This window comes from Cornus florida, unplaced genomic scaffold (genome assembly GCF_030987335.1).
Source record: "Cornus florida cultivar Cherokee Brave unplaced genomic scaffold, ASM3098733v1 CherokeeBrave_3.0.0_Hap2_Chr04, whole genome shotgun sequence".
NCBI lineage: Eukaryota > Viridiplantae > Streptophyta > Magnoliopsida > Cornales > Cornaceae > Cornus > Cornus florida.
In genome coordinates this window covers 21,146,356-21,205,450 of record NW_026775574.1, presented here as the reverse complement: position 1 = coordinate 21,205,450, position 59,095 = coordinate 21,146,356, and the positions used below count along the sequence as shown (strand labels likewise).

General features: G+C 35.4%; 1 protein-coding gene, 1 long non-coding RNA gene and 1 other non-coding gene across 3 annotated transcripts in view; all 3 read right to left on the bottom strand.

Moving 5' to 3' along the window:
• Nucleotides 1–14,487: 14,487 nt before the first annotated feature.
• LOC132304822 (uncharacterized) lies at nucleotides 14,488–16,085 on the bottom strand. The gene is made up of 3 exons (XM_059802534.1): nucleotides 15,281–16,085; nucleotides 15,103–15,161; nucleotides 14,488–14,943 (listed from the first exon to the last, which is right to left on the bottom strand). Exons 1-3 carry the CDS (start codon nucleotides 16,083–16,085, stop codon nucleotides 14,488–14,490), a joined length of 1,320 nt encoding a protein of 439 aa, XP_059658517.1.
• A 23,720-nt stretch (nucleotides 16,086–39,805) lies between these two features.
• LOC132305931 (small nucleolar RNA R71) lies at nucleotides 39,806–39,912 on the bottom strand. Its single transcript, XR_009481749.1, has one exon. It is a non-coding gene; the product is annotated as a small nucleolar RNA R71 (small nucleolar RNA).
• A 17,273-nt stretch (nucleotides 39,913–57,185) lies between these two features.
• Nucleotides 57,186–59,095, bottom strand: part of LOC132302202 (uncharacterized) — a 15,631-nt gene continuing 13,721 nt past the window's right edge. Inside the window, exon 3 of the long non-coding RNA XR_009480768.1 lies at nucleotides 57,186–57,273. This is a non-coding gene — a long non-coding RNA (uncharacterized LOC132302202). The remainder of the gene's footprint in view (nucleotides 57,274–59,095) is intronic.

Sequence of the window (59,095 nt, the reverse complement as noted above, 5' to 3'; positions counted from 1 at the left end):
TTTAAGTTCCTATTAATTATATCTTTATCACCGGTTAATATTAATCTCTATTACAACTTAAATAAATTGAAACCTTGTGAAAATTAATAGCGAAAATTCATTAATAGTTCTAATTTAATAGGGCTGCAACTCAGGCGGGTTGGACGGGCTTGGCAGTCATCTCAGGCTAGGCAATATAGAAAATCTTCAGCCTAAGCCCAACCCGAGCTAAGCTGCCCATGTATAATTTGTGTGTAAAAAGTAAATCAATTAATGTTGCACCCATGACTTAAACCTGAAACCTTAAGCATAAATCTCAAATACACTATCAACTTAGCTACTACACCCTTATGAATTAAGTATAATTATAATTGTATATAATATTTTCGGACTTGGGTTAGACTTCGGGCTTCATCCATATCAATTCAAGCCTAGCCTGAATTGAATTCGGACTCAAGATATATAGCCCAGGCCCAAACCAAAATTAAAAAAACATTGTCCAAGCTCACAAAATTTCAGACAGGGCTCGAGTTGTTTTGGATTAGGCCCGCCCGAGTTGCAGCCTAAACCGGAAGGGGGGTTCGATCAAGAGCCGGATTCAGTGCACTTCATTGTTCGTGCAGTTGGTGCAATCCAATTTTTGCACGGACCAGATTGGGCCACGTCACTCAGGTTTAGGGTTGGGTTTATTCAGCGGCAATTTGAACCCTACAGTATCTCTCTGGGGCGGGATAATCTCCCCCCAAAATCTATCCCACCCCTACAGTATCTACCTGCGGCGAGATAATCTCCTCCCAAAATCTATCCTGCCTTCCAAACATTTTTTTTACCAAAATTTAGAATCATTTCTTATGTTTGGACTATCCCAGATCATTAAATATACCCAAATCCACCTCCACCCTAACCAGCACTCCTCCGCCATTTACTGTGGGTCTTCTCCGCCCCGTTTTGGTCGTTGGCTAGCGTCGATCCTCCTCCACCCACGGGCTCTCGCTGCCGGCAAGCCTATGTCTAACCAATCCCGGCGTCGGTTCTGGTCGCCGAGTCGCTCATGGGTTCTGTTTCATCTCTCCTTTTCTTCTTCCCATCGGCAGATCGGCGCCGCGAGTCCAAATTCGGTTGGGGTTCTTCCCCGGCCGAAATTGTTGGGTGCGGGTAGCGGTCCCAATTTGAGTTTGGTAGTTTTGCGAATTGGCTTGGGGTTTTTCTTTTGCCGGCGGGTTTCTCCTTCTCGTTTCCAGTGACGTGGGTCTTCTCCGGCCCCGTTTTGGTCGTGGGTTAGCGTCGTTGTCGTCCCTTGATTACAGGGGTCGAATTGTTTGGTTGTTGATTACAGAGAGGTGGTGGCTTGTGGGTGTTTTATGCACTTTTGGGTGTTTGGATTTGGATTTGGATTTGGATTGTTGATTACAAAAGTTTCGGGCTGATACTTGTGGTGACTTTGGGAGTTTGGTTGCTGTTTAGTGGTTGATTGGGTTTGTGGGTGGTGTCTGCAGTGTATAGAGTCTTAATTATTTTTATGTTTGATAGGTTTGTGGCAATTAATCAAGAGGTAATGATCAAATTTTGTGCAGTGAGTCCTTTAAAGAGGTAAGCTTTGCAGTAAACTTTCCAAACAAGATTTAAAGATCACCAAAACGAAGATGAAGCGCATTATGTCAGAAACAAAGGAAAGGAAAAAAATATGGATCAGATGGGTTCGCACTAGGGCTTCATAACTAGACAAATATTCTGTTAAATTCTGTATGACCTTTTGTCGATTTGAACTAAAGATTTCAATTCTGAAACAATATTTCAGACTAAATCAACTATAGCACATGCCATTTAATCTTCTTATCTTTTTTTTCTTTCACAAACCTAGGGTTTTTACATATGACAAAAATAAGCACACCTGTGCTGATTTGAACTCATATTAATAGAAAATAGACAAAGGTTGAAAATATGTAACGAAAACGGTTCTTGGAGGAAGTTTAAACCAAATTATAAGATCATTATTACGGTGAATGTGAAAGTTATCCTATAGATATATGGGGTTTAGACTTTTATTTATTACTATTATTTAAATTCATCAAATAATTAATAAATTTAATTTGAGAGGCTTGAGGTACCGTACATCGGGCTTTATAGACCTTTTTCATTACTATTATCTAAATTCATGCAATAATTAATAAACTTAAATTTAATATTTGATTCTACTAAACTTTACTTTTAATTTTACAGAAGGTACAATTGCATTTCGATTTTGGAGTTCAAGGGGTAAACAATGAGCAGAGCATGTCTAAACTAGTTTATGAATAAATTTGGTGGACGTTAAAACATCTTAATGATAGACATTGTGTAACAAGCATGGTTGAAATGTTAAAAGGTTATCCATTGCTTTAAAAAATAACAATAGTTCAAATGGTTGTTTTTTTAATTTTTAATTTTTATCCGTACAAAATACAATAAGGCTCCTTCTTCACTTATATTTTCAGAAGCATAAAAAAGAATGAATATTTAATGACAATAGCATATTCTATTAAATATTTCACGGTAAGAATAACTTACTTGTAATAACGTTCTTTCAACCAAGTTTTTAACTTATATCAACTTATTTTGGTACGTTTGTTTGTTTGTAACATCAACAATATTTGAAAAAGTTCACTCTGTCTAGTTATGCTCTTTTAACAATTATTGTTAACTTTACAATAATATCCTTTAATAAAATGTTATTATATAGATAATATCAATTTAATAAAAGAGGGGATGAACTTATTTTGTAAAAAATTAAAATGGATTAAATTATCTATAAAAAATCGTTATTAACCTCTACTAAAATGCAATTTGAAAAGTTACAAATTTTAGCTTTATTCAAGAATTCTATAAGCTAAAATTAGTAACTATTAAAAGTACTTAATGGTTGCTAAACACATTCAAACGCAATGTATATACATATATATATATATATATATATATATATATAGCACTTTTAAGCGATTCAAAAGCAATCCCAAATGAACTATAAAAGGGCTAGAGTGAATTTGAAAAATCTTGATGTTATAAATCATAATTAAAATATAATGAACAATTGTGAAAGAGTTAGTTATATGCTAAATTCAGTTAATGTTAATTGCAAATTTGGTTAAAATGAAATAACTAAGAGATACAATAATTTTTATTTTTATTTTTATTTTTTTGTTGTTGTTGAAGGATTTTGTTTTACTCAAAAACTAGGGTGAAAATAACATTGCTAAGAGGGAGAGAAGTTAGTTACAAATAGGATTGATGTTGATTTTAACATTGGTTGAAATCACATAACAAACACGGTTGAAATATTTGTTTAAAGAATTTCATAGTCTTGGTGAAAATGTGGTGCTCTAAGAAAGATTGAGAATTAAATATGAAGGATTGTGATGTTACTAAAATGTTAGTGTGGGAATAAAGTTGCTAAAAGGGACAAAGTATGAACATATAAATATAGTAATCAAAGCCAAAGTCAAATTCGTTAACAAATTAATGATTGTCAAACACATCTCAACATATATCTTTCTTCTAAGGCCAAAATAAAAATCTCCAATATCCATTCAACAAAATGAAAACTCCAATTATATATATAAAAATCTCTGTTAAAGCAAAAATAAAAAATCTCAAATTAATATATATAAAATGAAAACTCTTGAACTGCTAGACATGATCACCAGATAACTTATAATACTTGACGTTTTACTGTTGAAATGCAATTATAGAAGTAACAGATTACAGAGTAACATATTGTAACTATTGCAATTATAGAAATAACAGATTATAGAGTAACATACTGCAATTATAGAAGTAACAACTATTGTTCATGACATTAAAGGAAGGAACTTTGCATTATTTAAAAAAAAAAAAAAAAAAAAAAGAAAAGAAAAAAGTAACAGTCCTAAAAATATATAAAATCGGGGTACAGACTCCTCAATATTAATATCTGTATTAATACTTCTAAATAAAATGATACTTTAATCGAAGTATCTGACCGATTACTTTTGGCAAAAACAACGTGTCACGTCTATTTTCCTCTCTTTCTCTTTCTCTCTCTCCTCTTCTTATTTTTCTCATTCTATTTCTCTTACTAATATCTCACGCATTCTAAAGAAACAAGAAGTGGTGAACGATCTGGTTGGTGTTGCCGGCGGTTGTAGAGTTCAATTTGGGTCTTTTTCTTAGTCTCTTTCTCTTTCTCACAAGATGATGACTCATTTTCCCGTACAAAACACAGAAGGGTAGAGTGGAACCGCAGAGGGAAACAGGCAAGAAGTGGTGAACGGTGGATCCAAGAAAAGCGAACGAAGAGGTAAAAAAAGAAGTCGTCAGAGCAGAGGAGGGCCGCCGGTTGGGTAGCTGATGAAAACAAGGATGGGTTGTTGGCTGGAGATTCAACCAATTATATGTATTGTGTGAAAAGAGAAGAATATTTTAATTGATAAGAATTAATTGCAGTAGATAAAATATTGAAACAGGTGTCTTCCAATTTTCAAAGTACCCTTTACTAGGACTCTACACATACAAAGACTATCAAATCATCATTAATGGTCTGATGTACAACACACAATTTATTCAACATTTAGCCTACAAAGTCATATTTACTGTTCAACTCAAACATGGACTTTGAACTTCTAATTTTGCACTAATCAATAACAGCCATCATTCATTGTAAACTTTTTATTTTTCATTTCAACATTTTAACACAAGTCCGGTGTTAATATGGAGATTGTCGAACAGATATGGGTTTTTGCCGAGGCTTGAGAGCTCGCGCCGTTGCTTGAGGGCTCGTCGGATTGAGCTTAGTCGTGGTTGCTTCGAGCTACGCAGTTGGGTCAGTTGAAATTAGGTCCGGTGTTGCTCTGCTCTGGTTTTGATCTACCTGAACTTCCTTTCTCATCATCGTTTAAGGTTTTCCGGTTGTCAATGGAGCATAAACTACAACAAATTTGGGCTCTTGCCACGAAATTTTTTGCCACGCATAAAATTTTGTGGCAAAAAGTATCTTTTGGCCACAAAATTGACTTCTTGTGGCTAATATATAAGTGTTTGCCACGGAATAAATTTTTCGTGGCAAATACTAGTTCTTGCCACGAATATTTGGGACGACCTAAAAATTTGTGGTAAAATGTCAATTTTGCTACGACGAATTAAGGACGACATACAAAGTTGTGGTAAAATGCTATTTGTGCCACGGATTTCTATTCGTAGCAATTGTATGTTTCTTTTGCCACATATATATTTTTGTGGCAAATCGCTTTACAATTTGCCATGATGTTATTCTCGTGGCAAATATAATTTTTTGGCACGAAGTTTTTTTCTCGTGGCTAAGAGACATGAATTATCAATTGTGGCTATGATATGCTCTTTTGCCATGTAACCATTTTCGTGCCAAATCTATTAGTTATTTGCAACAATGCTTTATTCGTGGCAAATAGTATCTTTTGCCACAAATTTTCAATCCTTGTGGCGAAATGTCACTTTTACAACGAATTTGTTTTCGTAGCAATTAGGAACTATTTTGCTACGAATTTTCAATCCTTGTGGCAAAATGCCATTTTTGCAACGAATTTGTTTTCGTGGCAATTAGGATATCTTTGATGACTATTATTATTTATTTAGTTTTCGTAATTCCTTAAATAAGAGGCCTAGAACACTGAATCACTAAGCAAATTAATTAATTGTTAATAAAAATCCAAAGTGGCATTTCCTTTAAATTTGACCCTTTTTTAATACCATGGTGTTATTCGTTTGGCAAAAAATGAGAAAAGCGTAATTAACTATTTTCGAGGCAACGATGTTATTCATTTAACAAAATTGTGATTTTTGTAGTTCTAATTTTCATGTGTTGTAAAATTTTAATATAAAATAATTATGTTTATTTTAATTGTAATATGAGAAAAGTGTAAAGAAATTTATTTGTTACAAATGTTTTGATATAAATAAAATATTTTAACTTATACTTAAACTTATTTATATTCAATTGCTTTAATATTTTTTTTTCTTATATAAAAAAAATCTAATTAGAGATGAAAATTGATAGAAGTTTACATAAATTTTCAATGGCCAATCTTAGATAATTTTTTCCACTTTTCTTTATTAGCTTTCCTAGCAATTATTTTGATATAATATAAAAATATTATATCTTATAGTGAAAGATAAACTTATTTAGAGGTAATTAATTTAATATAATTTTTTCTTTATCAGAGAAATTCATATTGTCCAGTTTACTCGATTATTCCAATTAAATGATCTGCCAATGTGTCTCAAGGTAACAAATAATTATTGTTCCAAGGTATACTTAAAGGTGTTCAAATAATCTGTCAATCTGGTCCGAACCAATCTAATCCGTGTGGTTCGGTTTGGTTTTCATATCACATGGTTTGGCGATGATTTAGAAAAATAGTAATTTGCTATTTGCGGTTCGGTTAACGGATTGGGTCCTGAAAAAACCGATCCAATCGGTTAACTGAACCGACCAATCCGTTTTCTTAATTATATATTAATATATTATATATATACTTACTGTCATTTATTACTGTATTTCTATTTTTTGTTATCTCATTAGTCATTAGAATTTATACTCATTACAGGCGTTGTGTGCCTTACTCCTCAGCCTCACAGTCTTCACTCTTCGCTTCTCTATTCCTCCTATTGCCTCCCAATCTCTCACCTCTCAATCCAGTACCTCTCAATCCATCGTTCACCCTATAATACATCAAAACAGCGATGACCTCTGCGTATCGAAGCAACGACGACCTCTTCGACTGGATCAATCTCTTTTCCGGTGAGTTCATAAGATTTTTTTATGGATTTTCTTATTCTTCTCTTATCTGAACAAATCATATTTTTTTTGTAATGTATTTTTTGTCTTATTTTTCTAATTTTATTTGAAAAGATTTTATTTTGATTTATTATTTATTTGTACAAAGACATAATTATGATGATCTTTTGGTAGGTTAGGTATTCAGTTATAAAGACGTAAATATAGTTTGATTTTAATTTGTGATTTTTTTTTTTTTGAAAGTTATATAATTGGTTTAGATGAGGAATATTGGAGTGGTATTAGTAGCTAAATCTAATGCAACAATTTTTGTTCTTGGCAAATGACAACTGTAGAAAATACTAATGTTCCAAGGTTTAAAAAGCCCAATCCGTGGGAACTGAAATGAACCGATTCGATCCGATCTGTTATTTTATGGATTGGCTTGATTCGGATTGAAAGTCCCCACAGATCGGTTAGGTTTCAAATTTAACCAATCCGTAGGGACTGGATTGGATTGAACTTTACCCCCAAACTGAACCGAACCGACCCGTGATCAGCCCTATGTATACCAAGGTTAAGTCTCCGGTTCATATTTTGTTGACCAATATTCCCAAGTTCACATCTTTGTTTTAAATTTTATAAAAGGGGTAAAAAAATACATGATCCCCACCTATTCTAGCAAATTAATTGTTAATAAAAATTCAAAATGGAATATTCTTAAAATTGATCATTTTTAAATCACTCATTATCATTAAAAAAATGGTCAAGTGCAAAAAAGCCCAATGATATACAAAATGTGCAATTAACCCCGTTGTTTCAATTTGTGCAAATAAAGGATATGATAATTTTATTAAACCCGCCCCAACTTCACCCTGTTGCTATCCATATAGAGTATATAGACAAACAATCTTATAATTTTAGGACTCAATTATTCTTTATTATAGCTTTTTAATATAATTTATGTCTATTCCTAATGTATATTTATTACACTACGTAGTGTTGAGTATCAATTAAGTAAAAAAATTGAAGTAAAACTACCCCATGATTTTTGCAAGAAATATTGAGTAGGGAAAATTACCATCAAGTCCAATTTTTCACATTAAAAAACATATGTGTCTTAAATATTATCTCTAAGACAAGTAAGTCCTACTTTTGAGATCATTTTTTTTCCTAAATGACTAAATTTTTCATTTATACCCTTACAAATTAGATATATTATTGCTAACTTAGACATACATTCAGATTCTAACTTTCATACAAACATTTATACATAAATTTGAATAAAAATAAAAGAAAATATTTTTTTTTGAACTTCCCTCCAAAAATTTTCGCTACCGCGCCAAAATGGCTCAGCCACAATTTAAGTCGCTTTAAAAATACAAATAAAAAAAAGGGATTATTACATATAAATGAACTTAGTGGCCCATATTTACACATACATTGAGTCAAAGTTAATAATTTCTCTAAAATGTGTTTGACCCAAAAGATGAGGTGGTACATGAAAAAATACTGTTTCATATTTCTGTTGCCTAAAGTACCCTTCTTTCTATTTTATGTGTTGCCTAAATTCCCCTTTTGCGAATGTACCATTTTTTTTCCAAAGGTACCACATTTTTGGACTGAGGGTACCACTTTTTGACGTCCAGGTACCATGTTTCCTAAACACTCATTTAGCTAGATTGGAGAATATTTTGTGTTATTCATGGTATTAATGGAGCTGTTTATGGATGTAATGTGCAACCTAATTAGCGGTTTGGGGTTTAATACCATTTTCAATTACAAAAATAAGTCCCTTTTCTTGGTGTCGAGGTACCATATTTTCTAAACACTCTAGCTAGCTTGGAGAATATATTTTGTATTATTCATGGCCCTAATGGAGCTATTTATTGATCCATTGTACAACCTAATTAGCGGTGTAGGGTGTAATACCATTTTCAATTGCAAAAATAAGTCCCTTTTGCGAAGGTACTACTTTTTTTCCAAAGGTACCACATTTTTGGACTGAAGGTACCACTTTTTGGCGTCCAGGTACCATGTTTTCTAAACACTCGTTTAGCTAGATTGGAGAATATTTTGTGTTATTCATGGCATTAATGGAGCTGTTTATGGATGTAATGTGCAACCTCATTAGCGGTGTGGGGTTTAATACCATTTTCAATTGGAAAAATAAGTCCCTTTTTTTGGCGTCGAGGTACCATGTTTCTAAACACTCTAGCTAGCTTTGAGAATATTTTGTGTTATTCATGGCCCTAATGGAGCTATTAATTGATTCACTGAGCAACCTAATTAGCAGTGTAGGGTGTAATACCATACGTATCAACTTACCCCCTTCCTTTAAGTAGCAGACGTTTAGTGCTGATGTCAAGATGGATAAATGGGTAGAATGTCAATTTTGCCCTTTACAATGGCTGAAATGACATTTTTAACTTTATTAACCATTGCAGAGTTATAAAACTATCTTTATTCATTCAACTGCTTCAATTTTGGAATGAAATATTTTTGATACTACATTCATGTAATAGTCGAAGAAAATCCAGTAAGGCTCTAGTATAATAAGCCATACAATACTAATTCATAAAAACCCAATGCAAAAGAGAACTTCATTTCATTCCATCTAAGGTAGATGCCAGTATAATACGCCATACAATGGTTGCAAAACCATACCAACCTAATCCACAATAAAAAGTTGCAAAGCTATTCTCCTTTAAAAGTAGAAAAATAGCTCACACCAACAGATTGCAAAATAGCAGCAAAAAAAAATGACACTGTTCAACATTACAAATGTCCCATATCCCACATCATTTCAAGTACTTTTTGGATTCTGAGATCCTCCTATCCCACTTACTCTAGCTTCTAATTGGGTAAATATAAGTATGTGTTTCTTTGTTATGCGGTAAACCATTTTGTGGCCCTTTTCCTTTGTGTGGTCCTAATGAGAGTTTGTGTATTTGATGGACATGCATTATCTGTGTTAAGGTATTAAGGCATTGTATAATAATAATAAGGAACAAAAACAATATAAAAATAGACAATTCGAAACTTTGAATAATAATAATTTTAAAAAGAATTATCAAAATTAAAAAAAAAATTTATAATTCGCCCAAAAAAGACAGCACTATCATGGTTAACACGAAAAAAAAAAAAAAAAAAATTGCCCAATTAATACAACTATGAAAGAATTCACAGATTTGTACCAGATATATATATATATATATATATATATATATATATATATTTGATATTACGAGACAAAAAACAACTTAAAAAAATAATAATAATAATAAAATCACTCATTCCTACCAACAAATGGCCTTTGGAAAATTTTCACTAACCGTGCAAAATATAAAACATGGAAAAATGCAAATGAACATTGAGCTATAGTACTAACAACTAAGTTATACTAAGAAATTATTCTACAGCAAAAATTATATCAAAAGTCGAGGAAATTACATCTTATAAGCCTTGATGGATTAAGATGGAAATAGTGAGGTTCCTTGAGGTGAATGGTAGTTTGTTGGCTAATTAAGTTGCACATTGGATCAATAAATAGCTCCATTAGGGCCATGAATAACACAAAATATTCTCAAAGTTAGCTAGAGTGCTTAGAAAACATGGTACCTCGACGCCAAAAAAAAAGAATTATTTTTGCAATTAAAAATGGTATTAAACCCCATATCGCTAATTAAGTTGCACATTACATCCATAAACAGCTCCATTAACGCAATGAATAACACAAAATATTCTCCAATCTAGCTAAGCAAGTGTTTAGAAAACATGGTACTTGGATGCCAAAAAGTAGTACCTTCAGTTCAAAAACGTGGTACATTTGGGAAAAAAGTGGTACATTCTCAAAAGGGACTTATTTTTGCAATTGAAAATGATATTACACCACACACCGCTAATTAGGTTGCACATTGAATCAATAAATAGCTCCATTAGGGCCATGAATAACACAAAATATTTTCCAAGCTAGCTAGAGTGTTTAGAAAACATAGTACTTCGACGCGAAAAAAATGGACTTATTTTTGCAATTGAAAATAGTATTAAACCTCACACCGCTAATGAGGTTGCATATTACATCCATAAACAGTTCCATTAATGCCATGAATAACACAAAATATTCTTCAATCTAGCTAAATGAGTGTTTAGAAAACGTGGTACCTGGACACCAAAAAGTGGTACCTTAGTCCAAAAACATGGTACCTTTGGAAAAAAAGTGGTACCTTTGCAAAAGGGACTTATTTTTGCAATTGAAAATGATATTACACCCTACATCGCTAATTAGGTTGTACAGTGGATCAATAAATAGCTCCATTAGGGCCATGAATAACAAAAAATATTCTCCAAGCTAGCTAGAGTGTTTAGAAAATATGGTACCTCGACGCCAAAAGAATGGATTTATTTTTACAATTGAAAATGGTATTAAATCCCACATCGCTTATTAGGTTGCACATTACATCCATAAACAGCTCCATTAAAGCCATGAATAACACAAAATATTTTCCAATCTAGCTAAACGAGTGTTTAGAAAATATGGTACCTAGACGCCAAAAAGTGATACCTTCAATCCAAAAATGTGGTACTTTTGAAAAAAAAGTGGTACCTTCGTAAAAAGGCATTTTAGGCAGCATATAAAATAGGAAGAAGGGTATTTTAGGCAACAGAAATATGAAACAGTATTTTTTCATGTGCCACCTCAGTTTTTAGGTTAAACATATTTTAGAGAAATTATTGACTTTGACTCAATGTATGGGTAAATATGGGCCACTAAGTTCATTTATATGTAATAATTCCTAAAAAAAAAATAAAAAAGCCCTCAAGCGATATACGAAGCACATCAATTGTATCGATCGGATAGGGACTCCTGCGTCCTATGAGAGAGGTCTCCTATTCGTTCCTATTTAATTCGTTCCAAAAAAGCTCCTATTCACGTCAAAAATAGGGATCCATTTTTGATCTCGTTGAAAACTTCTGATGATGACCCCGTTAATGGAGATCATGGGGCTGGTCAGGTATGGGGTCCTTTTCTGGTGAAAAAATGGAAACGACGACCTTGCCTCTCTTTATGGGGCCATGTCCACTTAATCAATTCTTTCTATTGGCGTTTCGGGGTGACGAAGTGAGCAGCGAGTGGAGCATGGACGAAGGTACCTTGTTACAGCCGCCTTTCTATGTGTTTTTCATCCTTATATCTAACCATTTCATCAGTCTCCATCTATCTATAGGGCTAGCATTCTAAACTTTTTCACAAGTTTTTCTCTTACATTTTTTGCACATATGTTTTTGCATATATATATCTATTTGTTTTTGTGTATCAATGTGAATTGATTCGTGATTTGTTTCATTTGAGAAATACAGGACTCATCTGATGCAATTTTGGGGTGAGCTGAGCCAGAGGAGTTAAAAAACAGGTTAGGGTTTTCAATTTTTCTGATTTATTTATGAAATTGGAGTTAGTCTTTGATGTTTATTATGAAATTGGGATAAGGGTTTTCAGTTTTTATCTTAATGGACACTTCTTAGATAGTCTTAAACTATTGATGGGCTTGCACTGGTGGTTTTAGGTTGTGTTCCTAGTTCTGTCATCTGTTGCATTAGCAGAGTCGCAATATTATCTCTTAGTCTTGCCAAGAATCAAGCTCCACCACGTCTTCTCATTGGGCTATTTCATTTAATCAGATGGTTGAGATCATTTTGGGCATGAAGTAATTCTTGACTGCAATTATTTTGTCCATTTATTTATATCATGACAAGATACTTGACCTTGATTTTAATTAAATGAAAAGTGAATTTTTAAAATAAACTATTTTATTATTTACAATTATAACTCAATTAAATTATAAATTTTTGTATCTTAATTACTAGATGATTCGATCTATAGTAGAAGATATGACAAAATTTTGAAATAATTGCATGCTGAACCATCTACGTGAAAGTTAATGAACATGTATATATTTATACATTACATAACAAAATAGTCTTTGTACAAGACGTGGATTCAAAATTCTAATTTTAAATAAGCAAACCATAAAGAAATGCTTGAATTCAACTTTTAGAGAGAAAAGCATTTTGATTATTTTACTACCTCACATGGAAGAATTCATGGGACAAAAAATCGGCTGAAAGATTATTAAGAAACCTTTCTTTTAAATTATTACTTCAAGTGCTGGCCATGGTTTTTAAATTATTACTTCAAGTCAAAAGTTGCAGATTTCTCGTACAACTTCTTAATTTGTTAGGAGCATACCCAGTGCTTGCTTGGAGTATCTTATCTGTGCCTTCCATCTTTTCTGTTAACCTTCTTTGCTTAATTAATTAATTTGTTTACTCACTAAATACTCAACTACTACTCTGTTCTTGTACATTTTTGTACTCTTCCAGTGCTATGTTTATCTTTATGTTTATATATATCAACAAAATCCAAGATTTTACTGAAATCAAAGTCGATTGCCTGTGACATTTTATTAAATTAAATCTTACACAAAGCATAAAACATCTAAAATATAAATCTATATTTAAATAAAAATAGAAGAGATGAATTTCATAAGAACTAGTATGAGTTACATCAACATCAATTATATAATTTAAAACTACCCTTCCTCATTAAGGAAACATGAAGGATAATTTATATGAAAGATTCGACTTTTTGCATTACTTTTGCATAATTGACACTAATTTCAGGACCAATTTTTTATTTTTTATTTTGTTGATTCATTGTTTCGGGTGAATTCATATTGAGTCAAATTTAATTAAATAATGAGTGATTTGATGAAGTCGAATGTATCCAAATTCTATTTCAAGTCAAATAGTTAACTCCTGAAGAATTGGTGTGGAGACATGAGACAAGTCTTATCATGTATTTGTTAAACAGTTATATCATTGTTCCACATCCTTTTTATTTTTCAATGATTTGGTCTCAAAATTTATTTATCAAATTGTTTATTTAGAATTACTTGGCGTCGGGAAAGTAATGGTGAATTGAAAGAGGAATAAATGTTTAGTTGCAGCATTGTGTTTAGGTAACAATTGTACTTTCATATCTAAAACTTAATTTAAAAGATAAAAGTTCTAAGTATAGAGATTTCAGTTCTAAAATCAACATTTTTGATTTCATTTTCCAACACAACTCTTCATTTAAATTCTAACAATTCTTTAACTAATTTAATGCAAATATGGAACCAAAACAAGGCAATAAAATTTAGTAATCCATAACCAAATCTAGAGAAACGAAACTGAGAGCATATCACAATAAACTTAACATACAATACTCTAAAATATTAGGGCAAATCATGAAATTGAATATAGCATTAATCAATTTTATCATTGTACATTTTTAATGCTTTTTACTCATGCTCAAGGGAGTCACGTCATAGTTGTTAAAGGCTCAAGGCGCACAAAAGCGCAAATGCCTCTTGGAGCCTGAGGCGCAAGGCGCAAGGCGAGACGCGTGCCCGACTAAAGCAAGGCGCACGTTGGAAAAAAAAAAAAAACAAAACCCACTCAATAAAGTATTAAAGATGCAATAGTATATATAAAGATGTAAAAGTCAACTAAATGAATTACTTAAGTTAAATATTCAACATAAAGATGCCAAAACTAAGTAAATCAAGTACTTGAGTTCAAAACAGTGAATAATCAAACATATTAACATAAAGATGCAAAAGTTAACTAAGGAGAAATATAAGATAAAACTAAAACAAATATAAACATCATTTCTTCCTAAGAAGACAACACCAATGAATCTAAATATCAGCCTCGTCATCAATAAGCATAACATCATTTTGATCGTCACTAAATGATTCATAATTCTCAGGATCCTCTTCTATCTCATCTGAATCATTCTCATCCTCATCCACAAGTCGAACTGAAGAACTTTCTGCTCCCTTTGTTGGTAACCGTGAACTAGAACTAGATTTTGATCTAGTAGACCGTTGCGGCTTGCTTGCCTCTCCAATACCAGCAAAATTAGCAACATCACCCCATGTCAAGGAATCATCTTCATAGACTAGATCATGTTCTGCATCAGAATCATCCATCCTCCCCGTCAACCACTCGTTGCTCTCATCAATGTCATCGAGTAAAATGGGATCAAGAGTGTCACGCATATTATATCGATGCCTCAATGCTCTATTATATTTGATGAACACTAAATCATTCAAAGTTGTTTGAGCGAGTCTATTTCTTTTCTTGTTATGAAGCTGCAATAAATTCAACTTTAACTAATAAGTATAAAAAATTAAAATTTTAACTTTCAACAATTAAATTACAAACCTAGTTAGTAGATAGTATATACTTACATGCTCAAACACGCTCCAATTTCATTCACAACCAGAAGAACTGCAAGTAAGGCTTAAAACCTTTATAGCAAACTTTTGGAAAAGTTTTGTTGACTTGCCATAAGCTTCCCACCAATTAGCTATTAAAAAAAAATTAATAATGATGTTTAATAACTTTAGCTTCATCTTTCTATCGACTCTATTGTCAAAATAATTTTAACACTTAGCTATGCTAACTTAATATACTTTACCACTTTACCTGGTCCTTGTGTACTTCTCTGTCTAATAGCAAAGGGATTACCAAAGAGGCCCTCAGCTTTAGAATATAAGGATAGCTCCTCAGTAATTTTGTCTTGGTCTTTGACATCCGGGACTAACCTTGCAATGCATGCATACAAACCCTTTGCAATCTCTTCATCTTCTTCAATTTTCGGATTTGAATAAAAGTATTCTGGGTTCAAATAATAACCTGCTGCATGCAAAGGGCGATGAAGTTGAACATTCCATCTCTTATCAATTATTTCAAAAATATCTGAGTATTTATCTTCTACTCCCCCAAATGATTTTGCAATGGCTTCTTTAGCCATATCCATAGCCGCAAAAATGTATCCCATAGGAGGCTTTCTCTCGCCATCAACTAATCTCAAAACCGGAATAAGAGGACCGGAAACCTTAAGGCTAAAGACAATGTTGTTCCAAAAGGAAGGCATCAAAACATAAGAAGCAACTCTTTTACCGGCTTCCTCTTTCGCCCATTTACTACGATTCCATTCTTCTGAAGTAAACATCTTTATCAAGTTATTATTTTGCTTGTGAATACTTGATAATGTGATGAAACATGTAGCAAATCGAGTCTTAGCAGGCCTAAGCAACTCCTTTTTGTGAGTAAAGTTCCTCATAATGTTCAACAACTTTGGACGCGTATAAATATAACTATTCAACTCCACTGCCCTCTGCATTGTTCTAGAGATGGATGGTATTTTCCCAATGTCTTCCAACATTAAGTCTAAGCAATGAGCAGCACATGGGGTCCAATACAAATGTGGGTGTTCTTTCTCTAACATCCTCCCTATTTGAAACCAAACGGAAAAAAGAAAAAATGATATAAAGAGAATGAGTAAATCAAAATTGATTTAAATTATATATTTGTAAAGAATGTAAACTCTAAAAGTTATAAACATTGAACATTCTTACCGGCATACTTATTGCTTGATTCACTATCTGTGACGATTTAGACGACATTTGCTGCTCTAATGCGGTTCACAAATTTATTAAGTAAGTCAAACATCTTGTCACCATCCTTTGAAAAAGAAGAAGTATCTATTGACTCAATAAACATGGTTCCCCTTGGACTATTTACTAGGAAATTAAGCAATGTTCTCCCTCTCTTGTCTGTCCACCCATCTGCCATTAATGAACATCCAAATTTTGACCACTCCTCTCTATGGTCATTCATCAAAGCATTGGTATTATCCAATTCCTTCCTAAGCAAAGGAACTCTTACCTTATGATAACTAGGTGGTTTCATGCCAGGACCATATTGTCCAATTGCTTCAACAACCTCGGCAAAGCTATCATACTTAACAGCATTGAATGCAATTCCTGCATCATACATCCACCTTGCAAAAGCAGCACACACTCTTCCTCTCAACTCTTTCTTGCATGCATCATTAATGGCTGTTTGTTTTCCCCCTTCCTTTCTTTTTTGTACCACAATTTCCGGTCTGGGAGTGAAATATAAATCAATCGGTCCCTTTTGCTTTTGCATCTTTGAGGAATTGACACTAGCACTGCCACTACCTGCACTGGCTACCCTTTTTCCTCGATTGTTAACTTTCATAACGTCATCCTCATCCTCTTCATCAATGAAATTAATTTCATCACTAGGTAACAAATTCATTGATCTTTTTCTTCCTTTTTCTTACTCATGTACTCTTTGATTTCTTCTCTAACACTAGATGGGCATCTTGGGCATGCACTCACATTTCTATACCCTCCAGCTAAGTGTTGTTTAGCCCGAAAAATACCTCCTTTTGTAACTTTTGCACAAAAGTTACAAGTGACGGCATTTGTATCTTTCGGATTCTCCAAATGTGAGTAATTCCATGCCGGATCCTTTCTTGAACCATCACTAGGCATCTTTTAAAGTACAAATTACAATCAAATTCAAAATAACAAAATAATAGCATCATGTAATCAGTGTCTGCAACAACTCTGGCAAATAAATAAATAAATAAATAAATAAATACAGAGCTTCAAAGCAGTTAGCAATATTAACATTTCAATTTAAAAAAATAAATACAAAGCTTTGGCAGAATGCAAAAAACAGAATATTATTCTTTAAGGTCTCATTAGAATTTGGTCACTAGCTCAAATTGAATGCATGCTATGATTTTATTATTATTATTAAATGGCAAACTCTAAATGTGCAAATCCGGATATTGAATAATTTATTGACTTTTCATTTGTTTTTTTGGGTGGGTAAGGTAATGTATTAAGTATTGACAATGTGACAGCTTCATTGGCAAGAGCAATCACTTTCGCTTGGGTGCCTTCTTTCCTTTCATTCTCTCTTTGTTCCAAACTTCCATGTTGAGATTGATTGTGCTTTTTGATTCCACAGTTAATCAACACATCTTATGAGTTATGATCACTTTGCATGTATACATTTAAATTTTTTTTAAGGAGATTATGATTCCGTATACACCATAATTTACATGTTTCCATTTTCACCGAGCTTAAGTATAATTTAGTGAAGAGAAAAAGAATTTGGAGAAAAAGCAGTCGTGACACATGATTACTGGCCTCACCAAAAATATTAGTTACTTTCTATTCAGCAATTTCAGCTCTTCATGGATTTAATTCAATCATTACCTTAAGAAAGTGGTATATATGCAAAGCACTTTTTATCTTCGATTCTTCTTTGTACATAATGGTCCTTAATACTCGAGAATATTAATTATCACAAAAGTTGAAGCTGCCAAAAATTTCGATCCAACAATGTATACTAAGATTTTACAAAATTAGAGTACACTTAACTAATTATTTCATTTTAACAAAATTAGATGGAAATGCATTTCCTCAAACCAACAACATGTTAGAATGGAACAAATACAACTATTCACACAAATAAATCAGGTAAATATAAAGTACCTCACACAAATAAATAAATAAAAAAGAAGAAGAAAAAAAAAAAAAACTGGAGAAAGAAAAAATAATAATAATAATAAAAAGAAGAAAAAAAAAAAAAAATCTACCAGGAGAGAGCCGAGACTCAAGAGAAGGAAAAAAAAAAAAAAAAAAAAAAAAAAAACTGGAGAAAGAAAAAATAAATAGAAAAAATAAAAAGAAAAAAAAAAAGAAAAAAACAAATATGCCAGGAGAGAGCCGAGACTCGAGAGAAGAAGAAGAAAAGAAGAAAAAGAAGAATAAAACTGGAGGAAAAAAAATAAATAATAAAAAAATAAAAAGAAGAAAAATAGAAATAAATGACATAAATATCTGGCAAGAAAGAGCCAAGAGGCCCCAGGGCCCAGACTCGAGAGAAGAAAAGAAGAAGAAAAGAAAAAGAAGAAGAAAAGAAGAAAAAAAAAAAAAAACTGACCGAATCACCGATCCAGCAGATCCAAGAAGAGAAGGAGGAGAGAAGAAGAAGAGAAGGAGAGAAGAAGAAGAACTAACCTAGAGAGAGCCGATGCAGATTCGAGAGTCCCGAGTGAGTACTTCGCTGCCTCTGTCAATCTGTTTTCTTCTTTCCTTTGCTTCTATTTTTTTTTTTTTTTGTTTTTTATGTTGCAAACTTGCAATAGGCTTTGGCTTTGAGCTTTCTACTTAATTAAGTAATAAAATAATACAATACAAATAATATAACAATACAGAGTCACAAACAAAACCAAAAAAAATAAGGAAAAGAAGTTAAAAACAACAGTTTCATGCGGGCGCGCCTTTCTAGCGCCTGTAGCCTGGCGCCTTTCTCCTAAAGGCGCACGCCTTATATAACCCAACCGCCTTGAGTACACTCAAGGCACTACCCTGGCGCCTGGAGGCGCCTTGCGCCTCCGGCGCCTTTGACAACTATGGGTCACATGCCTTTAAGTGACCAATTTTGCGGTGTATAGGGGGTCACGTGCCTTAAGTGACCATTTTTTTATTTTTATTTTTTATTGTTGTGCATAAATGGAGGTTGGGAAATAGTTGTGGATGGAGTTTGGTTATCATTTATCGCATTTTAATGTAGAATGAGGTAACTGTCTTATGGTCGATCACATGCTACAGAAGCTGATAGATATAAAATTAAATTTAATCATGTTGTAAAGCCAAAATCTCTCTATATATACACACACTCCATAAGTCGTGATAGAATTTAAACATTACATGTACTTGTAACTGTCTCCATAAGTCGTGACAAAACATTCAAAATTCTTAGAAAAATCACTTATAAAAAAAAAAAAGTTCTAAGAAAAATCAAACACAGATAGTTCTTATAAGATACAAGAAATAAAATGTTTTATCCTGTTTTTTTATTGTGATTATATGAAATTGATTTAGAATAATATAAAAGTCCTTATCCTAAAGGATGTACAATAGCTTTAATTTCGCTTTCTTTAATTTGTTTAATAGTTGGATGGACTGTCTAAGGCGTAATGCAAGTTGAGGAAAGTACATTGGCGAAGTTACTTTGAAAAATATACACATGAGTGACATTTTTTCAATTTTTTTTGTAATGTCATATTCTTTGACAGACATAGGTTTGATCTCCTTAAATGTAAAACCTTGTTTTGCTTGTTATATTATACATGATATAATTTCAGGCCACTCTTTTTTGTTTTGAGTTTCATTAATAGGATGCAAAGTCACAAAAGGTCCATGATTTATTTTGTGATTGGCTATGAATGCAAGAAGCATGTTTTCTTTTCATGGACGAAAATGAATTCATTTTTATACCAATACTAGGACATTTTCTGTATATGCCTTAAACACAGTGGTGGAAAGAAGAGTTTTATGGGAGAACATGAGACACTATGGCTCAATTTTTGTGCAGTGATTTATTATACCTACATCCTCTTGTTCATCTTAGTAGGCAAAAACCTACATGGAAATATCAAGACGGAAAAATAAAGAAATATATGAAGAATTAGTATCTACTTAAGTATTTGATTTTATTAATTTAGTTCTCTCAAATTCTACCAACTTTTCTTCATTTCTCTTTGAAAAAAGTATTCGGAATCCTAAATGAATTTTGTAGTAGCATAACTTTTTCTTGGATTCATTTTTTTTTATTTTTTTGACTTAGGCACTAATTATATTTATTCATTATTTGTTTTGTAGATTTTTGGATGAGCTCATGCTACAAGACTTGAAGCTCTTTTTGTTTAAGATGGTTTAAGTAGTGTATGTCTACGTCTTTGAACCCTTTGTTTAGGAATTTATAACTCATTTTTGTCTAAGATCTTGAAACATTTTATTTAAGATAATAGCTTGCTTTGGTCCAAATTATTGGAGTTGAAATTGTTTTAGACGTTAAGATTCATTTTTTTTACGATGAGCTTTATTATTTATGTTGTAAATAATATATTTTTTGGTTGGTGTAACTTATGCAATATCAAGTATTTATTTGTTTGCATAATCGTGTTGATGTGATAATTTTTTTTTTTTTTATATATTATTTCTTTTGTTTATAATGTTAATAATTTACAGGTTTGCCACAAATTCTTATCGTGTCACGATAAATATGTGGCCTATTTTTGGTATTTGACACAATATATATTTTTGGCTATTAAATTAAATTTTATTTTATTAATAATAAAATAGCCACGGATAAATTCCGTGGCCTATTTTGGGTATTTGTCACGACATATATTCGTGGGCAATTAAATTTATAGCCACGAATAAATTTCGTGGGAAAAGACCTATTTTACCACGATAAATATTTTTGTTACAAAATGATTGAATTAGTCACGATTAATTCCTATATTGGGATTGTTACTTGCTACGAAAGTATTGTTATTTAGCGACGAAATAGTTTGTGGCAATAGAAGGTATTTTACCACGAGTTCAAATTTGTGGTAAAAGGTCTACATTTTGCCACGAAATTTTTTAGTCGTGGTTATTGGCATTATGTGACGGGGCTATGCCCACGACCGAGCCACGAGCTATTTCTTGTGGCTAAAAGGCTTTCACCACGAAATTTGAAAGTTTTTGCCACGAAGTGTCTTATAGCAAGAACCCAAATTTGTTGTAGTGATACACTGTTGGTCAATATATATGTATCCAGATTCAGGCCATAGACACCACAAATTCAAACTTGTTTCACTGCCGAACACTTTGCCGTCGCCTTCATACTGCCATCCGCCATTCTGTTCATCCATGTTCGCTGCCAATTCTGTTATTTTTATTCTTGTTTGCCGGTTCTATCCATCCGTGCTTCTCGCCGTTCAGAACTTTATCATCGTCGTCGCTGCCAGTATCGAAGCTCTCTTGTGGGTTTAGCTCACTAATTGAGTATCGAACCAAGAACTATCTTTCCTTGCTCGCCGAACAATCCTGCCGCCCTCTTCACCATTGTTCAGTCACTTCATCGGTCAGTTCAATCTCAACGTTCAGCTTGCCGTTTCTCGTTGTTTCTTGCTAGTAAAACAACTTCAAGACCGGCGAGGGAGGGCCACGGTCGGGGCTTGACGAGGAAGTGTTGATGCATCAGGTGTTATAGGTTTGTTGATATGAGGGCACCATTGTCCTTCTGGGTTTGGGTGGTGTTCTCTGAGATTTAGAAAGAAGAGAAAAAAAGAGGAGAGAGGAAAATATTTCAAAACTTCGACTGAACTGCCATGTAATAAGCCACCTAAATTCTGCCTAGGAGATCGGTCTAAATTATCTATCTGAATATCACGACCCTATTTCTAATTGTCTATGAAATCATATATAATATATTCTAAATGAATGAACAATTTCTTTATATGAAATTTAAAATTAAAAACTGAACTATTACCAAGTAGTGTGTGTCTATATATATATATTTATGATATTATCACACTTCTATATCTCTCTCTCTATCAACAATTCATTATATCCCTAGAAGCACATAGCTCCTTAACCCTCTCCTTTCTAAAGATCCCAAAAGAAATTGAGGATTGGTATTCAATTATATCCCTATAATTTTTTTTTTACTTATTCATAATATGCCAACGGCAGAGTGAAACAAATAAAAAAATTACACTGGAATTCTTGGCCTAAGATCATTCCATCTCCCGTGAACAAACTAAAATAGTATATCATCATCCCCTTACATCCCATTCCAACGAACAAATTATATATTATTATTAAAACATTTTTTATTTTTATTTTTATACTAGCAAGTAGTTCACATGCTTACTTTTGTTAAGCAAGAATTTGAATTTCTTACCTTTCATTCACCGTAATAATGATCTTATAATTTGGTTTAAACTTTTTCCAAGAACCGTATTCCTTACATATTTTCAACCAAAAGCTAACATCAACCGGAATTAGTAATTAATTTTTGTCCCTTTTAGTAACCTTATTCTCACACTAACTTTTTAGTAACATCAGACCCTTTCAAATATAATTTTCTCTTTCTTAGAGGACCACATTTACACCAAATATTACAACCATGTTTGTTACATATTTTCAACCAACGTTGAAGCTAACATTAACCGGAATTAGTAACTAATTTGTGTTCCTTTTAGCAACCTTATTCCCACACTAACATTTTGGTAAATTAGAATCCTTCACATATAAGTCAATTTTTTGTGACTTTCTAAAATATTTGAATAAATATTTCAACAGTGTTTGTTATGTGATTTTAACCAATGTTAAAATCAACATCAATCCTATTTGTAACTAACTTCTCTCCCTCTTAGCAATGTTATTTTCACCCTAGTTTTTGAGTTAAACAAAATCTTTCAACAACCAAAAAAAAAAATTTGTTGTATCTCTTAATTATTTCATTTTAACCAAATTTGTAATTAACATTAACTGAATTTAGCATATAACTAACTACTTTACACTTGCTCATTATATTTTAATTATGATTTCTAACATCAAGATTTTTCAAATTCACTTGAGCCCTTTTATAGTCCATTTGGGATTGCTTTTGAATCGCTTAAAAGTGTTTTTATTTTTAAAAAAATTGTGTTTGAATATGTTTGGTAACCAGTAAGTACCTTTAATAGCTATTAATTTTAGCTTATAGAGTTTTTGAATGAAGCTAATATTTGTAACTTTTCAAATTGCATTTTAGTAGAGGTTCCATATTTTAGATAACCATTTTTTATAGATAATTTAATCCATTTAATTTTGTACAAAATAAGTTCACCCCCTCTTTTATTAAATTTATATTATCTATATTACAACATTTTATTAAAAGATATTATTGTAAAGTTAAGAATAATTGTTAAAAGAGCATAACTACACGGAGTGAACTAATTCAAATATTTTTGATTTTACTAACAAACAACGGTGATAATAAAATCACTATTAGAAGAAGTTACGTACCAAAATAAGTTGATATAAATTAAAAACTTGGTTAAAAGAACATAACCACGAGTAAATTACTTTTTGATGGAAAAAGTTTAATAGAATATCTTATTCTCATCATATATTCATTTTTTTTTTTATGCTTCTGGATGATAATTTGGTTGGTATTATTATTAGGGCAAATGGCAAAAAATAGCCCTTGACTATTACCTATTTGCAAGAAATCTCCCGATGAATGTTTTTGGCAAGAAACTCCCCTTAGCTATAAGGAGGGGGTGATTTAACTTACTTCCGTTTAACAATTTTGTAATGTAATTTTTTCTGACCAAATTACCCTTATATATGGGTCAATAGCTTTAGTTGGGTCTTCACCACTTGAGAATTTTTTTTTTTTGGGTCTTCTCTCTCATTTTCTAAGAACTGTGTAAGAAAAGAGAAAGCAATATACATAAAAAATACACAGAGAGGGGGCTCCAAAAATCAACAATATAGAGTGCAGTACAATGACTTGGCTTAAAAAATCTTATAAAATACACACAAAGGGAGCTCCAAAAATCAACCAAATGGAGTGCAGTTCAATGACCTAGCTTAAAAAATCTTGAATGAAGAAATTCGACAATTCACTTGCTTATATTAGAAAAATTACGCCCACCCTAAAAACAAAACAAAAAATTGTGAAATACAGATTAACTGAAACTTATATTAGGATTGCAATTGAATACAAATTTTGCTGACTAGTCCCCGGCGTTATAAAAAAATCATCTATTGAGATCCTTTTTTTCCATCATTTAATAGCCGCATCTATTAAAACAAAAACAAAAAAGAAAGAAAAAATAACTCTAACAAAGAGCACTATTACTTGTACTAACTCAATATGCCCTTACAGACTCTACAATATATATATATATATATATATATATATTATGACCAAAAATCATCAACAAAACTCCAGCGCTGAGTCGACCACAATCAACAAAAACAATTTAAAAAGCCTACCCACTTCCAGTAATTTCTTTGACAATTGAAAGCTACCTGTGAGGAGAGATTTGTGGTGCAGAGGGAAACTTTCATCCTATTAATTTCTTCCCCAATTAAAAGCACCTTCTCCTATGCTTTTCATTTATCTATCTCTCCCCCCTATCATTCCTTGCTTCCCACCTCAATCAAGAACCCACAAAAATTTCAAGAATTTCATCTTCTTCTACTTCAATAGTTCTCTTCTTCTTTTTTAATTTTTTAATTTTTCATATACTTAATATTGTTTTGGGTCAATGAAAAACAATCAGTTTCAGCAATTCTCATTATATTGATAAAGAGCAGAAGAAAGATGGAATTTTGAAAAATCAGTGAAATATGTTACCACTAACAGATCAACCAGTGTATAGCCTCCATCTGATAGGAAGAACCGTAATCGATGCTGTCTGACCTTCGTTTGAGCACCAGCTTCAATGGCGAGCTCCGTGCAACGGCAACCTACCTCAAAAGCAACCGAATTGACAGTGAGCTCCATGCAACTGCGGCGAACACACAGGGAGAAGACTCAAATTTTTTTTTTAATTTTTTAATTTTTAATTTTTATTTTTTCAGGTGTTGTATACCCAACTGAAGTTACTAACCCAGATGTAAGGATAATTTGGTCAGAATAAATTGCCTCACAAAATTGTTAAACGGAGGTAAGTGAAATCACCCCTCCTCATAGTTGACGGGGTTTCTTGCCAAGAACATTCACAAAGTGGGTTTCTTGCAAATGAGTAATAGTCAAAGAGGGTTTCTTGCAAATGAGTAATAGTCAAAGAAAGTTTTTTGCAATTCGCCCTTATTATTATTACTATTTTTTTTGTTCTTATTGTATTTTTTACGCAATTGATAACCTTTTAACATGTCAACCATGCTTGTTACAATTGCTACACAATGTCCATTATTAAGAGGTTTTAACGTCCACCACGTTTATTCATAAATTAATTTAGATGTGCTCTGCTCATTGTTTATAGTATCTATATTACAACATTTTATTAAAGGATATTATTCTAAATTTAAGAATAATTGTTAAAAGAGCATAATTACACGGAGTGAACTAGTTCTAATATTGTTCACACTAACAAACAACGATGATAATAAAATCATTATTAAAAGAAGTTACGAAACAAAATAAGTTGATATAAGTTAAAAACTTGGTTGAAAGAACATAACTACGAGTAAGTTACTTCTTACTTCTTAATGTGAAAAGTTTAATAAAATATCATATTGTCATCATATATTCATTCTTTTTTATGCTTCTGGATTATAATTTGGTTGGTATTATTATTATTACTATTTTTTTTCTTCTTACTGTATTTTGTATGGATAAAATAATAATAATAATAAAAAAACCCACCATTTGAACTATTGCTATTTTTTTACGCAATGGAAAACCTTTTAACATGTCAACCATGCTTGTTACACAATGTCCATCATTAAGAGGTTTTAACGTCCACCAAGTTTATTCATAAAGCTCTGCTCATTGTTTACCCCTTGAACTCCAAAATTGAAATGCAATTGTAGCTTCTGTCCAAATACATGCTCCTATTGACATAGAGAGTCGGTAAGTCTTGTTGTTAATTGATGCTTACATTGTAAAAACAAATAAACAAAAGAGAGAAAATATAAGTGAACAAGGAGCTAAAATAGGAAGTAAATCCATTTGTCAAAAAAATTATCAATTTCCTAACACTTATGTTGAACAATTTATAAACACTTCAAGAAAAATAGTTTTTACCACCATGGAAAACGCCTTCTACCACGGTTTTGAACAATGGTGGATATGGCTGTGGTAGTAAGTAGAAGGCTTTTTACCACGGTGCAGAACCGTTGTAGAAAAAAGTCTTATCTACGACGGTGCAGAAGAGTGGTTGAAAAAGACTTTCTACTACGGTGCAGAACCGTGGTAGAAAGTGTTATATAATTTTTTTTTATAAAATAGTGTAGCCCCCATAAGATCTTTTATTTTCCTACTACTAGCCTTGCAAGGACCCCAGAAGCAAAACCCTACAAAATTAAAAATAGCATTATAATCAAAATAACTTACAACTGGCCAATAACATCATATATATATATATATATATATATATATATATATATATATATATATATATATATAACCAATTCCAAATCATGGTTTTATACAAAAATTAACCATATACAAATTTCAAAGAAGTACATGATCTACACCTCTTTACTTAACTAAAATAAAACAAAAATTTTTCCTATCTTCTTGCTCTATTTTAGTCTCTCTTTCATAGATGCAACTTCTTCATGAGGCATACAGAAAATATAGCAGCAACAAAAAAAATAACAGCAACCGCAATCCCGCAATCCTAGCTTTGACCGATGTAATAGTTGAAGTAAGAGAATGTAAAGCATGTTGTAAAGTTGCCAAAATTAAACCAAGCAAAGCAAGCATTATAATAAAGGTACATTGAAACCACTACAATAGTATTTGTGTAAGTTTAGAAAAAAAGGGTATACCAAAAGTAGATGTACATGCATTTAGAAATGGAATGATGATGAAGCCTGAGCACTAAAAGTTAATAACCTATGACTCATTACCATACCTTTACAACTAATGTTACCCGGCGGACAGATTGTTTACACTCTTCAATTAATAAAAACTGAATCAATGGCTTGAACTCCAAGAGTTATTGTTATTAATTTACTCAAAATTTTGGAAGCTAGGAACTAATAAATCCACATACTTATGACTATAACATGAGGAATTCTATGTAAGAGTGTTTTGGATTTCTATATTCAGACAAATTCTATCCTAAACAGCCAGCAAAGTTTACATTTTATATTTGGAGCAATGCATTTTGCTTAGAATTAATCAATTGTAATTGTATGTTGGATATTTCCAAGAGTTCTTTAATTAGCGACTTGATGCTTCATAGTGGGAGTACTTGAGATTATTCTACTGTTGGAAGACTGCAACATGCAAAAATGGAGCCACATGCTTGTAAAAGCAACAAAAATGGTGCAATGACTAATGATAAACTCTAGATGAAGATGCAAACTAGCCAACGAGGATCCTTTTGTCACTCTGCTAATTGTGGGCCATTCATTGTAAAGGCATACTAGGAAGGTCCTGCCACATTAAAATAAGAGCAATTACAAGTATGCTATACTTGTTATTCTAGCAAGCACAGCCACACTCACACTCAGACCTCCTAAGTCCCCTTTAGTAAAAGAATTCCGTCCCCGAAATTCACCACATTTCATTTTCCGTTCACAAGGGACTTTACCCCATTATAATGGATTCACTAAATACACACAAATTACATAAAATACTCCATAGAGTACTCCATGAGTCCATTATAATCACAGGAAAGAATTTCAAAATCACAGGTTTGGCTAGGATTGAGTTGTGGCATCACGCTAGGCTGCGTTGAGGTGGGCTGGACTACGATGGGGTGCATGCTGGGGTGTGCTTGGCTGCATGCTGTGTGCATGCTGGTGTGTAGGGACAGAGCTAGGATTGCAAAGTGAGGGGGGCTAAAGACAAGAAAAAAAAGGGCATGCCTAATTGCCTATCACCTATGAAAAAGAAAAAAAAGTTAGTGTGTCAATGTGTCATCGATGCTCTATATATATATCCTGTGAACTTTCTAGCAAGTTAAATAAATAAAATATGAGCACAAGAAAGAATTCAATGTAGTACAAAGTAACATAGAATTCAGAATATAGTATAGGTTGGTCTTAAAGGTATACATGTTAATAACTAACAAATTCAAATTACCAAGAAATTCAGTAAACTAAGTCTCTAATTGACAATGTTGTTTGACCAAATAATTCTTTGTGCAGCACAACTAATCTAGTCCTTTTTGATTTAGATAACTCATCAAATCACCACTTGAAAAACTGATTAACATTCATTTCCCCAATTCTAAAGTGTCAATGGCAAGCAATAGAAATAACATTTCTAAATCTCAATAGAAGTAACATAAGACAGTGGAAACATTAACCAAAACAACCTATCACTTCGTTTACTATAAATGGAACCAATTCAAATATATTCCCAAAAAACGCAAATATAAACATCTCTATGATGAAAATTAACAATGAACATCTCTGCTCTTTGTGAGTGTCACCTATTAGAAGCTGACATGACAGGTTGACAAGTCAACACGGCCATTTGAAAAGTCAAAAGCTAGAAGCTGACATGGTACGTTGACAAGTCAACACGGCCCCAACCAAATCCCCCGTAGCGATTTGAAAAGTCAAAAGCCTTGGAAAACCAATTCTCGAACATATTAAGCCCTGGCGCCGGGCACATCAAGCCTCAAAGTCTACACTTGAGCACTCTAAGCCCTGGCATCGATCTAGGCCCATCAAGCCTCGAAGGACCAATCCTCTAGCACTCCAGGCCCTGGCATCGATCTAGGCTCATTAAGCCTCGAAGGACCAATCCTCGAGCACTTCAAGTCCTGGTATCGCTCCAGGCCTATCAAGCCTTGAGAAACCAACCCTCAAGCACTCTAAGCCCTGGTATCGATCCAGGCCCATCAAGCCTTGAGAGACCAACTCTTGAGCACTCTAAGCCCTAGCATCGCCCCAGGTACATTAAGCCTCGAGAGTCTATCCTCAAGCACTCCAAGCCCTAGTATCGCTCTAGGTCCATCAAGCCTTGAGAAACCAACCCTCAAGCACTCTAAGCCCTGGCATCGATCCAGGCCCATCAAGCCTTGAGAGGCCAACTCTTGAACACTCTAAGCCTTGGCGTCGCTCCAAGCACATTAAGCCTCGAGAGTCTATCCTCAAGCACTTCAAGCCTTGGTATTGCGCCAGGCTCTCAAGCCTCGAGAAACTAACTCTTGAGCGCTCTAAGCCCTGGCATCGATCCAGGCCCATCAAGCCTTGAGAGATCAACTCTTAAGCACTCTAACCCCTGGCGTCGCTCCATGCACATTAAGCCTCGAGAGTCTATCCTCGAGCACTTCAAGCCCTGGTATCGCGCTAAGCCCATCAAGCCTCGAGAAACCAACTCTCGAGCGCTCTAAGCCTTGGCATCGATCCAGGCCCATCAAGCCTCAAAGGATTAACTTTCGAGCACTCTAAGCCCTGACATCGATCCAGGCCTATCAAGCCTCGAAGGATTAATCCTCGAGCACTCCAAGCCCTGGTATCGCTTCAGGCCCATTAAGCCTCGAGTAAGCAACCCTCGAGCACTCTAAGCCCTGGCATCGATCCAAGACCATCAATGCTAGAGGATCCGACCCTCAAGCACCCCAAGCCTTGGTATCATGACAAGTAACACCACTGTAAAGGACCAGAGCCCTAAGAGGCTCGCTGCCAAGATTCGCACATAACGCGAAGAAAAGGTAGGGTCTTCGCAGTTATAAAGGATCTAAGATTGGGAAACTTAGGAGGATCTTGGATTGGTGGATGAGAAGTCACGAAGTGCCTTCGATTTCAGCAATGTCCAATTAGCAAGATGATAGGATTATACACATTATGACAGCAAACCTTAAAATCACATTTAATGCTATGTCAGGCTTGACTAACCAGCGGCCAAGCAATATTTAATGCCCTTAATTAAGGGAGAAGTGACATGGCAACAAAGTGCAAGGCTCGAGAGGATTAGACCTCTCAGACTCCTAAATTTCCAAGACTACCTACGTAATCTAGATCGGGAGAAATGCATGCACAGAAAGAACCATTGGATAATAATCAATGGAATCCGGGCCTATAAATGGTACTGTCCTATGAAGGAAGAACCAACCTCAGAAGAGGAAGCTATTATAAGATACTGTATACTCACCCTACCACCATCTTAATCTTGATAGTTGGTCTTCTTCTCCTCCTCCTACTCTAAGCATCTCCTTTATTTCCTTCACATTTGTATTTATGATATCACCATTATATGCTTGTTTATTGTTTTATCAAAAAGAACCCCTACATTTTGGTGACTTCATTGGGGATATCAATACAAGCAGATGGAATCATAGGATATGCCGACTCAGCACCCAGAGCCCTCTGTTGGAGGGGGTGGTAACGTTCCACTTCAGTCCTAGGCACCGTCACACGCTTCCAACGCTCGTGCACCTCATGTCATACTGCCGGAGAGTTCAACAACCCCTTCCGTCCATGAAGAATTGTTGCAGTCTGTAGGGGTTCTTTTTTAATTAAAACAATAAATAAGAGTATAAAGGTGATATCATGAATACAACTGTGAAGGAAACAGAGAAAATGCTTGGTACAAAAGGAGGAAAAGAAAAGACCAGTATCCAAGATTAAGATGGTAGTAGGGCAAGTATACAATTTCTTTTTATCACAGCTCCCCTTTTTTCCTCCGCATATTCTTTCATGGGATAGGACTATTTATAGGCTCAGATCCCATTGGTCATTGTCCAATGGTTTCTTTCATCATGACTCCTCGTCAGGATAACGTGGGTAACTCTGAGGGTTTAGGAGTCTAAAAAGTCCAATCCTTCCCTTGAGCCTTGCATCACGTCGCCAAACTTCTTTTCTCCCACTTGGGGCATTAAATGCTGATTGACCACTGGTTGGTCAAGCCTGACATAGCATTGAATGTGATTGTAATGGTTGCTGTTATAATGTGTATAATCCCATTATCTTGTTAACTGGGCCTTGCTAAGAGCGAAAGGCACTTTTTGACTTCTCATCCACCAATCCAAGATCCTCCTAAGTTTCCCAATTTTGGGTTCTTCGAAGGCCCTACCTTCATTCCGTGTTATGTATGAACCCATAGTATGCTGATGGCGAGCTCACTGGGGCTCTACTCTCTTGACGTGTTATTGCTTGTTGTGGCATGATAAGTGCTGAAAAGTACGCATTTAAACCCCTTAAGCTTAGGTACTCTAGGACCTTTATCTATCTTACTTTCCCGTTTTAGACTAATTTCATTTTATTGGCCTTTTCAGGCACTTATCCCCAAAATAAGTTAATTCAGCCAAATAAGAGCTTAAAAGAAGCTAACTCAAGTTGGATGGAAGAAATGAGCAAAGTGGAAGCAAAGTGTGGAAAACCATCAAGTTTAATCGATCTTAATATTATTTCGGTCGACCAGAGCAAGATCGATCTAGACATATCAAGATGGATCCAAGCCCTTGTCCTTACCCAAAAGATTCCATCATCTTCGATCAATCCAACATCCCTTCGATTGATCGAAAATATTCGATCTTATCCTCACCTACCACCCCACCTACCACTTTTGTCTCTTTCCCAAAATATCTTAGAGATTTGTCTTTATTCAAAAAGGTGCCACCAAGGATGATCAATCTTTGCAGCATTCGATAGATCTCACCACTGTTCGATCGATCTCACTGAAGTTCGATTGATCGAACTTACTTAAGTCCAAAAAAAAAAAAGTTCTAGCTCATTAAAAGTTGGCTCATGGTGCAATCAATTCAAGGACCATAATGCACGAGTCCAGACCATTGGGTGTGACACTTGAGCCTCCTATATAAGGATTTTGAGCCACTTTACATCATATCTTCATAGATCAAAATATCTCATCATATCTCATATCTTGGAGAGGAGGCTAAAGACTAGAGAGAACTTTTACACATCTTTGGGAGTTCTTCCATTCTTCTAGGGTTTCCATCAAGAAGGAGGTCATTTCTACCATAGAGATAGCCCTTGAGGGTTGGATGACTACTTCAATGAGTGGCTAGACATCTACTTGGGGCTAGAGTAGCCCCTAAGTTTACTTCCTAGACTCAGTGCTTTGTATATTTTTGGGGATTTACTTATAACAAATGTTTTGATCTTGGATTTGTATATATATCTTGTGGTTTCTACTTGATGTGTATGGATTAATGCTTTCAATTGATTCTTTATTTTTAATCATATGTCTATGTATGCTAGAATGGATGATTCATGTGCTTTTCTTTAGATTTAATGAAATTTGTGCAGGTCTATGTGTATGGATGAAGTTAATCTAGAGATAATAAAAAAATAGTGCTTAATTAAATACTCTTGCAATTTAATTGATGGTTCACACTTGTTTCTTGATGGATTGTGCCACACCTTTAGCTTGTTTAGTTTTATTTCCACGTCTTTAGTATAGATGTAGTGTAGTTGCTTTAGATTCATAGATAGATGGACAATCTATTCTTGTTCTTTAGTGTTCCATACTTATGAATGTAAGGGGTGTATGTTTTTAGATAGTTGTGTGTGCATAAATTGTGGTTTCATTGAATGGATTTTGGTCTCATTTGATAGGTTGTGCTTTCTATTTGAATTGGGTAGACAATCTATACTTATTTGCCATCCATGCTTAGTTTCAATTAATGTCACACACACCCACAAGTTACAATTCAATTTCCCCATTAATATACAATTATTAGTGTCTAGTGAAGTCAAGCTTAGTGGTGAGCTCTAGTACCCCAAGTCTTCTCCTCTATATCTTTTTCCCTACTTTCTAAATCGCTATCTTTGCTTGCTTTAATTTCAATTGCATTATAGTTTAATCAACCCAAACAATCTACCTTTTGTAACGACCTGGTCATTTGCCTCCCTTTCCTTTTTCTTGAAATTTTACGAATGAATTTTTTTCGTTTAATTTTCTTTTCTGAGCTCTGTTTCGTGTCTCTTAGTGTCATCTCGAGTGCTTGGAATTGGTTTTTGAGACTCTTTCATGTGAATTGACAACTTCCTTTGAGGACCGAGTCATTTCTGCATTTTCACTTTCGGACACTATGCGCTATTTCGTTCTTTTCCCTATTTTATCTTATCTCCGTTTGTCAGTTTTTGGCACAACCTCACTTCTCATGCTCGGAGTTGGTTCTTGACTTCACATGCCTTCATCTTGAGTGGTTTCCTTGAAATACGTATTTTCACTTTTGCAAGAAAGTATTCTGGTTGCTCCCGGTGCCTACAGGGGCATGGATGCACAATTCTTTAGAATCTTTTTCATTTCTTGGGGTGTTTTTCATAAATATCTTTTAAAGATATTTTATTTCAGGGGTATCTAATGAAATATCTTTTGGAAGATATTTTCATTCTGGGGCGGTTTCGCAGTTAATCCTTTTTGTAGAGGCCATTGTGCAATTAACGAAAGTTATTGCAAAATGCCTCGCCTGGAGCTTGGATCCTCGTACGGGATTCATTTTCACATTTTATCGAGTCATGGACTCTTGGAATTTCCTTCTGGTCATATTTCCCCAGTTTCAGAGTTTTTGGACCCGATTGTTGCCGAACTTGTTCGGGGCATAACTTTCTGCTCGGGACTCAGTTTTTGATGTCATTTCTTCCGTTGTTCATATTTTCTTATTTTAAATATTTTTGGTTCACAGAGTTTTGCCGTTTGAGCGCGTTTGCTCAAAATTCACTTTTCCGGACCCGGCGGGGCCCTTTCGGGGCACTTTTTGAGATTTCTATAGATAGGTTGCCCTAATTTTTAAAATCAAATTTTCAGACCTTCTTCCTCCTCTTGGCTGGCAGCCATGGGAGCCCAAGGGGCTGCCTTCACTATTTCTTCTCCTCCACTTGATTTCCTTGGTAGAAATCCTTCGGCCTTAGCATTTGTTGTTCGCCTCGTCGTGCTCTACCATTACCCCTTATTAGAAACCATTTTTGGCCAAGTTTTGAGTTTGGGTTTGAGGCCAAGTTTGGATTTTCATGGGGCTTCTTGGGGATTTATATAGATCGTGTTGTCCCCGACAAAACCCTTCGGTTTCGACAGATTCGGAACACTTTTTTTGGGTGGGCCTTTGAGGTTTTCATCTCAAATTGAGGTAGGGGATGTTCTAGGTTTAAATTCTTGTTATATAGCATGCTTATGATGCTTATACTACTTGTTTGCATGATTAAATATGAAATCTAGAGATTTTATTATTTATTTTTCTTGTACGGGATCTAATTTTCCTGGTTGCTCATGACTTGGTTTAAACATGTAGCATGATTTTATATTACCCATTGATATGTTCATTGTCATGTATTAAAATTGGAACATTTAAATAAGTATTAAAGATTTTATTTAATATTTATCTTAGGTGAAAGATTAATTCACATGGCCTTAACTAGCTTGAAATCAATATGTGTAAGCATATTAAATCAGGCCTTAGCATGCTCTCTAACATAGTTGAATTTGAAAGTAATTGGAGGTGTTTTGAAAATTAGTAATTATTAATTAATTAATTTGCCCCGAGTGCACTATTCACTCTATTTGAATTCCGACTTGATATTCTTGATTTACATGCCATATAGCTTCACATATATTTGATTTGGAATATTCGGTTAGGTTTTGAAACCTTTTATTTAATTAAATTCCATGTTTAAGATTAATCCTCATGGTAATATACAACTTGGAATTGAAGTGTGGCATGCTAGAAAATTAAGCTTAGGTATAGTTGTTCACATATATTAAATTGGGATTAATTGCATGAGAATTGCAACTTTTAATTCATATTTAACTTTAATGAAAGGTTAAGTCACATGGTCTTAAATTGAATGAAATAAATTTGTAATGTGATATTACATTAGTCCTTGGCATATTCTCTAAGATATGTTAAATTGAGAGCATTTGGTTAAGTTTAAAAATCTAGAGATTTTAATTAAAAGAATTAATTAAAATCTATTTTGTGGTCCCATTATCTTAATTAAGGTTTTAACTTGATATTTGTATTGGCCATGACTTATTTACTGGTATATATTAATTTGGGACTATCTGAAGTTGTTTTAGAACCTTGGGATTTAAATTAACATGATTTAATTAAAGTTCTACTTTGTTGTTCTAACAACCTAATTGAGTTTTAGAATGGATATAGGTGATGACCTTGCCATGCCCTTTAACATGGATTAAATTGAGGTTAATTGAAATTAAATCGGAAATCTAGAGAATTTAATTGTGTTAATCTATTTAAATTCTATAAATTTGCTCCATGATCTAGTTGTGTTTTAGAAGTGGTTTCTATATTCAAATCATGGACTTAGGCTTGTTGTATATTTATTTGGTTATATTTTGAACATTGGATAACATAGTTGCTATGTTTGTATTCGTGATAATATGTTTTCCTTATTGAATATATTGTTGCCTTGTGTAATGATTTACACACTTCGTGTTTAACATCTTTCATGCATAGCGTGTAACGAATCGCACACTGAAGATTCGACATTCATCATATCATATTAGTTGTGGATTTAGAGCATGTATTGTATATGTTTCCAAATTTGGTTGTGCTTAGTAGATAGTTAATTATCTTGCATATTCCTGTTGATATATGCATTGTTGCACAACTTGTTGATTTTGGAAACTTGGGGATGTCGTTGTTTGACTATGGCTAGGACGTGGTTCTAGTACGGGGGATAGTCCCTCTATATAGTCTAGTGCGCACATAGGGAGGTTACCCATGGGCTAGTAACCCTAAATTAACTATGTTGTCGGTCTGATCCGGCGTGACGTCCGAGTATCCACTTTGTTTGATTTCGCATTTCATTTTCAAGTTGATAACTAGATGATGTTGTAACTTGTTGTTTCTTATTTGTCGTTCCATTTTAAGTTACAAGATGTTAACTTTGCGAAATTGTGCTTTATGCGTTGTATTGGAAGTTCCAATGTTGGTTAAATTGCATCGATATTGAAAATCATGTTTTGACGTTCTAATAAAGCTTAGAATTGATCCTATTGATTCATTTATAACATAGACGTTAGGTGGCATGAACCACTACTATTATTTTGTGCTTTAGATTCTAAGTTGATGACTTTGAGAACTTAAACCTTGTTGCATTGTATAACATGCTCTTTTGTTGTTGAATTGCATGGATAATATGATTCTTGTTAACTTGTATTCAAATATGCTTTTGTCATGTTGTATGGATTACTCTAGACCTAGTTCAATTGTATTGAAAATGCAATTCATGTTAATCTATGCTCAAGCATTCTTCTTGTCATGTTCTTTGGATTATCCCAACCATGATTCGTTTCATACACGTATGTATATCATGAATCTTGTTGCTTAGACTCTAAGGTAGCTTAGGATGCTCCCCGAGTCTCACTTGGACATAGACGTTAGGTGGCATGAGCCCCTTTAACATGTTTCACCTTAAGGTGATAAAATTACAAAATGCTAGGTCGATGGATGCTCATCTCCTACGAGTAGCTTTATGTTACTCACCCCTATGATATTGGGGCATATTTCAGGTATGAAGACTTGGTTCGTGACGCCTAGCATTCCTTGGATGTCGTGTAGCTTTCAAGTTTCCATTTCATGCGAATGTTAGCATGAAATGTCATTTTGTAGACTTATATGTCAAAATATGCATATTTGATTCCATGTATGTAATGTGTACTTAAGTATACTTTTTCAATGTATTTGATATGTATGAGATGAGGCCGGAGGCCAATGACCATTATATTGTATTCTATGTACTTTTTAACTTCATGAAATATTGTGAAAATCTTGAAAAATCGCAAGTCATTGCTTCACCATGGTTGCATCGGGTTTGGGAATTCCATTTTCATTCTTTCATAGGGTCTTATTAATCTTGTATGAAGTGTGGCCAAGGGCCGAATGGTCATTTGACTCCATTTTACATTTTTTGGATTCCATGTTTTCCATTCCAAGTCCATTTTTGCCTTTTTGACCGTTGGGGGGTCGAATTTTGCATCGACTATATTTTTAAGCCCTGGACCATTGTAGCGCGTCTAAATAGGTAAGTTACATTTGCGTGCATAGTAGTTTCCGGGTAAAACCTCATCGTTTGTGATTTGAGCCTCTTGTGAATTCATTTCGCACTTTTTTGTGCATATTCTGATCTAGGGGCATTATGGACCTTTTACGGTGGTTTTTTTTTTTCTTCTTTTAATATGCTTGAATAGAAAACATGATTTTAGGGGGGGTTTATTTTTCGTGTTTTTGCAGAAAATGTCGTCTTGATATCGGAAATCGCTTACGAAGTTCAGCTCTCAGTTTTTCAATTTAGCAGCTTTTTGGACCTCCATGACTAGATTTCATGGAGGGGCATTTCGGGCATTCTACATTGCATTTTTTTTGAATTCTTTAGCAAGTTATGTAGAAAATTCAATTTTGAGGGGGGTTTCTTCTTTGTGTTTTTTCAAAAAAATTCATCTTCTAGCCCGTTTTTGCTCTCAATTGTAGACAGTCACTGTAGCAACTTTTAACCCTCTTGTTCAGTTCTGATCTAGGGGCATTTTGGGGATTTCACAGTGAGTTTTTTTCGATTCCGTCCTCAAAGTCAAGTAGAAAACTCGATTTTAGGGGGGGGGGGGGGTTTCTTCTTCGTGTTTTTTCAGAAAAACTCCTCTTGACCTCCGTTTCAAGCCTCAATTCTAGGTAGATCAAAAAAAATGTAGCAGCAGCCAAGGGCTGCCACCAGCCATGTCTTTGGGTGCCGGCATGCACGCCGGTGGGCTCGCGTATGGGCGCCGTGTGCGCCATGGCCTTCGTCGGGCCACCGCGACGTCTCAACTTCAAACCCTCGTTTCTCCCTTGTCCGGACTCCAAATCGAGTGAACTTTTTTTTGAACTTGACTAATTTTTCGCTGTCTTTCCAACGGTGTGCTCAATTGCACCTGGATCTTCCTGGATAATTACCAATTTACCCTTTTTGCCTTAAGTGTTCATTTTTCTTCGTCATGCCGTTTCTCCTTTGTCCGGACTCCGAATCATGCGATTCTTGAGTCCATCTTGATTAGTTTTTCGTTGTCCTTCCAGCGGTGTGCTCGGTGGCACCCGAATCTATATTTTTTAGAAATGACTATTTTGCCCCTGGGGGCTTATTTGTCATATTTTTTTATCTTTTGCTTCCGCATCAGTTCTTGTTGAGTTTAACGACCTCATAGAAGGTCACTTTGACTTCTTAGAGTCTTGTTTTCTGTTTTTGCTTTCGCATTTAGATATCGGATCATCCTTACTGTTCATCACAGGACACGCTGGCCTAAAAACCAGGGTCGTCACACCTTTGATCACTTGACCTACTAACCCTATACATTGTTTCCATTGCTAGTGCACCCACAATCCCTTGGGACGATCCCTACTCACCCTAACTATATTTTTAGTTAGAGTTAGTAGTGGAATTTATAAATTTAAAACTTAGCCACACTATTTTGTACAAATTTGGTTGTACCCCATGGCAGACACCAAGTTTTTGGCACCGTTGTCGGGGATTGAGTTGGCAACGCCGTGTTTTGGAAACAAATAGGAATTAGTACTCTTTTGATCGTATCTTTACTTTTATTTCTTTTTAGTTATTTATTGTGTTTGTTTTTATTTGGCTAGGTGAATTGAGCAAAGGAAGTTGAGCGAAGGAAAATTCAAAGCAAGGAGCTAAGCTAAGCACAAAAGGGGCTAAAAATCTAAAAATTGCAAAGCATAGCAAGACTTAAAAATTGAAAACATCTTGAAGTTACTTAAGGACCCTTTGTGAGATCTTTCTAACTCAATCTCTAGTTAAATCGTCGGTCTGCGTGGAGGCATGTGTTTACATTTTTAAATAGATCGTGAGCTCGCATGGAGGCAATTTAATTTTCTTTGCATATTGTTCAAGCATGGGAGCATGGGATCATTGTATGTGGAGATTTGTTGATTGATTTGTTGAGGGGGTGAAGTGATTGTTATTTGTTTGTTTTGCTAGTGTATGTATGGTCGTAGGTCCTTGAATCCTACTCTTGTCCCTCCTAATTTGCATCTTGAATTGGTTATTTATAATCCTAGGGGAAGAGGTAGTTCTCATCACTCTATTTCACCAATGGAGGATTTGAATGACTACTATGTGGAGGACCTTGGTCACATAGACCAACAAGGCATCCTCCACCCTAATGTGCATCATGACAACATCCAAGTACCATTAGGCATGCCTAGACCATTCATCCCACCACAATAATAAGGTGGGAATGCCTCGGCTAATTTTTGCTCCACAACCTCCTATGGTTCAAGCTAATCAAGGTGTTCGTTTAGCACCATCAATTGTGAATCCTCCAATTGCTTTAAGAGATCATTATGTGCCTAATGAATATAATGTACCCACTTGCATTCAATTGCCCCTATTTAGAGCACATCACTATGAGATTAAACCACAAACTATTCAAATGCTTCCCAACTATCATGGACTTCCCAGTGAAGAACCTTACAAGCATTTGGATGAGTTTCTTGAAATGTGTTCCACCGTGAAATACACGGACATGCCGGAAGAGGTTTTAAGACTTAAACTTTTTCCTTTTACCCTTAAAGACAAGGCAAAATATTGGTTCAACAATCTTAGGCCTTTTTTGATAACTTCTTGGGCGGAAATACAACATGAGTTCTTGAAAAAGTATAATCCGGTTTCAAAGACCAATGCCATGAGAACTTCTATTAGAGAATTTTCTCAAGGGCATAGGGAAATGTTTCATGAGGCATGGGAAAGGTTTAATGATTTGCTTAGAAAGTGCGCTCATCATGACATACCTAAGTGACAACTAGTTCAATATTTCTTTAAAAGTTTACCGGATAATCACAAGGGTATGGTTGATGCATCCATGGGTGGTTCTTATCTTGACAAGCATGAAAATGATGTGTGACAATTGTATGAAAGCATGAGTGAGAGTTCAATGCATAGATCCTTATCTTCTAAAAATAGTAGAAACCTAGGTGGAAGGAAGAATGTTGGCTTATATCAAGTTGACAACTCCAATGAATCATGTATGACTTGTTCAAGTATCTTGCATTCTACTTCCAATTATCCCCATGGACATGTGCAAAGTGAGCCGCATGAACAAGTCAATGCGACATTTGTCAATCAAGGGAATAATCCCTGTGGCACTTATTATAATTCGAGTTGGAGGAACTATCCAAACTTCTCTTGGAAAAGCCAAGGGGAGGGTCACACCCTCCCCAAGGTGGTTTTTGGGGGATATATGTTCCACCTCCAATGCAAAGCCAAGGTTCCCAAGGTTTTAGATCATCATTTCAATCGCATGGAAATCAATTTTCAAATTCTCATTTTCTTAACCAATTATCGTATTCTCAAGGAAACTCTAGGAGTCCCGCTTTTGAAGAGAAAATGTTAACCGCTCTAGGCACTTTAGAGGCAAACGCTCAATTGCTTTATTCCCATTCTCAATCCATTGCTATGCTAGAAATCCAAGTCGGGCAAATAGCTAGTATTTTGAATGCTAGAAAGAAAGGGAAGATGCCGTTGAATGCACCACCAAAGCAACAATATGTTGTGGAGACTCATTCCTCATCGGAAGGTCACATAATTAAGCATGTCAATGTGGTGACAACCTTGAGAAGTGGGAAGGTTATTGACAACCAAGTAGGTATTTCCAATGAAGAGAGTGAACCGGTGCAACTAAAAGTTGACACTCGTCCCATTTCACATTTTATTCCTCCTTCATTGCATGTGCATAATTATTTTGTTGAGAAAGTTGTCAAAAATGATTTGAAAGATGAATTGAACAATGACTTGAAAAAGGATTTTAAAAATTCTAGTGTTGAAGGTTCTTTAAAGAAAGATTTTGAAAATGTTTTTGAGCCAAGAGCTCCATTTCTGGATGCCTTGAAATGATCCATTTCGCTTGAAAAATAAAAGACCAAGACCAATGAAATCATTGAAATGTTTAGGCAAGTGAAAATTAATCTTCCACTTTTGGATGCAATTAAGCAAATTCTGGCTTATGCCAAGTTCTTGAAAGATCTTTGCACCTAAAAGACGAAGAACAAAAGCCAAACATCAAAGAAAGTGGTTTTGACTGAGCAAGTGAGCTCCATTTTGCAACACAGCACTCTCCCAAAGTTTAAAGACCCCGGTTCACCTACTACCGCTTGCATTATCGGTGACCATGTCATTAATTGGGCTCTTCTAGACTTAAGAGCAAGTGTTAACCTTCTTCCCTACTCGGTATATGTCAAATTAGGCTTAGGAGACTTAAAACTGACATCGGTAGTTTTGCAACTTGCCGATCGATCCATCAAAAAGCCCCGGGGTATCATAGAGGATGTTTTGATTAAGATTGATAAGTTTTTCTTCCCTGTTGATTTCGTTGTCATAGACATGGAACCAGTTCCGAACCCCAAGAGCCAAATTCCCGTTATCCTTGGCCGTCCTTTCTTGGCAACTGCAAATGCCAACATAAATTATAGGACTGGGATAATGAAAATCTCATTTGGGTATATGAAAGTGAAGTTGAACATTTTTAATCCGACCCCGAATTTGATTGACAAGCATGAAGAAGTGTGTGTTGTTGAAAAATGCATTGTCAATGAATTTTATAAAGTTGAGTTCTTACTTGGAAGTGGAATTTCCAAAAGTCTATCTTCAAACTTGAATTCAAGACAAATTGTTTCAAAACCTTGTGTTAAAAGGGCATGGAAGCCCAAGAGTTGCCTTGATGAAAGACTGTCAATTCCTTTTGATCCAAATCCAATAAGTTCCTCAAAGAACCATTTATTGGATGGGGTTCAAAGTGTTTTTCACCTCGCCAAGGAGGGGATGCTTAACAAGATATTGATCCGGGCTAAAAGAGCCCAGCGTCTTGCTAGAGACGTTAAAGACTAGCAATGCTTTGTAGGGTTTACAACCCTATTCCTCCCTCATTTCTATTTTACCTTTCATTTCTTGCATCGTCTAGATATATTTTGGGTTTATACACATGGTTAGGGATTTTGATTGGGAATGCATGCACTTTCATTCTGAAATTAAGCATTTTGTGCTTGTTCGATCGATCTCAAAAGAGGTTCGATCGATCGAACTCCATACCTGCATCATACCTGCATCCAATCACCTCTCTGTCCCATCGTGCGAAGTGTTTTCTGATCGATCTGAAATTCCAAGATCGGTCAAACTTCTTCTTGGATCGATCTTCACTTCCAACACTTAGAAAATTTTTGAACCCTACATAAAACAGCTCTCTGTCTGATCGTTCGAACTTGTCTGCAGGTTTTCACCTATTTGATCGATCGAAGTATCTTCTCGATCGATCTTGGATGGATCGATCTGTGTCCCTTTGTTGACTTTGACTTTGACTTTACTGCATTTTGATTTTGATTTATTTTATTTTATTTTATTTTCAAAAAAACCCTCAAAAAGATTTTTATTTTAATCTTTACTTTTATTTTCATTTTAAAATTTCCAAAAAATCCAAAAATATATTTTCTTTATTTTTAATTATTTACAAATATTTTTAAAATTTTCAAAAAGATTTTATTTTATTTTTCCAAAAATCCAAAAATATTTTTGAATTTGAATTTTTAATTTTTAATTTGTAAATATTTAAAATTTTCAAAATAGAAATTTGAACCCAAAAAAAAAAAAAAACTTCAAAAATATTGTGTCATTTTGAGCTTAGATCGATTTGTGATCCCACAGATCGATCTATGTTCGATCGATCGGAGGTCTTTTTCGATCGATCGAACATGTCGGAGGTAGTTTTTAAGAAGCCAAGGGTCATTTGGATCAATCTCAAAGATTGATCCAAGACCCAAGCTTCCTTCCTACAGCTGCAATCCACCTCCAACCTCCGGCAAGCCTCCCGCGAGTTTCTTGAGCTTCGAAATCTCATCTCCACCCCTCGATTTCATCTCATCTCCCTTGTCTCCATTTCTCTCACTTGGCTTGGTGAGTTTTAGGTTTTATTTTTGATTTTAAGCTTTAATCTTGTGTATTTAGTGCTTTCCATGTTAGATATAAGTTTTAGTGATGATTTCTTGCCATATATGAGCTTTGAACACGTGTATATATATGTATACATATTTGTATATATTTTTGTTTCTGATTTGATTTTGGGGTCACATGCCAAGTTAAGTGACCACTATTATATTTTTGTTGTGTGAGAGGGCCCACGAGCTTGCTCGAGAGGCCCCCGTGCCATCCACGTTATAGATCTGTGACTTTTCAAATTTCTCGAAGCAGTTCGATCGATCGAAGTTTTCTCAGATCGATCATAAAATGATCAATCGAACTTAGTCTTGATTAATCTGATAGAGATCGATCTCATACTTTCCTGATCGATCGAACTTCACAGATTTGTATATGTACACTTCACACACCATCCATAGTGTTTATGCTAGTTCCTTCATGCCCAATGCCTGTGTTTTCCACATTGGATACATTCCATACTTATACTATGTAGCATGTTTCACTTAGTCACTGTTTATTTGGTTGCGTCATCACTTGCGTAGATTCATGATTATTACTCTGAATTGTCTATCTTATTTGGCATACATGTTTCTATATACTGTGCTTCAATTCTTTATTATCTGATACTGAATTTGTAAGTGTTTCATTTTTTTGTAGGCCATGGTATGGGTTAAAACAGTTGCCCGTAGACAGTATGAGAGGTGAGTCCGCTGGAGAGTAGAGGAGCCAGAGGACTAGGCAGGACCTTCTCATGTTCAGAACCCACTTCCTGAGCCAGCTCCATCTTAGTCCTCATCATCTTATCCTAGATTACAGTCTTCAGATGCTGCATCTTCGTCATCTTCAGATGAGGCTGATCATGTACCTTCTCCTCCTCTATCATCGGCACAACATGGTCAGGTCAGAGATAGACCTCTCTCGAGATACTCACGCCTTCTGGTGGCACATGAGTCAGTGTTTGATATTACTTTTTTCCCCCGGTCAATCTTGACTCGGGCAACTTTCGACGACATCAAGCAGCGCGGCATTTCAGCCATTCTAGCGCCAGTTACTTATCCCGTTTTCCCGCAGCTCATTTGGATGTTCTTTCAAAACCTCCGACCGGCCCCGGGTAATCTATCAGAGTTGTAGACCACCATAGATGGCTACCCCATCTGGATTACAGTTGATACATTGGCCAGATCTTCTAGATGCCCGCATGTCTGCCCTCCCGAGCTTCATTATCCTACTTTGCAGAGGCCTTCTGATGCAGACATGGCCGTTACACTTACAGGCCACTATGCAACTGGCGAGACATTCACCACATGGACTTATTTGCCTAATGATCTATGGTTTTATGATTCGGTCTTGTACCAAAACGTATTTACGGTGGGGCATAAGATTCAGAGGCGTGCAGACTTCTTGGTTGCTTTATACGGATTTTACACTGGGCACTGGGTATCTATTCCGACATTCTACTGGAGTGTCATGATGAAGCTCTACCAGATTACATCAACAAGGTGTAGCCCAAATGGGCTAAGTATCTCCCCTTCGCCCATCTTATTACTTAGATCCTGTGGGACCAGCACTTCCCTTTCTATCCACAGGAGCGTCCTGAGATAGGGGCCTGTAACTTCCTCAAGAAGGACTGGAACAAGAGCTACAAAGCTCTTATCAAGAGCCTGGAGGATGATGTTGTCTTGGCAGCTGAGGAGGCAGAGCTTGCAGCGATGGAGGTAGCAGCAACAATAGCAACAGTGCCAGCAGAGTCTGATCCAGCAAACCCATCGGCGATTTCGAACATGCATATAGATATTGACCTGGAGCGAGAGCCAGCACAGGAGTCACCGCATCACTCTTAGGCAGGGTCACCATTACATTTCCCGGAGCCTCGTTAGGATGAGCATCATTCTCCTGACCCAGTCATGCCTGACGCTCCAGTTCCGACACCTGGCCTAGTAGAGCGTATATAGACCTTGGAGGACTCCATTGTCTCTCTTCGGTCTGATGTGGTCTCCCTTCGCACTGATGTGGCATCTCTATGCTCCGATGTTATGGCTGCGCTGCGCAATTTATCCAGAGATATCCGGGGATCACGCCCCGCTCCCCGACCTCCTCTTCCTGATCTCTCTATCTCTATACCGTCATTTATATATTTGTGATATTTGACTATTCTTTTTGATACTGTTACTATATTTTTGCGGCCAGTCTGTTGGCCCTGACACTGTGATGTACATTATTTTTATTTTCTATACATGTTATCTTTTGGATGTCATATGTTTATATTGATTCATCTGTCTGTGATTGACTCTATTATCAGGTACATCCTAGTGACTTCAGTGAGAGAGAGTGTTGCCCAAATTTTTCAGGACCACCCTTATTCCTCTCTCTTTACTTCATTTATTATCCCATTTATACTTGCATGTCCACTGTGCACTATTATTCTCCCTTTTGTTATCTAATGAGTTTTATCCAAGTGCCAATTTTTTCAGGACCATAGTTAATCCCAAATTTGGGGGGGTTATACCACCCACTTTGGATACTTATGTCTCGGCCATTTTATGCCATAGCTGCACTGGTATACTCTTTCCTTTTTCTCTTTGCACATTGAGGACATTGTGCCATTTAAGTTTGGGGGTAATGGTGTTAATTGCAGTGTTTGTTTTCAATTCAAAATTTTGAGCATGACTTGTGTATTTAAGGGATTTTCTATGATTGGTCCATAACTAGCTATAATTTTGATCTTTTGAGGACTATATTGCTTAAAATTTAAAAATTGCTTGACTTGAGAGTCCAATACTCCTTGTATGCCTTGTGGATGCCATTTAGGAGTAAATTTTTCAAAAGATTGATATCTTGCTTGCACTTGTGGTCCACATCATCCTGATCTTGTGATTGTTTTGAGATTCACTCTAAGATTCTACACTAGCATAGGCGCACACTAGCATTCATTTGTGGGGTACATGCTTTGTTGATTATTGAATTGGTTATATCCCAATTGGGCTAGTAGTGCATTGAAAGCTTTCTTTTTGACAAAAGTGGATAACAATCCCTTTTCGTTGAGTAGCCGGGATTCTAGCCTCATCAAGCATTGAATTTCTCGTGCCGAAAGGTGGAGGGCCCAAACTCTAGGTTAATAAAATAAAAAATAAAAAAGTTTGTACAAAAACAATAAAAAAAAAGTGAGCACTTCTCCCAAAAGGTGAAAAGCGGAAAATGATTAGATGGAGGTTGTTTTAATTTGTAGCCTAGTTGATTTGAGCTTATAAGTCCTTAGGGGTGTTTAAACGCCTAATGCCCTAAAGCAGTTCGGTTTGGGAGTCATTGACCTAACGCTCGACCTCATAAATCGCTAGAAAGCTTAATAGATCAACACATTGCACCATGCTTCCATCTTTAATCCTTAGGATAGCAATAAATAAAAAAAATAAAAATAAAAAATAAAAAATTGAGTGAAAAGAATAAGTGCACTTAGATCAATAAAGCTTTAATAAAAGGTTCACTTTTTGTTTTGATGATCGGGACTAGATCTGATGGTTAAATAAAAAGATAATTATTACTAATAAAATATATTTGGAATAATTATGTTTAAGGAAAATTATCATAATATACCCGGCCCGCCCAGTTATGATTTTATCCTTATCAGACGATGACACGTGTCATCATCCTATGGATCCAAGAAGCCTATAAATAGAGGCTTGGAGGAAGAAGGAAGAGGTACACAAATTCAAAGTCCAGAAATCCAGAAAGTCCAGAAATTGAGAGAACCAGAAATCCAGAGGGCAAGAAATCCCGAGGGCAAACCTGAACGTGAAGAACACCAAGCACATCCAAAGTCGTGCTGTTCTTCAACAAATTCAACAAATTCTCTACCTCTGAAGACGAAGAACAACAAGCACATCCAAAGACATGTCGTCTTTCCTCAAATTCAACAAAGGACACAAATTCAGAATTCATAAGTCTAGAAATTCAGGCACAAATTCAGAATTCAGAAGTTCAAAAATTCAAACACAAATTCAGAATTCAGAAATCCAGAATTCTAGAGAGAAATACAGAATCTCATCCCCAACATCCAAACCCAAATATGAAGAATACTAAGCACATCAAATCAGACCGTTATTCATCAAATTCCACGATGATTGACAACAAGCACATCAAATCGTGCCATTCTTCATCCAAATTTCACGGTGATTTAAGATCAAGCTCGTGCAGCTTTTGGATTTAACCAACCAAAAAGGAGATCGAATCAGAGGACCGTATTCTTTGCAAAGAATAGTATTACAAAGGATTGTACTCCAATTTTTATAAATTAATAAAATATTATATTTTGCCCATATTTTGTTTTTATTTGCAAAGAACAAAATTTGTGTGTACAGCAACATAAAACATACTTTAATTTTTAGAAAACTAGGATATAACATAACACGTGCGCACAATACCTTTTGTATTTATTCTATTAAAAAAGACAAACATAATGCAATAAAAAAAAAGGGGTAAAGTGCATTAAACCCCTTTAAACTATTGGTCATTTGCAAGAACCCCCCTGAATTACAAAAAACCCCCCTGAACTATGATTTTGTTGCAATTTACCCCCTTGAACTATTGGTCATTTGCAAGAAACCCCCCTGAACTACAAAAAACTCCCCTGAACTATGATTTTGTTACAATTTACCCCCCTGAACTATGATTTGTTGCAATTTACCCCCATGACATCAGCTTCCGGCACCGAAAATTTTGAAAGACCAGTTTACCCTTATAACACACTGCGTTGTTTTAACTTATATACTTCTTACATTTTTTTTTTTCTGTCAAAAGATGTTTTTCACCCAACACAACCCAAAACAAAGAGCTAGAGAAAGAGAGAAGAGACCAAAGACATTCGAGGTCGGCTAGATGGCTCGGTCTTGGATAATGGCGGCTTGTGCGCGGAGGACTCGGCTGTGATGAGAGCTCGATTGACTCGGCCGTGAACTATGGAGGCGGCGGCGAGCTCAAGGGGGCTCGGCGATGAACTGGGGACGGCTATGTGCTCGAAACACGAACGGCGGTGTGCTCGGCTATGGAGATGGCGGAATGGGCGGGCGAGCTTAGAATGGACGGTGGAATGGACCGGCGAGCAAGGTGAGCTGAACGGCGGGCAAGGCGGTGACGGCGATGGGCTGACGCAACGGTGCAGAGAAGTGCAATATATATGGCTAATGGATCTGGCGGGTGGTGCAACGGCTATGATGGAGCTATGACAGGAGACCCACCGATCCCAGCAATAAATTCCTCAGCTTCATCGTCCCTTTCAGTCAATCAATTCGCGCAGATGGGGTAAACTGCAAAAAAATATATAGTTCAGGGGGGTTTCTTGCACATACCCTAATAGTTTAGGGGTTTTTTTGCAACTTTTATAGTTCAGGGGGTTTCTTGTACATACCCCAATAGTTCAAGAGGGTTTTTTATAATTTTTATAGTTCCGGGGGGTTTCTTGCACATCCCCCAATAGTTCAGGGGGGTTTAATGCACTTTACCCTAAAAAAAAAAAATAGTAATATCAAAGAAACAAAAACAATTGCAAAGAAGAACATACGGATCATATTTTCTGTCAATGCTCATAGGCTAAGCAAGTTTGGAATGGTTTGGAGGATCTTCTGAAGTGGCAGCCAGGAGTCTTTCAAAATGTTGAACAGTGTACAACAACTTTGGTGCATTAATTAGCCAATGATAATGTCAGAAACAAACTGCTAAGGACCAAGTTCTCATATGTTTGATAGTTTCTTTGGGGTTTTGACTATGTGATTTCCTTCATTGTCTAAAGGTTGGAAGTGTTTTATTTGAGGTTCTTTCTCGACTGTAACTATATCTATAAAAAATTTCATCATTTGGGAAAAAAAAATTAACAATTGCAAAGAAAGTAATTTTTGTTAGTTATACATAATTAAAAAATAATAATGCGACAACAAAATAATCTCAAGAAACCACTAAAGACTAATGTTTCTTCGCAAGGTTAAAAAATAAATAAGTAAATAAAACTATACCACCTAAGAACAATTTTTAAATTAAACTTTTTTATACTAAAAACCGTGAAATTCAAATGGTGATATCTGGATTTGGAAAAATATGTTTGGAAATGAAGCATGAGAAGTTTTCGAAGAGATGGAACTCTCGACTTACTATTAAACGAAACTAGTGTAATATCCAAATACGGTGCTTGTCATTTGGGTATTTTGGTGGTGCACGATTCCTCTCCTTCCTGTCAATTCTGCCCTGTTGCGTATCTTGATCTCTCTTTCTGGAGGGTTTTTTGGAGGTGGAGGTGTGATTCAGTTGTGGATTTTGGGGGTGCTTGCTCATGATCTCTGGTGTGAATTTTGCTGGAGTTGTACTGGGTTGTGGTTGGTCTTCTCTTTTCAGTGGATATTTTCGGTCTCTATTTATCTACGATCTATGCTCTGGGTGTAGAGGAGGATGAGTTGGTCCCATCGGAGCCTTCACAGTTTCAATTGGATTACTCGTCGTAGGAGTTTTTGGGATGCCGGTTTGTGGCTTGGAGCTAGTATGGGACTTTTGGATTGTCGGCCTCTGAGGTCGGCAATGGTGTTGTCGGTTTGATTGGTGTTAACTTTATGCGTGAGGTCAAGGTTGATTCTTGTGAAAGGCTCGGGATGGTTGGTGGTGGACCCCACACAAAGGATTATTTCAAATAATCATCTGTTGTCTTTGTTGTCGGCTCTAATACGTAAGTTCATTTTTCTTCTTTTTGGCAGTATTCAGCTTATGTGTGGTTGGGGTTCAATACCGTATGATGTACGCTTCTCTATCTGCTCTTCAATATTTAATCCTCCCTCGAAATGTGTATGGTTGTTTTTTCAACCTGTGTCAATTGTACTGCACGGGAAACGGGAAATGGGTCTATGGTGATGATTATCGTTTTTTTTTTTTTTTTTTGTGTTGGAGACTATGCTTTTCTATGGTTTTATCTAATGTGCTTTTTCTATGTGCCTATCATACATCTACTTTCTTTTCTTTGTTGTATCCACGGTGGTGTGTAAATGTGTTTGTTTTTTCTATGTGCCTGAGAGAGTTATGGAGCAAGGCTTCAGGGGTTTGACGTTAACGATGGTTGAGAAGGAGCCCATTCTATTGTCCGAGGACGACACTGCTCCAGGGTTCAATGCGTTTTTTATTCCACTTTCTTTCATCCTATGGTGCTGTCTAAGCTGGTGATGGAGCAAGGAATTATTGAGTGGCTCCAGGCTCAAATTCGGATTCCTCTCAATCTTTAATCCTACTCCTCTGTTTGCTCAAATTTGGATTCCTCTCAATCTTAATTTTAAGCTTTAGGACAGCTTTTAAGCTTTAGGATATTATCATAACCGGTGTCATAACCTAGCTTAGTGATAGGTTGTCTGAGGCTACTTGGTTGTTTTCTTGTTTGTGATGGTTCTTCATGGGTGTATGTGTTATGGTGTTTCTTGACTCTGTAGATGGCTGTTTTCTTGTCAAATAAAAATAAATAAATAAATATAAATAAAAATAAAATAAACATTGGACATGAAAACATGACAAAGTTGAGATCAAAATGCTATTACATTAAAAGAAATCCATAGAATAATTTCCAGCAATCTTTCAACAGAAAAATCCTTAGAATATTTTCCATCAATCTCTTAACACAAACTCAGAAGGCGTGCACAGTTAGTCCTGCTCATCATAATTATTCTGCCCCTAGAAAAGGACTATTCCATTGTCATCATCTTCTCTTGCCCATAAACCACGATTCCTGAAAAGAAATATTGTATTAATCAGATCAACAAGGAACAATAACTAGCATGTATTATATAACATAACACGTGCGCACAACACCTTTTTGTATTTATACTATTAAAAAAGGCAAACATAATGCAATAAAGAAATAGTAATATCAAAGAAACAAAACAATTGCAAAGAAGAACATACAGATCATGTTTTCTGTCAATTGTCATATGCTAAGCAGGTTTGGAATGGTTTGGAGGATCTTCTGAAGTGGCATCCAAGAGTCTTTCAGAATGTTGAACAGCGTACAACCACTTTGGTGCATTAATTAGCCAACGAAAATGTCCGAAACAAACAGCTAAGGATTGTGTTTTCATATGTTTGATAGTTTCTTAAGGGTTTTGACTCTCTGATTTCCTTCCTTGTCTTAAGTTAAGGTTGGAAGTGTTTTATTTGAGGTTCTTCCTCAATTGTAACTGTATTTTTTTTTTTTTTTTTTTTATATCTCTAAAATTTTCCATCATTTGGGGAAAAAAAAATTAACAATTGCAAAGAAAGTAATTTTTGTTAGATATACATAATTAAAAAATAATAACGCAACAACAAAATAATCTCAAGAAACCACTAAAGGCTAGTGTGAATTTCTTCGCAAGGATAAAAAAAAAAAAAAACCTATACCACCTAAGAACAATTCCTAAATTAAATTTTTCATACTAAAAACCGTGAAATTCAAACAGTGGTATCTGGATTAGGAGAAATATGTTTGGAAATGAAGCACGAGAGGTTTACGAAAAGATGGAACTCTCAACTTACTATTAAATGAAACAGGTGTAATATCCAAATCCTTAAGATGCACAAGCTTTAAAAAAAAAGGGGGAAGGGACTCGAGCATGGTTTCATCAAAATCAATATTAAATGTTGCCGAAGTAATTCACGACCCAGGTGTCCAAGTGATATCAGTATTCGCCCACTTGAAGGGTGATCCATTCGGGTAAAATAAGTATAACACACCAAACCACACATATGGATCAATTCCAAAAGTTAGTGCTCCATGACCAAGTTAAACCATAGCATTCAATTTCTCATCTTAATTCGGTTGGGTAGGATAATAACGCTTTTCAAGGAAAAAAATGAGTTGATCATAGTTTATGGCGTCAAATTATAATGTCAATTTCATAACGGAAATATTAATAGAATATATCTAGCGAACTTCTACCCTATGCTCTCTTGCTTTCCAACAAAACTCTCAAACTAATTTTAATGGACAGTCATCCCAGTATGGAATTTTTTTTATTTTATTTTTAAATGTTTCAATAAGTTAAGTTCATTCAAAGAGCACTCAAGCGGGCAGTGCGACCCATATACGAAAGCCATAAAACACAAAAAGAAAACTCTATAATCCACAGTAGATCTATAATAAAACCATCTTCTTCTTTTTTCTTTTTTTGATAAGTATAATAAAACCATAAACCCAAAAGAATAAGGAACTAAAAATGAAGAATTTAAATGCCCAAAAGAAGAGGAAATTTGAGATAATGTAAAAACAGCAGGAGAGGAGCGATGCAATGTTTAAATTTGTTACATTGTTTAATGCACTAGTTATGACCCTTACTCACAAGTGCCCTTGAGCCCTTCTTTTCGTGCTTTAAGAGATTAGGTTGGTTTACATTGGTTGTAGTCAAGTGAAATCATTTTTTTCCTGGAGTTATTGCCTTTAAAGGTCGTGGCTTCTCTGCCAACTTACACAGCGCAGAGTTTCAGCTTCCTTAGAGAAGATTCGCAAGCTTATAAAGTTTTGGTCCAGCAATCAACTTTGTGAGAACAAGGCCGTTCATGGGCATGGAGGCTTAAGCATGGTGGATTTTATGGACTCATCCAGTAGATCTAAGACATCTAGACGGATATCGTTTTTAAAGGTAATGAAAGTGGAGGATCATTCTAATTTTGCTGTCACAACTTCATATAATGGGAGTGAAATTCATGAAGTTGCAGGTTTGAATAAAAATTCAACTAAAAAATGGAGAAAAGAATTGGTCACTAGTGTTTTCAATAGAAGACATGTTGATTTAATCCTCCAACTCTCTATTAGAGAATGGTGTCTCAGATTCTAAGCACTGGAGACTTACATAAAAAGGAATGCTCAGTGTTAAAAGTGTTTAGAGGCTATCTATGCAATTAATGGAAAGGCATGACCCAACTTCAGGGGGTGCTTGTAGTAGTCATCAACAGGAGTTTTCATCATTGTGGATAAGAATCAGGAAAATTAAAAGCATGTAGTTGGAAAGCCCAACATTATATTTGATCACAAAGTATACAATATATTGGGCTTTAAATAAGTACTAAACCTATATAAGCCTTCTAAAAGCTTTTTCACAAGCTTAACGAGCTGAACTCGGCATTGTTTACTCTCAGCTCCTTTATTACAATGATGAACAAATAAGGAGAGAGAGGGTTACCTTGCCTCAAACCCAACTAACTGCTGAAGAACCCGTTGAAGAATGGATCATGAGGACCGAGAATCTCACTGAGAAAATACAAAACTCGATCCACTTCGTCCATCTTCCCCAAACCCTATCCTTTCCAGCAGAAAAAGAAGGATACTCCAACCAATCCATTTGGGATTTGCTTTTCGATATGCTGAATTATGAAGTTCCAAAATTTCATTTAAAGCCCATTATATTGTATATTCGTGTGATTTAGTACATATTTAAAGCCCATTTTACTGCAATTACTATGGAATTTGGGAAAGAAATCCCAGCCCACACTAATACACCTACGCCTACTGATTCCCTATCTCGCATATGAAGCTCTAAAAATGTATTCAATCTAGGATTATTTACTTACCGAACGAACACGAGCCAACATGGTCTGAAAACAAACCACAACACATCGAAGATGCCGCATGTGAGCGTTGTTCGCCTCACAAAACAAAATCGTATCATCGACAAAGAGGAGATTTGAGAAATCTCCATCTAACTAGAAGGACCTCTATCCACCCTGAAGCCACTGTTATATCCCACAGCCACGGCCCGCCTCATCAGTATGTTGAATGCCTCCACCACAAAAAATGAACAAAGGGGACACAGGATCTCCCTGCCTTGGACTCCTTGAGATACAGAAGAATCCAGAAGGTGCCCAATTCACCAACATTGAGAATCATACCGTAGAGATGCAAAATCTGATCCACGTCCTCCATTTCCTGCAAAAACCATCCTCTCTAGAATGTATAACAAGAAGCCTCAAGCTTATTAGTCACACCCGATACCCCACTACTCAGTCGAGAATCAAATCAACACATTCGCTGGTTATCAAAATCGAATCTAGAATTTGTTGTTGCCTACCAACAAAGGTATTCTGTACTTTCGAGATCACTCCATCCATTGCTTCCTTCAATCTCAAAGCAAGGTTTTCAACTATTATTTTAGCTATTAGTTTGAATAGACTGCCCACCAAACTAATATGTCTAAGATCCTAGACTTCTACAGCCCCTTTTCTTCTGGATGAGAGCTAAAAAAGTGGCATTCAAAGATATCTAGAAACTACCACGCCTAAAGAAGAAATTGATTCTGACCACCTCCCAATCACACCCTTACCCTGAAAGGCACTACTGAGGACTGAAGCTCACGAACTCCTATTGTATTCCAAACATTCAGATCATATGGGATACACTCGTGAATTTGCTCCAAGTCAAATAAAAACATGACAAAGTATTTAGGGCATGTATGTTCAGATCATTTGCAATTTTTTCATGAAATCTCAAAGTTTATAGATGAACATGAGAAGCACTTGACCATTGCTTTAGAGACCTTAAAAGAACACAAGCAATGTGCGAACTAGCCATCATGCATGGTTCTCCACTTAGCTTGACTTGACCACAAGTTCAACAACAAAATCTCCAAAATCAACAATGATATTGACAGAGTAACATTATAATTGCATGTCTTAACCCCGAAAGACATTAAGTGAAGTGAAAGTTGTAACGTCGAATCACCAAAATAATCTTCCTTTACCTTTGGGGCACATAAGTGCAACTTTGTAAAAAATTAGGTGGATTAAATACAAAATTATGAAGGCATTGTAATTAAAAAAATTCAATAGAATATTAGAAATTTTAGTTGGTATTGTCAAAATCTTGATTGTAAAGCATTCATTGTGATGCAATGGCAACAATTAATGCATGAAAAGCAAGAGACGATTGAAAGGGGCATACCTTGGACCTAAAAGGAATTGTTAGCAGCGTAACATACACCACCAACATGTCAGTGTGACGTCAAACACAAAAGTCATGGTACTCTTGCCTACCATTATTTGGGGAATACTCACTCATGGAGTCACAAATAAAGTGTAAGCACTTAGAGATGGAGATACGACATCTAAGATAGTGGAGATTCAAGTAGATTAGGCCAGATTGGACACCAAGACGGCCTTATAAGAGAGAGAGTGGCAACAACCATGACAAACAACAAACCCTCGAAAACCCAAGGCCACTTGTGACAATTCTCACACACTTATCATCTGTGTCACGATTTACGAGTAGGTAGAAGCCAACACAAATTTTCCAAGGGAAAGAGATATGTAAAGGAGGAATTTGAGGATGACAGGTGCATTTGTTGGTGATAAATTCCATAAGCCCACAAGATAATGGTGTGTGGTGAATTTGTAATAGAGATACTGTAAAGAAATTTACATCTTGTCTCTCTTTATAGTGCCCTGGGGTTGACCAAAAAGAGAGACCTCAAGGTATCCCAAGTCTCACTAAACAACAAAACCCTAGAAGTCCAAGTGCACCCCAACCCAACCCAAAGATCAATGCGTGTGGAGAGTCCAACCGCAGAACTCCGCAAGCATAAAGATTCGTGAGTGAGAATGCATGAGACAATCTTTTAAGTAGTGCAGTGTGAAGTGAAGATGCTCCAGAGAAACAACACATCACAAAGACATAGTATTAGAATTTGTAGACCATTATGAAGACCACACGTCAAGGTGAGATATTTAACTATCCACCTGATACAAGGCGAGACCAATAGATAAAAAGAAAAGAATCTATTGAAGTTTCAAGAGAAGAGGACAAACCGTTTTTGGAGATATTTCACGAGTTGATTTCTCCTGTAATTGAAACAAACAAACAAATTAAGACATTATGCCAAATAATACAATTCTTCCAACACAACTCTTAGATATAGCCATATACAAAATTTTGAACATCATATGAGTACAAATATTAATACAAGCTGCAACAATGATGCATTAGTGAAAACTCTACAGAACTGACACTTAAATCATCCAAAGGCTTTTTTGAGAAATAAATAAAGATGCAAAAACTTCATTTAGCATAAAAAGTAATGACTAGTCAATTGAGATCTGAACATCAGAGTGAAACGTACTCATGAGCAATCAGAGCGCCGATCCCCATCAGAGTAACTACAGACACCGGAAAGATAGCTGATATAAGAAAACAAAATTATTTGCATATATTGGTGAAAATTGAGACACAATTAATTAAAAGAGGGAATGTAAGGTGAAGAAATAATTACAAATTTTAGCAAGCAACGGCAGTTTAGAGAACTGTCTACGCATCTTGATGATATCCATCTGAAAGAAACATTTTATTTATGCAAATGAAATAACAAGAGAGAGACTTTTATCATCAAAATTCAAAAATAAAAAGGCCAATTATTTGCTAAAACAAAAGCAGGGGGGTATTTTATTAAATCGATAAATGAAAGAAGTAAACAAATTTTGAAAAAAAAAAAAAAAAAAAAAAGCACTTTGAAAACCAATGATTCTGAAAACCCTAGAACGGAACAGAATAATAGCTTGAAATTTTCTACAGTTATGTAAAAAGTTTAGTAAAAATCAACACATGGAAGGAGAAGAAGAGGCGTCGTACCAGTAACGAAACCCTCCGACTTCGCTTCGCCTTGCTTGCCTTCGCTTCTCGTCCCTTCTCTTCGTCCTTTTTCTGATAATAAAATTCTCGGTATTTCTCTTTGTGGGTGGAGAATTGCTGGATTGGAAATCATTGTCTTGGGCTCCTCACCCACCCGACTCTTTTTCATATTATTGTACTGGCCTGGCCCAATCTTTTTCTTCCTCTGTCATTTTATCCTTTATTGTGGGTCTTAGCCCAGTAGTCCACATTTATATCACCTAAACCAATCCTCAAAAGTCCCAAATGTAAAGCCTAGAAATAAAATCAAAATAGGGAAAAAAAAAAAAAAAACTATTGTGATATTTTTTTTTGGCATACCTATATCTATCTTTAATAATCTACTAAACACATTAAACATGACAAAGTTGACATAAAAATGCTATTGAGTTAAAAGATATCCATAGAATAATTTCTAACAATCTTTCAACACAAATTCATAGAAGGCGTGCGTAGTTTTGTAGTGCTCATCATTATTATTCTGCCCTTAGAATAGGACTATTCCATTGTCATCATCATCTCTTGCTCATAAATCAGGATACCTAAAAATAAATATTTTGTCTTTTGGGTCAAAGAGAAGCCTTTCGGTACCAGAACAAAAAGTACTATTGCAAAAATCACATCAACAAGGAACAATAACTGCCATTTATTGTACACCAATTAGACAAAACGACCATAACAACAACTATAGACACTAAAATTTTAGTGGACTTTGGTTTTGACAAATTAACCCATTAAATATGAGTCAATGTTTAATTAACTTTTTTAATTGACCTAAGCTTGGTCCACTTAAATTATTTAATTAGCCCATCCCAGATGGTTAAATAAAAAGATAATTATTCTAAATAAAATATATTTGGAATAATTATTTTTAAGGAAATTTATCATAATATACCCGGCCCGGCCAGTTATGATTTTATCCTTATCAGGCGATAACACGTGTCATCATCCTATGGATCCACGAAGCCTATAAATAGAGGCCTGGAGGAAGAAGGAAGGGGTACACAAATTCAGAGTCCAAAAATCCAGAAGGTCTAAAAATTGAGAGACTCAGAAATCCAGAGGGCCAGAAATTCCGAGGGCAAACCTGAAGGCGAAGAACACCAAGCACATCCAAAGTCGTGCCGTTCTTCATCAAATTCAACAAATTCTCTCCTCTCTGAAGACGAAGAACAACAAGCACAACCAAAGACGTGTCGTTCTTCCTCAAATTCAACAAATGACACAAATTCAAAATTCATAAGTCTAGAAATTCAGACACAAATTCAGAATTCAGAAGTCCAAAAATTCAGACACAAATTCAGAATTCAGAAGTCCAAAAATTTAGACACAAATTCAGAATTCAGAAATCCAGAATTCTAAAGAGAAATACAAAATCTCATCCCTAACATCCAAACCCAAATACGAAGAATACCAAACACATCAAATCGTATCGTTCTTCATCAAATTCCACGATGATCAACAATAAGCACATCAAATTATGCCATTCTTCATCCAAATTCCACCGTGATTCAAGATCAAGCTCGTGCAGCCCTTAGATCCAACCAACCAAAAAGGAGACCGAATCAAAGGACCGTATTCTTTGCAAAGAATAATATTACAGAGGATTGTACTCCGATTTTCATAAATTAATAAAATATTATATTTTGCCTATATTTTGTCTTTATTTGCAGAGAACAAAATTTGTGTGTATAAATTTTTGGCACGCCCGGTGGGACATCTTTTGCCTCTTATCTCTTTCTTCTACCGTCAAGTTTCTTCTCTGTCAAACTCTATAACTCCCTTTAAGGCTCAGACTGACAAGAAAGCCCCAAAGAACATCGTTGCTGCAAAGGTTAACACCAAAACCACCATAAAAAGTGGCACGAAGGCCAAAAACACATTAAGTGATGGAAGTACCTTAGGTGGCCCTATTACACGGAGCAATCCCAGGCAATCGCTTTATCCAGATGTTAGCAAGACTTGGTGCAAGCTAATCCTGCAAAGCTGGCGAACATGAAAACTCAACATTTCAAGAACCTTGACGTTGTTCCAGGGGAGGTTCTGCCACCAAACTCACTTTAATCCATCTCTGAAGCTCACTCTAGTATCGGTTCACCCCCAGAGTCACCACGTCAGACTTCAGAGCAATCAATCACTTCAAGGAACGTTGACTCTCAAGGCCTATCATACTCAGATGTGGTCGTTGCTATGATGATTGGAACAGCCACGGTAAAGGAACAACTATCAATTATGTCTCGTGCTATTGAGAACCTCACAAAGACTGTTGCAGAGAAGGACTTGCAAATCGCTACACTGATGAACAAATTGGAAGTTCAGACCTTCGGTGAATCACTAGTGCCGTCTGGGAATCCTACATCTTCC

Coding starts and splice junctions, on each gene's coding strand:
- LOC132304822 (XM_059802534.1), bottom strand. CDS start 16,085: ATGTTAGAGAAAGAACACCCACATTTGTATTGGACCCCATGTGCTGCT. Junction 15,162..15,280: donor GAGAAGTACACAAGGACCAG/GTAAAGTGGTAA, acceptor TTTTTTTAATAG/CTAATTGGTGGGAAGCTTAT. Junction 14,944..15,102: donor TCCAAAAGTTTGCTATAAAG/GTTTTAAGCCTT, acceptor AATTTATTGCAG/CTTCATAACAAGAAAAGAAA.